Source organism: Atractosteus spatula (genome assembly GCF_055471065.1).
Source record: "Atractosteus spatula isolate fAtrSpa1 chromosome 10 unlocalized genomic scaffold, fAtrSpa1.hap1 SUPER_10_unloc_6, whole genome shotgun sequence".
Taxonomy (NCBI): Eukaryota; Metazoa; Chordata; class Actinopteri; order Semionotiformes; family Lepisosteidae; genus Atractosteus; species Atractosteus spatula.
In genome coordinates this window covers 1,214,336-1,286,424 of record NW_028296626.1, presented here as the reverse complement: position 1 = coordinate 1,286,424, position 72,089 = coordinate 1,214,336, and the positions used below count along the sequence as shown (strand labels likewise).

At 41.9% G+C, this 72,089-nt stretch overlaps 1 protein-coding gene and 5 non-coding genes across 6 annotated transcripts; 4 read left to right on the top strand and 2 right to left on the bottom strand.

Moving 5' to 3' along the window:
• Positions 1-20,725: 20,725 nt before the first annotated feature.
• trnai-uau (transfer RNA isoleucine (anticodon UAU)) lies at positions 20,726-20,819 on the bottom strand. Its single transcript has 2 exons — positions 20,782-20,819; positions 20,726-20,761 (listed from the first exon to the last, which is right to left on the bottom strand). It is a non-coding gene; the product is annotated as a tRNA-Ile (tRNA).
• A 4,189-nt stretch (positions 20,820-25,008) lies between these two features.
• On the top strand, positions 25,009-25,080 carry trnaa-cgc (transfer RNA alanine (anticodon CGC)). Its single transcript has one exon. It is a non-coding gene; the product is annotated as a tRNA-Ala (tRNA).
• A 1,322-nt stretch (positions 25,081-26,402) lies between these two features.
• trnak-uuu (transfer RNA lysine (anticodon UUU)) lies at positions 26,403-26,475 on the top strand. The gene has a single exon. It is a non-coding gene; the product is annotated as a tRNA-Lys (tRNA).
• Positions 26,476-33,243: 6,768 nt separating this feature from the next.
• trnar-ucu (transfer RNA arginine (anticodon UCU)) lies at positions 33,244-33,337 on the top strand. The gene is made up of 2 exons: positions 33,244-33,281; positions 33,302-33,337. It is a non-coding gene; the product is annotated as a tRNA-Arg (tRNA).
• Positions 33,338-54,181: 20,844 nt separating this feature from the next.
• Positions 54,182-54,253, top strand: trnat-cgu (transfer RNA threonine (anticodon CGU)). The gene has a single exon. It is a non-coding gene; the product is annotated as a tRNA-Thr (tRNA).
• Positions 54,254-60,058: 5,805 nt separating this feature from the next.
• LOC148811970 (zona pellucida sperm-binding protein 3-like) lies at positions 60,059-61,262 on the bottom strand. Its single transcript, XM_088908708.1, has 5 exons — positions 61,069-61,262; positions 60,874-60,991; positions 60,575-60,675; positions 60,421-60,494; positions 60,059-60,249 (listed from the first exon to the last, which is right to left on the bottom strand). The coding sequence occupies exons 1-5, from the start codon at positions 61,260-61,262 to the stop codon at positions 60,059-60,061; spliced, it is 678 nt and encodes a 225-aa protein (XP_088764834.1).
• Positions 61,263-72,089: the final 10,827 nt, after the last annotated feature.

Here is a 72,089-nt window from a genome sequence, read left to right as displayed (position 1 = left end):
GGACTCAAGGAGAGATCCTGTCGGCCCGGGACTGAGTGCAGGAGACACTAGCAGACCAGGGAAAGGAGGCTGTGTGGTTGGAAGGTGGCGTTCCTCAAACAGACCCTGGACTAGCAGCATCTCCTCAAGAGGCAGAGCAGAGCAGAGCAAAGCTGAGTAAGAAACCCGTCCACACACCGCCACGAGTGTAGTCCCAGAGCGTCACATGCCCACTCCATGCTGCGCCAGCAGTCCTGATCCACGTCAAGCAGGTGGTGGAGTTGTGTGACATTGGCGCGGACCAGTCTGCTGGTAAAGTCCAAGGAGCGGCCCAGTTCTGTGTCCATTCACGGATTGTGTACTAGTGGCTCTCAGAGTGTCCAGTATAGACTGGGCCGCTCCTCCTCTCTCCGCACGTGCAGATGCCGCCAGGCTTTCAGGAGACTACGCTGGAAAGGCTGCAGTGGAGACAGGTCAACCCTGCTGGTGTCCATCAGGAAGAGAACAGAGTCGATCCCGAAGTGTCCTGCTAGACGCAACAGGGTGAAGGTCAGCTCCCTCCAGGACAGCGAGGCCGGGCCATACAGCAGCTTCTGTACTGCCTGCATACGAAAGGCGTCCACCCGGCTCCGGATGTCAACGAGTCCTTGTCCTCCGTCCTCTCTGGGCAAATAGAGGACACCCCTCCACAGCCAGTGCAGTCCATCCCAGAAGAAGTCGAGAAGCGTGGCCTGCAGCTCCTCGATCAGTCCAGCTGCTGGCTCCAGGCACAGCAGGCAATGCCACAACATTGAAGCCACCAGGGTGTTGACAATCAGAACCCGGCCTCTGTAGGAGGTCTGGGGGAGCAGCCAGCGCCAGCGATCCAGGGGACCTTTCACTTTTTCGAGGAGCCCCTCCCAGTTCTTCCTCACACTGGCCTTGTCCCCCAGGTACAACCCAAGTATTTGAGTCCTCCTCTGGTCCAGCTGAATCTCTCTGGCAAGACTGGGGGACCCGTCTCGCTCCACTCTCCCAGGAGTAGGGCGCTACTCTTGGCCCAGTTTACTTTGGCTGATGATAGCCACTGGAAATCATTCAAAGTTGTCTGTAGCGCCCTGACATCCTGTTCTCCTCCGACCACGACCATGATGTCATCAGCGTATGCCAACATCTTGACAGTAGAATTGGGGCAGCCCGGGATGGACAGCCCCTTGATGACCCGGCACAGCTGATGTAGCAGAGGTTCAATGGCAAGGGAGTAGAGCATTCCTGAGAGTGCACAGCCCTGCCTGACTCCCCTCTGCACTGGAAACGGAGCACTCAGCCCTCTGTTGACCTTTAGCACACTGAAGATGTCACTGTACAGCACCTGAATCATGGCAACAAAGACAGAGCTGAATCCGAGAAACCTCATGGTTCTCCACAAATACTGATGTTCAACCCTATCAAAGGCCTTTTCCTGGTCTAACGAAATGAGACCAGTATCTAAACCCAATAGTCTGGAGGTGGCCACAACATCTCGAATCAGAAATATATTATCAAAGATTGTCCTTCTGGGTACACAGTACGATTGTTCGGACTGCACCACTGATCCCAGCACCACCCTCAGCCTGTTGGCCAGAGCTTTGGACAGGATTTTATAATCCACACACAGCAGGGCAACAGGTCTCCAGTTCTTAATGTCACACAGGTCCCCTTTCTTAGGCAGCACGGTGACAACAGCTCTCCTGCAGCTCAGTGGCAGGTCCCCGTGCTCCAGACTTTCCGAGAACACATCCAGCAGGTCAGGTCCCAGCACGGCCCAGAAGGCACAGTAGAATTTGGCCGGCAAGCCATCAAGGCCAGGGGTCATACCATTACTCAAGACACTGAGTGCAGTGGAGAGCTCCTCCAGGGATAGAGGCCTCTCCGGCCATGCCCCCTCCTCTTCGGGGACCTGTGGAAGGTCTTCAAGGAACCTGCGTGTGCAGACCGAGTCCTCACTTGCCTCGCTGGAGAAGAGTGTCTTGTAGAACTGCATGGTCCTCTCCTGGATCTGCCCAGCCTCGTGCAGCTCTTGCCCTGTCTCCGAGCGCAGGCAGAGGTTCTGCCTGCTCTGGCCCGGTTTCTTCTCTAGGCCAAAGAAGTAGCGAGTCGGGGCGTCTACCTGTGATGCACTCTGAACCCTAGATTTTATTAGAGCTCCCTGTACTTTTGTGTCCAGAAGGCCAATGAGTGATTCTTTTTGAGTGTGGAGGTTATCAATTAGCCTCCTGTCTGCACAACACTCCAGAGCCTGGTGGAGCTCCAGAATGTCTCTCTCCAGAGCCTTCATGGACTCACGGATACCTCTCGTGACAATTCCAGTGTACTGCTGGTGGAACTGGCGAATCTGCACCTTCCCAGTATCCCACTACTGCCTCAGGGAGACAAAGTGGGCTTTCTGACTCCTCCACTGCTACCAGAAGAACACGAGGCAGTCACAGAAGTGAGCATCGTCAAGCAGTTGGGTATTAAAGTGCCAGTAGGCACTGCGGGACCTCACTGATGGGACGACGACTGTGCAGATGGTGAGACAGTGGTCCGACAGGCCCACTGGACAGATGGGAGTACTGCTTGACGATACTGTAATGATGTTTACGGCAGTAGATGCGGTCAAGCCTGGCCAGAGAGAGGGTGTTCCCTCAGACCTGGGCCCAGGTGTACTGCCTCGTGTCCCCATGACATCTCCTCCAGATGTCAGTGAGGTCAGATTTGACAAGGATCCTGCGCAGCTCCCTGGCCGACAGGCCATGTGGCTCTCCGTGATTCCTGCATAATTCCTGTCCAGTTTGCTGCTCTCTGTGCAGTTAAAATCATCCCCCAGGAAGACCAGCTCTTCAGGCTGGCAGGTCACCAGCGCATTTTCAAGCTCCCTGAAGAAGGTGACCCTCTCTCCGCCGTCTGTGGATGCGTAAATGTTAATAAAAACAAAGGTTTTCTTCCTGTAAACTACTCGCATGAGTCAAAGGCGACCTTTCACAACCTCATGGACGGCGATAGAGAGGGGCTTGAACCCCACAGAGAACAGCACCGTGATCCCCGCGCTCACAGGGGACCCATGATTGTACACAATGTCCCCCTGCCACTCCTGCTGCCAGGCAATGATGTTGGAGCTGTCGGTGTGGGTCTCCTGCAGGAACGTCACCTGCAGGCTGTTTTCTTTGATGACCTCCAACACCGCAGCTCGCTTCAAAGCCCTCCGGCACCCATTGGTGTTCAAACTCCCTATTCTAATGCCGCCCATGTTTGCGGAAAAGAAAAAAAGAAACAACATAAAACACAAACAGACACATAGCACGCAGACGGATAGTGATGTGATGTAAGAGACGGGACTCATTCGTGCTGAGGTGCATTCCGCGGTCCTGCCCTGATCTTACCCAATAAGCTCTTCAGGCACCATCTCTCTTGATCGCTGAAGTCATTCGCACCTGAGCCTTTTCAGATGGTGCGTCGCGGAGAGGACAAAGAGCTCAGTGTCGGGAAAAAAGTCCTCGACCACAGTTCCCCTCTTACCTTTAGTCTTCTCTAAGAACTCCCTGATGCTCTGGAAACTGTAGCCTACTCTGCAGCTCTGCCGGGCCGAGGAGCCCGAGGCGAGAGAGGAGTCTGGGAAGCCGCCCTCGTCATCGTTGCTCCCGGACTCCGAGGAGCTCCGGGCGGCGGCGGCGAGGACACTCCAGCGCGTCCTTACTCTCCCAGTGTCGGAGTCACTCGCGGCCCCTGGGCCGGCGACAGAGCTGCCCTCCACCGAGCTCTCTGTGCTGTGCTTTTTCTGCACCGCACTCTGCATAGATTTTTTCGTGCGCTTTCTCCACGGTGTCTTAAAACCATTGTCTATTTTTCTGGATGTTAATTAATTTCCTCCCCACACTGTGTCTACAGTTTTCGCTGCCACTTGTGACGAGTTTTCCTCCGTCGGTGTCACTGCCTGCTCTCTCTCCCTGACTCTCCTGAGCAGCGGGGCTCTGCAGCTCCCCTGCTCCGCCAGCGCTCGTATCTTGCTCCCCGGTGTGGGGAGCTCCCATCTGAGGGCTGAGGTGGTCCACTCTTTGCTATCTGTTCTCCTGCATGGGACACCACCAGCTCGGGCTCACCTGCCCCCTCCAGCGATCTCCTCTCCTGCACCCCGGCCGTGGGCTCTGCCTCCCTGCTGCCTCCCCGCACTGCTCCACTCCCCGCTGCCTGACACTGTCTCCTGGCCTCCTGGCAATTCTTCACCACATGCCCCTCGCTCCCGCACCTGAAGCACTTCGTCAATTCCAAAGTCACGAATACAACATAATCACAGGTGTCAATCCGAAATTTAAGATCCACATTGATCTCTTCCATGGGGTTTTTTTAAGATCACGTAGACTTGTCTTCGGAAAGAGATGACGTGTTTCAGTTGAAGTGCCCTGCAGCCCAGAGGGACCCTCCTGATCGGAGAGACCACCTGTCCGTAACAGGACAGCTCCCTCTACAGCAGCTCGTTCCTCATGAACGGAGGCACATTGGAGAGGGTGATCTTCCGAGCTGGGGCTGTGAGCGGCAGCACCGGGGTGAAGGTGCCGTCCAGGACAACCCACTTTACCACCAGGGCATTTGCCAGATCAATAGATTGCAGGAAAATAACTATCCCTCCACTCATGCGGGAAGCGGACTTGATGTTCCTGCAGCCCACAACCTTCCCAACCGCAAGAACGCACCTCTCCAGCGGTTCATACAGACACACTGACTGGACGCTACAGTACATTAACACTGCACTGAGAGAGGTTCATACAGGCACACTGACTGGAAACTCCAGTACATTAACACTACACTGCAATCAGAGAAAGGGGTTAATACAGACACACTGACTGACTGGACACTACAGTGCATTAACACTGCACTGAGAGAGAGGGGGGTTAATACAGACACACTGACTGGACACTACAGTACATTAACACTGCACTGAGAGAGAGGGGTGAATACAGACACACTGACTGGACACTACAGTACTTTAACACTGCACTGAAAAAGGGGTTAATACAGACATGCTGACTGGACACTACAGTACATCAACACTGCACTGAGGGGGGGGGGGGGGGGTTAATACAGACACACTGACTGGACACTACAGTACATTAACAATGCACTGAGAGGGGAGGGGGGGTTAATACAGACACACTGACTGGACACTACAGTACATTAACACTACACTGAGACAGAGAGGGTTTAATATAGACACACTGACTGGACACTACAGTACATTAACACTGCACTGAGAGAGAGAGGGGTTGATTCACACACACTGACTGGACACTACAGTACATTAACACTGCACAGAGAGAGAGGGGGGTTAATACAGACACACTGACTGGACACTCCAGTACATTAACACTGCACTGAGAGAGAGAGGGGTTAATACAGACACACTGACTGGACACTACAGTACATTAACACTACACTGAGACAGAGGGGGTTTAATAAAGACACACTGACTGGACACTACAGTACATTAACACTGCACTGAGAGAGAGAGGGGGGTTAATACAGACACACTGACTGGACACTACAGTACATGAACACTGCACTGAGAGGGGGGGGGGGGGGTTAATACAGACACACTGTCTGGACACTACAGTACATGAACACTGCACTGAGAGAGAGGGGGCTTGATAGAGACACACTGACTAGACACTACAGTACATTACCACTGCACTGAGGGGGGGGGGGTTAATACAGACACACTGACTGGACACTACAGTACATTAACACTGCACAGAGAGAGAGGGGGGTTAATACAGACACACTGACTGGACACTCCAGTACATTAACACTGCACTGAGAGAGAGAGGGGTTAATACAGACACACTGACTGGACACTACAGTACATTAACACTACACTGAGACAGAGAGGGTTTAATAAAGACATACTGACTAGACACTACAGTACATTAACACTTTATACAAACAAGGACAAACTGGAAATTACAGCATATTAACACTGCACTGACAGAGAGGGGTAAATACAGCCATACTGACTGGACACTAGAGTACATTAACACTGCACTGAGAGAGGGGTTAATACAGACACACTTACTTCACAGTACGGTACATAAACAATGCACTAAGAGAGAGAGGGATTAATACAGATATAGTGGATTAATATTCCAGAGGAGTTAATACAGACACAGACCTCACCAGTGAGGAAGTTATAGACACTGGTTTTAAACACACACACATACTCTGACTTCATACACGTCACCACACTGACCTGACAACAGTTTCATGTCCATTTCTTCTTTTATTTCTGCAGTGACTTCACAGGGAAGCGTCTGGGTACCCTGATCTCCTCTTGCTCCCGAATCCTCCTCCCACAGCTGCAATCTCCACTTCAAGCTCTCGTTTTCCTTCTTCAGCTGCGCCATTTCACTCCCGACAATGTCCTGCACACACTGTGTGATTTTAAACACGGCCCGTCTCACCAGGACCTGGGAGACGCTGCGGAGTTTGTTTTCAAACTCGTTCTCAGAGTCAGACATCCTGTTTCCAAAAACTTCTGACACTTCATACACGATCGATTTGAGCAAAACGTGCATGAACGAGTCAAGCTGGATTTCCAGATTTAACAAGTACTCCGCCATCCTTCTTCAGAGTCGATCAGAAACAAAGGCTGACTTGCGATGTTTAAACAGAACAGCTTCTTTATTTTTATTCTTCACAGATTCTGTTGTCAGGGCTGTGCTCTGTTCAAGCATAAACACAGCTGACAAGATGCTACGTTTTCAGAAACTGAAGTTATTAAAAAAAACAACTTTCTTCTTTATAGAAAGAAAATCATTCAAGCACCCACAGCTATGTTGTGTAGCGCCGTGTGATGACGTCATTCGTTAGCGCGGCCGCGACTTCAAAACAATCGAGAAGCGGAGCTGAGAAAGAGGAGTTTCTGCAGCCTGATATAAACTTAACTGCACCTCCTAGCGCCACCTAGTCAAGAGGAGTGAATCACCTGCGACTTGCGCCGTTCGTAAGTGTGAATTTTGTGAAACGGAACATATTTACTGTTTTGCCCTTCCACAACGAAAACGTCTCCCTTTGCAGGTTTTTGGTTAAAGAAAAAAAATGCTGTCATATTCTTCCCAGCTGGCAGTATTTATTCTGCAACATAAGCAAGATTTGTATTTCATATTTCGCAAATTGTATGAATTTCTCGAAAAACACGTTGTTCCAAGAAAGGAAATAAATACTTCTAGTAACAAAATCAAGCCATATGTGATTGTCCTTAATGATACATTCTGTATGACAAGACAGGAAGAAAGGCACCTCAGGATTTCAGACACAGGATCTCCTGTATATTGAGAGAAGTTTATACCATCTGTCAGTTTTCATGTCCAAGGAGCTCAATTTGCATTCCATGTACAACAGCGTGTCCTCTACACCCGCCACTGAAGCACAGCACAGGCTCAGCATCTTGACATCTTCCTAACAGAGACACGTAGAGACCTTTTGGTGGGCAGTGGCTCAAAAGGGGAGAAGAGACCATTTCTGGAGCAGGATTTGTTACGTTGGAGTATTCTGGACACAAATCAGTGCCCGCTTTTATTTCTGTTTTTTTTTTTAATTTTACAGAAAGTTTAAATGTGACTTTGACGGCATTATAATTCACAACCATGGCAAAAAATGGTTGTCCATAATTGTTGATTATGTTTGATTAACAGACAAAATATGACAACCCCTCTACTGAGCATATACTTTATTTTCCTGATGTAACACATCTTAACAAGAGGGCAAAGTAAATAAAATAATTAGCATCTAATTGCATGCAATACCAAATGCAATCTCTTTCCATCTTAAGAGCAAGGGTTCACATGATACATCAATTCATTTTTTTTTCCCAAAAAAGTGTCTATTGTGGGACGAATACTGCTTGAGCAGCCTCTGTTCCTCAACCACCTGGCTCAGGTCTCGATGGAGTACATGTTTCTATGAGGCTGAATTGTCTTAGTTCAGGGATCTTCTTTACGAAATAAAGGATGGCTTTCTACCTGCTCAAGCTATTGTCGACACTGTGCGGGAGGTTGACGATGAGCTGTCTGGCAGTTAGATCCTGCAGGACTTTGAGCAACTCAAACTCAGCCTCCTGGACAGCTGGCTGGAGAAGCTGTGACAGGTGCATGGCTCAGGGAGATGACAGTGAAGACGGGGGACCATGGGGTGAGCCTTCTGGGGTGCACCACCATCGTGTTCCACAGGCTGGTTGTGGCAAAGCAGTTCAGGGCACCGGTCTTGGATGTGGTTTGGGGAAAAATCTTTCCCCACTTCGAGCCGGCATGGCTGTGGGTATGTCTGAGGCTGCCTTTCCTGCCCCAGAGGTTGAAGCAGCTCGACAATTTCATCCAACATAATTGCATTTTATGAAAATGGTGCTGCAGCAAATTCTGTATGTCTGTTGTGTCCCACAGCTTGTGAGAAGAAGAGAGAGACCCCTATCTCTTTTGCCTTCCGTTACTCCCACTCAGGGGTCTTTCCACTGACTCTGTGAGGGGCAGGTGTGTCCAGTAGATTATCGAGTGGAAGTTAGGGATGTTGGAGATGCAGCTCCTTGCATTCACAACAAGAGTCACCAGCAGCAGCAGCAGTAGTGCCTGCAGCTTTCCATTCTGTAGTGGTTTCGTCTAAACGAAAGGTTTCCCAAGCGGAAACAAACCACCTTTATTCGCATGCTTCTCAACTGCATAAAGGTCCCTAGCGACAGGCCATCTTTTCTCAATGTATTTCTGGTGTTTCATGGCATCTCGTACCAAATGCACTTTCCTTCTGTACACGGAGCTGATCACTTGAAATTTGGCTGTGCAGAGAGACCAAGATGAGCTTTGTCGACTCCAAAGCAGCTCCTTTGTAAAACGCTGTTTGTTCACATCACTTATGTGGGGCTTATACACGGCGGTCTCTAAAGGTCTTTGCTACCTGATAGTGGGGCATTGCAGTAGTCTAACCTGCTGTATGCAAGAGCATGCATTAATTTCTCTGTGTCTTGAGTGGAGAGAAACTGCCTTAGTTTTGCAATTTTTCTCAACTGTAGGAAGTATGTTTTGATACTCTTTTAACATGAGAGTTAAACGAGAGCCTTGCGTCTAATATGGTTATGTGCTGAGTCTTTGAGGCAAATTTTTGAATGCTCTGAGTAAAGTGCTGAAGTTATAGTAGTCCTATCAGTATTGTAGCCACCAAACAACAGAACCTGTTTTATCAGAGTTGAGGAACAAAATGTTTTCACACATCCAAGTCTTTACTTCATTAATGCAATTAGATACTTTATTGATCCCTCACGGGATCAATAAAGTATCTATTAAATAAAGTGATAATAGACGAGTTGTTGTTAGGTGTAAACAAAATGTTTATTTGAGTGTCATCAGCATATGAATGAAAGTTAATATTATGTTTTTGTATTATCCTACCTAGCAGCAGCATGTACAGAGAGAACAATATTGGCCGCAGCACTGATCCCTGTGGTACCCCAAATTGACATTGAGGAACCAGTTCAATTATTAGATATTGGAACATTTAAAAAGCATCAGATATTTTTTTCTTGATATTGCATTTATACTTTATGTTACTCTTTTCTATATATTAACTGTAGAAGTCCTTCCCAATTTTTTTCAAATATCACAATTTGTAGGCATGGAACTAAGGCATGTTATATCAGAATTTATTTTACCTTCATTTACACATTATAACACTCAACCTCTAAGTAAATAACAAATGCTCAAACATTTCGAACAGTAATTATAAATCCTCTCAGTCAATAACTTTGGAAAATCAAGTTAGAAACACGTAATCTCTGTCTGTAATAGATTCTTGTAAATCTTGGATTTTAAATAAGTCTACTGTAGCTGAATATATTTCATGTAAAAGCAGAAATGTTGCACATCCTTAATCTCTTTAATTACCTCTCTGCTACATAAGGCATCTCAGAGAAAAGTATTAAGGGGGTGGTATAAAGAATCTCCACTTAATCTCAGTCTCATCTCTACTTAATTGGATTTCTTAGCAAAACCTTAACCCACTTGATATTTGCAAGAAATGTGATTGTTTTTGTTAAACAATTGAGTACGTACTGTACAGCCTTTAATATGCGATAGTGAGTTTTCCCGTATTCTGGGGAGGGAGGAGAACTGAAATTAAGGAAATACATATTTAAAGGGGGTGAAAGTCTTAAATGTGTTCTTTCATATCTGGGCGTTTGAATAGATTTGTTGTATAATTTATTGTGATTTCACTCCATACTTGTGTTTCTCAGGAGAAAGTAGTAACATTGGGGATTTGAGGGTACAGAAAATACATTGTACTGTACGGGAAAATGTAAGGTTATGTTAAAAAAGAAACTTTTCAGCACCCTTTTGAACGCGATTATTAGACACCTGTTGAATCTCAACCGGGATTTCTTGAGACATCATTCAGTGAGCGAAGCCTCCCTCTGGACTCCGCACTGAGTTGAAAGCTAAGCGAGCTGCTCACTCCTTGTTCTGTACTGTTACCAGAAATCAAGATAAATCATGTCAGACATTTTTCCATCTTTAATGTGACCTTGCAACCAACAAAATTCAAGAGAAAACAGATAATTATTAGGAAAAACAATTGAAATTAAAAAACCTACTGTCACGGACGTCCAAAAGGACTAACCGTGGAGAGCAGGAGAGCGGAAAAAGACCCATATGCGTAGCGGCGAAACGGGGAGTTAGCCCGGGCTCATTCGTGCAAAGAGTTCAGGAGTGCCGTATAGAAACCAATGCCCTCAGGTAGCGGACGTAGGGCGACCTGGTGCTAGGCGGGTCTCAGGACATCTGAATGTCAATGCTGAGCCAGGGCAGAGTGCAAGACCCGGAAATATATAGCCCCAGAGAGAGAGAAATACCGGAAGGACAGCAAATAACCGGAAATGAGAGACAGGACAGAGAAGGAGCACCCTCTGGCTGCAGAGGGCGTGACACCTACAACACTCTGGTTGCATAAGTGTGCACACCCTTTTATTATGGGGGCTGTAGCTGTGTTCAGAGTTAACCAATCACATTCAAAATCATGTCTAAAGTAAAATAGCATACACCTGCCATTAATGAAAGTGATTCTGATTAACCCCAAATAAAAATCAGGTGTTCTTGTAGGACTTCCTTGAAACTTTCGTGGTTGAAGTCTACTGGGATAGCCATGGTCCTCAAGGAGGTGATTAAAAATATAAGGGATCTTATTGTTGAAAGGTACTGATCAGGAGAGGGGTATAAAAGAATATCAAAGGCATTGGATGTACCATGGAGCCCTGTGAAGATTATCATCAAATGTGGCACCACAGGGACATTGACAAGATCAGGACAACCCTCCAAAGTTAATGACGGGACAAGGAGAAAACTCATGAGGGAAGCTACCAAGAGGCCTACAGAAAGCTACAGAGACCTACAGAGCTGCAGCAATTTTTGGTGGGTATTGGTCACTCCTTGCATGTGACAACAATCTCCCGTATTCTGCACGTCTGGGCTATGGGATAGGAGGCAAGACAGAAGCCATTTTTCAAAAAAAATAAAACTAAATTTTGCAATAAAATGCATTCAGTCACCCTAAAATTTTTTTAAAAAACCTAAAATCTTATGGTCTTATAAGACAAAGGGTGAGCCTTTTGGCCTTAAGTTTAAAAGATATGTTTGGTGCAACACAGCCCATCATCACACACCACTTGGTGGTGGAAGCATCATGCTTTGGGGATGCTTTTCTTCAGCTGGGACAGGGGCTCTACTCAAAATAGATAGGATAATGACTAGCTCCAAATATCAAGATATTTTGGCACAAAACCTGCTGGCCTCTGTCAGAAACCTGTCATCTAGACACTGTTCCCAGAGCTGGATAAGTGACTCCAGATTCTACAGCTCTCTAGCAATAGAGAAAGTCAGGCTACAGAAGTGGAGAAATGGAGAAAATCTCCTCTTCACAATGTGGAAAAATATTACCGAGACGAGTAAATTTCTTGAAGTTCAATACTCTATACAAGTTACCCCTTCCCACCTGGCAAAATTTAAGGGCTTCAGTACAAAAGCTGGCTGAAACAAGCGATCACTATTATTACACATTTTTGCAGACCTCACGGTGCTCTACACTGCTCTTTTCTAAACTGAGCTGCTCATTTGGAAACCAAAAGGCAACAGAGAGGCGTTCTTATACTGGGAGCCGAACCCGGGCCACCTGGGTGAAAACCAGGAATCCTAACTGCTAGACCAACGTAGTCATTCTGTGCATAATGCAGGCAAATTGTAGTTCCTGTCTCTATGCCGTGCTTCCTTGAGAGCTAGCTGACAACCAGAGCGCTGCAGAGTCTAAACAGAAGGCCACACCTGCATTCAACATATTCACACCAGGAGTTGAACACAGATACACCTGATGAAAATCTTCCCACATTATAAACTTGCAGCCCTGGGTCTCAGTTCGTTTTTGGTAGCCTTAGCCAATCAAAGCCTGTATGGCTCCCAATTATTTACAAAGAATTGTCCAATCACAGTCTCAGCTCTCATTCTTGGTAGTTTTCACCGAATCACAGCCCTCCCTGCTTTCAATCAACTGGGGAGTTTATCCATTTGTGTGCTGGTTAATCAATCCGGTTTTTCAAACTAGAAGTACCAGAAACTGTGGGCTCCTTGTGTTTCTTTGTCCTTTTTAAAATATGTTTCTGGTTTGTAAAATATCTGTTTATGACATTATTGACTCAGCTTTCTCCGGTGCTGTTAGAAATAAATATAAATAGGTATGTGGTATTTTAACTAATCTGGTGTTTGAATCAATTAAGGGGTGGCTCCATCTGCTTTGTAGTTATAAAAAAATAATAAAAAATGTAAGTGAAGCTTGATATGAGGGTAATCTGTGTTTTTACAAGTTCGGTACTTAATAGACTTTTGGGTTTGGATTTTGAATCATTATTGTCATGCTCAGGGTGGGACCAGCTTCTTTCTTCACAGAAATGTTCACACACAAGTAAACCGTGTACACTCAGGAAAAAATCTCAATTTCAATTTCTCATCTAGTCTATTTTGACCTTACAGATTGATATTATTGATATATTATCTTATCTGTATTATTTATAGAGCTCATGTATTTGTTGTAGAGTATTTATATTCTTGAGAGAACAACTGTATAACTGTAGTATTAACAGAGACTCTGCATTAAATACTATCTCCATTGTTGTAACTGCTTCAATCAATTCAGAGTAGCGGGGTAGGCAGAGCCTATCCCAGCATTAAATGGGCACAAGACAGGATACGCCCTGAATGGGACACTACAGACACACACTTACACCAGGGCTGGTTTTCCCAGAAGCTAATTAACTAAACCCAAGCGAACAAGGGTACATGCACATACCCAGGGAGCAGATTGAATGCACGAAATGAACCCAGCAATGCTAACCACTGCACTGCCTCGTCACCCTGACAGAGATTTAATATAGAATAATCCACAACATAAGTCATTGATCTCCCTTCTTCCTTTATTTCTTATCTACACTCTGGTTTATTGATTCTCTCTTCCTAGTGTAGTGACTCCTTTCCGCTTGATTCTCAACTTTATTTCAGAATTTTTTTCAGATCCCTTCTTCTCTTCATTCTAGTCTGGTGAGAAGTCAGGCTCCAAACAATACCTTGAGCAGTTTCTGCAATTTTATTAATAATAATTAATTCTGCTTCTTCTACTAATGATATCACTCCTGCTGCTGCTTACAACAGTAAATTCCCCCCTTATGTTTATAGTACTGATGACACTACTAGTGCTCTGAATAATATCACAGCTGTATCTACTGCTGTTCCTGCTAAACCTACAGTCTAGACATACCTAGAGGCTGCTCTTCTCTTCCTTCACTCTCTTCTTCTGAGCTTTCATTTCTCTCTTCTTTTTCTCCACTTCCAGTCTCCTCTTCTCGACCTCCTGCTTCATCTGTTCCATCTCCTTCTTTTTCAAGATTTCCCCCCTCTTCTCCTCCTGCTTCATCTGTTTCTTTTCCTCCTTTTTCCTCCTAGAGTCTCTACAGTTTATACAGATGAGACTATACAGTGTGTCCAATAAGAGTCTGTCCAGGTAAGACTATACAGTGTATCTAGTAAGAGTCTGTCCAGATGAGTTTATACAGTGTGTCCAATAAGAGCCTGTACAGGTGACTCCACACAAGGACAGAGCTTCTGTTCACTTCTCACCTGTCTCTGAGTCTCAGGAACTCTGAAGTTCCTCAAAGGAGGGGGCTCCTCCAGGGCTTGATGGGGGCGGCATGGCACAGTCACCAGGGGTTTCTCTGAGTTCAGATGATTGAGGAGGGAGGGCCCAGGGGCGCCGAGGTCCAGGAGAGGGAGGGATGAACATCTTGTTTTCTTTAACAGCCTCGCCAATCTGGATCATGCGTCTCCTTGGCTGTGGAGACTGAAGACACACAGAAGACCTTTCTGTTCCTGCTGAGTCCCACAACAAGTCAGACTGTCCTAAGACTACTACAAAGAGAAAAAATTAACCTGCTATTCACAGACCTCAGTTACAGGGACTCCCAGGTAGTTCTGCAGGATGAGGTAGAGCTATGCTGCACACTGGCGGAAGCACTTGTCCACCTCAGAGAAGTCACACCTGACCTTCATGTTTTCGAAGCAGGACTTCAGTGTCTCCTTCGCCTCCTCCTAGTCATCCTGCTTCATGATTCCTGTGCCCTGGAAGGGAAAATCCTAGGAAAATGGGGAGAGAGAATCAGGCAAGATGTCCTGACCATGTCTGCTGCTGTCAAACCAAACCTCCATTATCAGAGCTCCCGTTGTGTTGCCCGTTGTCTTCACTGTTTTAATTTTGGGATTTGGTAAAATTTCTTATCATATCCTCTGTGAAACTTCACTAACTCAGTACCAACTCCTGTACCAGAGAGAGAGAACAAAGACAGTGAATCATCATCATACCTCCACAGCGCCAGACAGGAGATGCAACCTAGGGGTGGAACTGTGGTATCTCTAAAGCCAAAAGAGAGGGGGAGGGGGGTCACCCCCCTGTTAATAGAGCCAATAGAGAGACAGAGACACCCCACTGTTAATAGAGCCATTAGAGAGAGGGGGAGTAACCCCACTGTTGCCATCGATGACCAAGAGTCTCACCACCCACTCTATGATGCCCGCTAGTGGTGATCTATAAGCGGTGTGTCTTTCAGCCAACCACTTGAAATAACAGCAGGCTGGTGTCCCAGCCCAGCTCCTGTCTCTCTCCCCTTGGATCTGGGAGATTTCCAGGTTGAGTGGGGTGACGCAGGTATCTTGGAAAGCTGAGGGGGTCAGGAGAGTCGCCCCAGCCCCTGTACCGCCCTGATACCACAGTGTAAGCTGGACAAGGGGAGGGGTTTCAGGGACTCACCAATCCCACATATGCTGCCTCCGATCCAAACTTGGCCAGGACCTCATCGTACAACTCCAGGCAGTCAAGCTGGATGGAAGACATCGCATTCTGAGCCCAGGTCCGCACCCAGCTCTCCTCAACCTAGAGAAGCCCCTCCAGTTCGACCCGCAGGCCCTCCCCGAGCCACCACAGGGCAGCCGGGGCCTTACCTACACTCTTACCTACAGTTGCACTATAACTAACACTTCAGAAATACTGCCAATATTACAACAGTAACACTGCAATTAAGGCTTACAGTTTGTATATTACTAACAATAACACAAACTAAGTAGTACACTAATAATACCAATAATAACAGTAATACTATCAAAAGAACTAACATGACAATGAGTATTAATACTCTGACACTTACACTATGATTATCACTAATATTAACATGAATACTAGCATTAAAACTAAAATTCAAAGTAGCTCTATCATCACTAATTCTCACATGAATACTAGTATTCAGTAGTGCTATCATCATTAATACTCACATAGACACACAGACACTACACATACTCATGGACACACACCCACACACATCAAACACTCACAAACACCCACACACCCACAGACACCACATACGCTAATAGTGATAAAAACACAGCACTCACAGATTTCTGTTCGTTGGTCTGGACTCTAGAAAGTTCTAAAGTGCTCTAGAAATTTGCAAGTGACTCTGGACCTCAACACCTGTTGATGGGTCACTTCTGTCAGACACAGCATTGGAGCCCAAGCCCACCTACACACACATCCACACACACTGACAGATATACACCCACACATTCACACACATTATGACATACTGACAGACACACAACCACACACTCACACACATTCACACAAACACTACACACACTCACAGATACAAACTCACAGACACACATTCACAGACACACACATAGACACAACACACACTCACAGGCACCACACACATTTATACACACAATCAGACACTCACACACATACAGTACTCGCACACATTCACAGACACACACATAGACACTACTAATACTTACAGACACACACCCACACACTGATAGACACCACACACTTGCAGACACACACCCACACACTAACAGACACACACCTGCACAATGACAGACATATCACACTGACAGACACACATTCACACACTGACAAACACCACACACTCACAAACTCACAGACACACTCTACACTTATAATAACAGTAATGATATCACTAAAACTAACACTACTGCTACTGTTAATACTGTAACAGTAACTCTATAATTAAATTTAATATTAACATTAATATGACCATTAAAACTAAAATTATCAGTAGTGCTATCATCATTAATACTCACATGAACACTAGCATTAGTAAAACTACCAGTTGTACTCTCACTAATATTAACATAAATACACTAACATTAGTATTAGTTGCTGTCCGTGACGTCACACCACTCTTTGTGACGAAGGCGAGACATCTAGCCAGGCACAGTGATGTGCCACGTGTCGCCATGGTTACCATACTTATGATTTGTAAACAAATGGAAAATGCATTTAAACTGTTACTTACACAAATTTATTAACTTTGAATATAATTTTCTAGCTCTAGGATACAATTCCTAAATAATAATTTGAATAAATCATTCTTTAATTTCAGATTGAACATTATTAACACTAAACGCATGTTAATTAATTGATTTTGACTCTTTTCTAGATTTTAAAATGGGTCAAGAATGGGAAAAGAATCAGTGCTCACCAATCGGTGAACTTAATCGATTATTCTATGTTTTTTTAGTTGAATTAATTGCTTGATAAGTGATCAATAACTCTCCTCCGTGCGCTCTGCGCGTCTCCCGCGGTCTCGCTCTCCGATTCCGGCGCTCTGCCTGGTGTCTGTGACGTCACAGCGCTCTTTCTGACAGAGCAGAGCGCGTCTCCGCTGGAGGAGACTCCTGTCCGGAGCCCGGAGGGCTTTTCTTACAGATATAACATCTCCAAAAACAAAACACACCGGGCTGTTAAGAGAAGCGATTCATAACAGCAGAAGGAGGAGAATGACAAACCAAGAAATGAAATTCATTAAACACTAACAGAAAAAAAAATGTTTACTTCACAGAATAATGCGTTATAAAGCATACTCCTGTGGAGCAGAAGAGAAAGAGAAGGAGCACAGGTCTCTATAATAAGTGCTTTTAAGCATTTTACACGAATCTCCATAGAATAGAAGCCAGGAGGATCAGACTCCTGATCCTGGAGGTTGAAGAGCAGCTCTTGGTTTTATTTTCACTCGATCTCTCAGTTCCTCAGCCAGTTTGATTATTTAATTAACTATATAACTGTTATCAGACTCTGTTTAACTGTATATTTATAAGACTCCACATGAGAGACGTGTGGGAGACGCTGAATCCCAGGGCTGGTGTGGAATCACACACAGACAGGTCTTCTGTGTGATCTGAGTCCCACTGCTCAGAGCTACAAACTTGTCAACTAGTCACTATTGTAGACACGACCATCAGTCTGCTGCTGCTGATAATCATATTACACTTATAAGAGTGACAACACTGCTGTTCATTAAATAAGTAAAAATAATAATAAGAGATAATCACATATTGCTCAATTGTCAGTCAAACACTTCTGACAGATAGGTTTATTCCATGCTGAAAAAAAGAAGAAAGAGAACACAACGTTTCGGCCGTGGAGCCTTCTTCAGGTGTGAGAGAGACAGGGCAGTAGGCAAAGGTAAAGTAGTGGGAGAACAAAGGCTGGGAGGGAGGAGGAGTGAGAGGCGGGAGCAGGGGACAGAAAGAGAGGCCAATCAAGAGGTGTGAAGTCAGAATAGATGTAGAGAGGTGTGACAGAAAGAGGGTCTTGGAACAGCTGTGAAGAGACGGAATGGTGGTTTAGTGAGAGAAGCGGGCAAGTGGCCCAGGGAGGAAGAGATTTAATCTGTTTCTCTACTGTGCATGTTTAAATCCACTTAATATTGAATATTAATATGGAATTTTACAACTAAGGCTAAATTTTGGTAGCTGAAACAGAAGTACTGTATAGTACAATTTTGTTTTGATTTGAACCAATGTTTGCACCTCAATAATCCATTCGTCGTCGAAAGAAGCAAAGGCAGATGTGTATTGAATCTCACGACGATCCTGTTCTCAATCCAAAAGAAAGGTTTAATGTGATCCCACTAGAAAAAGAGTCAATTTCTATATCTAATGATGTCCCTCAAACATTTTGTAATATCTCTGGGAGTGTATACTGTAGAAGCCTGGTTAACTGCTTAAATTCAAACTAAACAGGACTATGGGAATGAGATTTGATTTTGAACTGGGATTTAAATAAATAGAAACGTTGCACTACATTGTGCTTTATTTAAGACAAAAGGTGGGCTTCCTGTGTTTTCGATTACTCAGTTGTAAGAGCGGAGGAATATAGTGGAAACAGCTGGGAACTATTTGTTCTCTGGTTTGAATCTGTCTGGAAGAAAGGTGTTTTTTATGTTCTTTAATCAGAAAGTGAAAATTTGTCATTCACTTAGTTGTCCAACGAAAGCTGAGTAAACGGTGAAGCAGAGCCTCTTGTTCTGAATTCTTCTAACATTTTCTAGGGTTGTAGACTCCTCACTCTTCCTAAAACAAAGTGCCGCAGATAAAGATACAGTAGTTGTCGGGAGTTTAGTTCAGTGGTAGAGCACATACAGTACAGTACCTCGCATGTATATGGCTGTTTTCAATCGCCGGCGTCTCCACTCTGGATTTCTTCCTAAGCGCGATATCTTTCCTTACTTGTGTGTGAATTTCAGCGCAACACATAAAGCCTTTGTCTGTTTTATAAAGATTCTATTTTAAATCAATTAAAACAAAAGAAATACTAATTAAATACACATAGAAAACACATGTATCTAATTAGAACATTTGGGCAATGTATTACTAGCAGTGGAGCTGAGCTCAAAGTAGAGCAGTTGATATTGTTAAACCACGTATTGTTTTTGAATGACGCTACTAAGCACTGGCACGGTGTTTGTGCAGTCCTTCCCAACCTTTCTATCGACTGGATGAGTCTCCTGTTCCATCTCCAATTCTTTCCACACATTTCGCCTGTTTCACCACCATTATCATTAGACTATAGCCACTAATACGAGAATACTGTTCTGAAAGACTGTCTTAAATAATAATGTTGAAAAGGGTAATGATAAGAGTTTTTTTTTCATTAAGGTAACCGTACATTTGCCTGTATAGTACAACTTATTATCTGTATCTGCAAATCCCCAATATTAATGCTGTCTCCTGAGAAACACAAGTGTAGAGTCAAATCATATTAAATCATACAACAAATCTATTCAATTAACACTCCTATGTGACAGAACACATTTAAGACTTACACCCCTTTAAATATGTATTTCCTTCATTTCAGTTCTCTCCCCGGGATACCTGAAAATTCATTATAGCATAATAAAGTCTGTGCATGCATTACCTGTAATACAGCTACTAATAAAGATAACATTAAACTTCATTATTAAGATATCACGCTTTTATTAATAAAATATGTATTGATAAAATTCCTTGTGAATAATTGTAGTGTCTGGAAAGCAATTGTTCATTACTTAATGACGATATTATTTCCACTACATTCAGGACAGTTCCAATGTGATCTATTGTTCCGCTTAGTCTGCTTAGTCTCCTACTTTAGTAACGTCTAATGGGCAGCAGCTGTTATTTTAGGTTTGTTGCAATTGAGAAGAGGTTTGGTACAGAGCTGCTGACAAATTTCAGCAGCCAGTTTGTTTCAACTGACCCGTTGTAGCTACCAATCAGAAGCAAGGAGAAACAAACATTAGTTTTGCCTTTTTTTAAAAAAAAAGGAAAACAGAGTAGTAGTTTATGTGGTAATTTCAGGTACAATGTATGAACTTAAGTTAACTAGTCCCACAGTAATGCGTGGGGTCCTATCAAGAAAAAAAATTGTTGTAACCCGAAAACACAACAAACACAAAACGAGAAGTCTTCCGGGAACCTAGGTAAATCCCTGTAGTAGTCTAGCAACCTTAAAAAAACAACCAAACGCAACAACTTCAAAAGAAAAAGAACATTTAAAAACAAATCTGGGGAACAACAAAAACAGAATCTAATGCAAGAGCTTTATCAAGTCTTCAGTGCTCCACTCATCTCAGTAGACCTCTCTCATATATTTGTGTGCAAGTCAACTGGAGGTACACATTCCATGCTGAAAAGAGAAGGAAACACAATGTTTCAGCTGTGGAGCCTTCTTTGATTGTGACTCGAAATAAACCTTTACCTTTACTTGTTCGTTTGATGTTAATTTATCTCCATCAAATACCTAAGAGTATCTAAACTCGACAGTTGCTTTCAGTAGCTAAAGACACTGCTCCAGGTGAGGCGTGAACTCACAACCTCGGCATGACTCCGCTGTGCACTGCTGTATAAATACCACGCGCTGACCGATTGCGCCACTGGAGCTGTGTGATTTGTGCTCCTCATACAGACTGACGCTGCAGAATCACAGGGTGAAAACAGTTTCGGTTGTGGATCCATCTCCAGATGAGGAAAAGGAATAGTAAAATAGCAAGGAAAATACAAGAAAAGAAACTGAAAGAATTGTGCTAACAGCAAAGGGGGACAGAGGGAGGTGGTCGGACAAGAAAATCAACCCGGCGGATTATTTGTAGCGACATTTTTTGAGTCAATCAGCACACTGATTTCTCTTCATGTGCTTTAAACTGTGCAGTTTGTATTTTCGTTGTAGATAGGTTTCTTCAGAAGTCCAGTAAAGTGACAATAATGGAGAACTAGCTGACACACCCCGTCGTGAAGACCCTCTGTAAGGTGATTACACGTTTCATTTTCAAGTCGCCTCCTTTACACGCAATTGCAGCCCCGACACTGAGAGAAAGCATGAGAAATGGCTTCAATTTCAATGTAAAAACTCACCATAACACGGACTTACACTGGGAAAAGGTGTTGCACTTTCTGCTTATTGCTACATCCTTCCCCCCGGTTATGAAAATGTCTCACAGTTCTGACACTGATGTGTGAAAGACAATGTAACAGACTATCAAAATCCTGAAGTGCAAGAAATTTTAATGCACCAATTTTTTTAATATGTCCCTCTGATCCTGGCATGTCAGAATACATTTCAAAAAAGTATGGCATGAATTGCACGAATTGCAATGGCACAAATTGTTGAGAATATCACTGACCTTGCCGATATTTGCAGGGGATACGAATGTTTTGCACATGTTGAACTACAACACGTAAAAATTGAGCTCCTTAGTCATTATCACCGGGAATGTCCAATAATGACGAACATCAGTAGCATCAAGGAAACTTAGACTCGCACATGGAGTTTTATCTTTGAATGGAGGGTGGGAGAATTCATTTAGACTCTCGTTGCTCATTAGCTAAACTATATACAACTGACACAGCTAAAAATAGCTAAAAATATGACACAGATTTGTTCGAGAAACTTGTAATCACCTTAAAAAGAGTCTTCTTGAAGATGTGAACCAGCTAGCTCTCCACTGTCAATTGACAGGACTTTAGAAGAAACTGTTCTCATACAACCAACATACAAATTACACATCTTAAGGAACATGAAGAGAAATCCATGTACTAAATAACATAAAACTGTCGCTGCAAATCATCACCAAGCTGTTTTATGTGTCTGACCACCTCTTTCCTACTTTGCAGCAAGCACAATTCTTTCTGTTTCTTCATCGCTATTTTACTGTCTCTTTTCCCCACATGGAGATGGATCCACAGCCGAAACTTTAGGTCGGTTCCTGTTACTCTGTCCGATTGAAAGAGCTGTATTAAAGGCACTCCCATCTCTGCAGGAAAGTTATTGCTGCTCTCAACACAATATACTGCAGTCAAATGTGATAGCGATACTGTCACTGCGTGTGGGCCACGTGTTCCTGCTGTCAGCCTATTATGTCATGTTCATCCACACCCAGAAACATTACTGCTGTAGCACAAGAGTTATATAGGCGCAGTCGAAAGCGCATGAATCTCTTAATCTCAGAACTGTGGGTTCAGCTCCCACATTGAGTCCCTCTGTGTCAATTTGATCCCCACAATCCTCCTAGCATGACCTGATGGCGTAACAGTAATACCCAGTGCCTTATATGACCTTTGCGTAATTCAGCTTTCTTTCCACTTGATTCAGATTTTGATCTGAAATCATCGGCAGAAACAAGTTTGTCTAAATCGAGGGAGATCTGCTCACAAGCAAGTATTAAACACTTCAGCATTTACTGTTCGAATACCACACTTTGTCAAAACACTGCCGCTTCTTAAGCTAATAAGTAACGGTTTTTGAGCACGCATTGTATTGTTAATGCTTATATTAAAAAAGCTTAAATTCACATATTGGAATTTGGACTGAACAAAGTAGTCCAGCCCCTATACAACATTACATACCCACTGACTAAAGCTTAAAACTACAGCAGCATGAGTAACAATAATGGTAACAACATGTTTGGAGTTCGGCATTTCATTTATTCTGCAGAAACATCGTATCGGAATGAACTGCCCGGATAAAAGAGTAATTGCGGCTTCAGATCGTTTTTACAGAGCATTGCGTTGTTCTGTTCATGCTGACTACACGCTTTAAATTTGTCATTTACTGCAAGCGTTTCTTTTCCAGGTTTTTCTGAAATTCCTTGCATTTGAGCCAGCAGTAAAATATTTCATTCCCGTCGCTGAATACATCGTGGAAACGGTATGCGACAGTTATGTTCTCTTACTATTGAGACTCCTACATTGCGAGTTTTCTGAAGACTTTGAAACTAAAGGGAAATAGTGACAAATGAAACAGGCACAGGTGGGGTTTGAACCCAAAACTTTCGGTTTACGAGACCAACGCCTTACCACTTGGCGACCACGCCTTCGCGTAAACAAACGACTAATGTTGTTCAAATTATTTTTTTCTGAATCTGGTTTACATCGCCTGGAGGCAGCAACAACAATAAAAGGGATTCTTAAGAAGGAGCAGTGTGACTCCTACAGATGCTCCTGAAGAGACTGGAGGTTTAAGTCAGCTCCTTAGAACGCTCGGCCGCGTTACTCACGACAGCAGCTCTTCAGCTCTTGTGGTCTGACCTAGTGGTGTTATGATGTGTGGAAACGACCGCAACTTCGTTTTCTGAGATGCTTTCTCTCACGTGGTGAAAATCTCGACCTCTTTGGCATCTCTGGCTATAGTTCTTCTGTGGAGCAGGCTTTCACACTTCTGCTTATAGTGCCCTTGAAGTCATTTTATTTTTACAGGAAGACGCATTCCCTAACGATCTCTCCTGTTTTAGAAATGCTTTATGCGGCGTGTTTGATTCAACAGAAAAACAGTATTCTAATTGTACAATGCAGATCTATGCGGCATTCGTACTGGATTTGACTGGGATTCTGAAATACTTCTTGCAAAGGTATTCAGACTTTCTTGAACCTATCATAAAAACACAGACCTGAAACTCCCTAGGTTCCAATCTCTGATGTTGCTGTCCTTAAACTCGGACGTGATGTTCTGCAGACGTGCAGTGTCCCTTTACTCTTGTTGTTTTCAAAACGTTGTCGGGTGCAGTTGAAGTGGAACTGACCTGACTGCACTGGAAAGTATGGAATGATAAAATGTTTCTACGGCTCAGAATGTCCCTTTAGACCCTCGTCATGTCTCTGTGAGGAACGGGCAGGTAGAGAGGTTTAACAGATGCTCATGATGTTTCACACGGGGTGTTACCTGTTGTAGTGTTTCAAAAGATGTGTTAGCGGACCACAGATTATCTTGAAAAGATTTGGGTTTGCACTAACTGGGATTCAAACCCGACTCAATTATTTGGAAGGCGCCTGTACCATCAACGCACTTCAGAGAAGCACCTGCAAATTATCACAATCCTCTCTCTCACCTACAAAGTTATGGAGACACAGACGTCCAATGAAAACTAATTTTATTCACTCAAGGCTCCACTCTTTTGTTGTGATGTCATTTTAATTAATATTAGCTTTGATAAGGTGTCGTTTTTGCCTCTTAAAGTTAAAGTCTGCTCCTTTCTTCCTGGAATAGAAATAACATGTTCCATCTTTGTTTAAAAACACCACTAAAAGTAAAATATTCAGCTCTACCGCCTGTGTGCATCGACAAGACATCTCAAAAGGACTTATCACATAACAACACGATCCTTCCTGTTACTATTCCTGTGGTTGGGGCGTTGTTTCACCCTTTTACGTTCTTCTACAATATTTGCAGACAGGGCTTTATCACTCGAGTTGTACAGAACAAGTGTGCATCGGTCCATGAAAATCATCAGTACTGCTGTTTTTCTATGCATAGTTTAATCAAGAGCACTTAAAAGATGCAAAAAGCTTTCAAATAAAACAGAATTGAAAGACAGTCGAGTAAGGAGGTAGAAAAAAAGCACTCCCCCGTCTGGGAATTAACCACCGTCGCACGTGTGACTGGATACAAAAATAATAGATTAATTTGTGGCCAGTCTCTTGAAGCTTCAATTCGATTATTTTTCCTTAATTCTTCATTCCCATGAACTTACTCTGTAGTAGAGGAAACGCGAAAGTGGGAAACTGCAGGCATTCTTCGTGAGTGGTGGATTGTGATCAGTGAGCATCTGGACAAGTCTGTTCCATTTCCTTTTCGATCGGGGATGTAGCTCAGTGGTAGAGCGCATGCTTCGCATGTATGAGGTCCCGGGTTCAATTCCTGGCATCTCCAGGTGCTTTATATTACAGTACTCACATCGCAATCTTCTGTTGAGTGAGAACTCTTTGCTTGTGTTCAGAGAGAGCCAGGTTTACTAAATGCAGGCACACTCGACGTGCTGCAGAGTTGCGCTGCTGTTTTAAATGTACCTCATTTAGTTCTGTTAAATCCTAAATTATTTGAACTAGTAATTTAGTTCAAATTCAGGAAATCCAGAGATTGATCCACACTTGTCGTGGCTGTTGCAGAAAACACCTGTTGAATCTCACCCGGGATTTCTTGAGAGATCATTTAGCGAGAGAATCCTCCTTCTGAACTCGGCACTAAACTGAAAGCTTCACGAACTCTTCACTGCGTGTCCTGTACTGTTACGAGTGCTCTCGTGTAGATGTGAAGCACAGCCATAAACACACTTTGAACTTTTTCCGTTTGTTAATGAAAATGCAAAAGAACATGACAAGTATTGATCGTATAAAATATCCATGGCATAGCTCGAGAAAGTACTGAAGGACTACACATCGACTTTTGATGATTACAAGAGATTCAAGAAACACAACGGTCCGCACCTGGGTTTGGATCCTGAACGCTAGAGTTAAAAGAACATAAGCAACGGATATGACCTATAAACTCTCTTTATTGTCTTATAGTTTATGAAATAAAACAATTTCTTAATAATTTCTAACTGTTGATAGACGATTTATTGAATTTTAACAAAATCACAATTGCAAAATTTTTCGGTTAAACTGTTATTCACATACTCTAACGTAGATAAACGTTAGTGTCTTCCGGTGTGTGAGCCAATTTCTCCAAAAATTATTTGTTAGTCTGTCGGGAGGCTGTGCAAGGTGTTAAGAAATAAAATTTCTAAAAGACAGGGAGCCTAAGCTTAACATCAAGGCAGAAAAATGCTGTTTTCTCTACAGAAATGCTCTTTAGATGTTAGCACTGTTGCAACTCCCTTTATAAAGGGTGTGCACACGTATACAACCAAGGCATTGAAAGTTTTTTTTTAATTATTGTTCCAAAAAATGTTCCATTTGTTTTCTTTTTAATTTTGTTGATTAAAAGATTTTATTAAATGTGAAAAAAATCTGAATGTGAAAAAAGGTCAAAATGCTATTGAAAAAAATCAGTAATGTGAGGAAAGATGGATTGTGGGAGCCCCTTAACTACCCATGTCATGCTGTATTTCTCACTCATTCTACTGGGAGTGGTGCCGTCGCTTCTGGATAAAGTCTGTCAGCGGTCATTCCAGATGGGTCACGTATGACTGCTCTTCCGCACAAGAGACACGTGACTTGCGAGGATCCCGACAGTGTCGGCTTTCTTTCAGAGCCCGGATAGCTCAGTCGGTAGAGCATCAGACTTTTAATCTGAGGGCCCAGGGTTCAAGTCCCTGTTCGGGCGGCTATGCTGTTCTTACAGTAAGTGTAGTGTGAATGTTATTCTAAGTAGTCTCTTATCTTTCACTCTTCTAGCTGTACTGTGGTTATTTTAAATGTCCATTACTTGTATTTACAGTAGTGTATTTAGTGTTTCATTTCACAAACCGAAAATGTTCAAGTAGATCTTGTCACTCTACTCCACGTAATCATCTAAATTAAATCACAGTAGAGTACAGAACAAGCAGTGAGGAGCTCACACAGTGAGTACGACGAGAGGAAAGGCACACTGCACATCTGCAGAACATCACGTCCGAGTTTACAGCGACAGCAGAGGTTAGAAGCGAAGTAGTTTTTTTATTACTCTCTCGCTGAACGATCTCTCAAGAAACCTCGGTTGAGATTTAACGGGTGTCTAACAATCACGTTTAAAAAGGTGACGATAAGTTTTTTTTTAACTAGGTAGCCTTAATGGCAACACAGTGTGAGTAATCTTAAAGCAGCTGCAGATGGAATAGCCGTAATGGCAACACAGTGCTTTGAGTTCGGCTTTTCTTATTTCTTCTGCAGAACCAGTGGTATCGGAATATACTGATCCGTATAAGAAGCGCTTTCGGTTTCTGATCGTTTTTATTGAGCGCTGCTCTAAACTTTACATTTGCTCGGGCTAGTTTTCCCCATGAAAAAAAGACATATCCCTAATTACATGATTTCACTTTTCTTATCAACGAGTAGAAATAAAATATATACTTCATTATAAGTACCACAGGCAAGATGGCTGGTGGTCTAAGGCGTTGCGTTCAGGTCGCAGTTACCCCTGGAGACGTTTGTTAAAATCTCACTTCTAATAAAGAGGTCTTTCTCGTTAGAGTAGAAACGATAGAAGCCTTAAGCGGAAAAAAATCACAACATCTCGCATTTCACGTGTTCAATGTTAACTGTCTCAGTGGTTGCCTCGGTGATTGATGGCTCTTCTCCCTCGCAGGGTGACGGCAAACTTCTTCAGAGAGGGAGTCTCCCACGCACGGCTTTTCTTTATCAAGAGCTGAGACAACAGAAACAGACTTCAAACTGACATGAATTACTTCTTGAGCGTTTATGATCGTCTTTAAAAGCTGAGAGCAGGTGAAAAAGTCTTTGGAAATGAGGAAATGACTGCTGACAGTAAACAGAGCTCACGCTCAGCTGCAGACAAGCGCTCCTCGTTAGTATAGTGCTGAGTACCCCCGCTTGTTGCGCGGGAGACCGGGGTACGTTTCTGTGACAGGGCGCTGGTTTAATTTTTTAACAACCTGACTTCACTTAAAAAGTGTGTACTGTGTACTACGTTTCGGACTAGTTACTGCGGTAGAATATGGAGATCATCTCCAGCTTTGAGCTCAACTGCAACAAGAAGTCATGCTAAATGTAGTATAGTGAGTAGACATCGCGAGACAACAGAACGAGAGAGTAGAAGGTGGGAATATATGGTGTAAGGGCGTGATCTGTGTAGTTAACAAAATAGTTAAAATAATATAAAAAACGTCTCTTTATTAAGATACACAACATTTATGGCGACGAGAGATGAGTGCTTGACGGACTCAAAGCGAGAATACTGCAGATTTTAGTTCTCTTGCTGGTAGAAACGAACTTTTGAATTTTCGGACTTTTCGTTTAGCTTGCGCCATGGAAGATATGGCAGCCGCGCCGAGAAGCTTTGCTTATGCCCAGCTTTTTCTACCGCTTCTACTGAAACTCGGAGCTCCGGATTTGTATGCGGAATACAAGATATGGATGGAGTCGTACAGATTTTTTTAAATAGCCAGTGGATCTACAGAAGCTCCGGATGCCGTGAGACGTGCTACATTACTGCACTGTATCTGGGTGCCCATGCAGCGGATTTTCGCCAACCTCCCTGTTGAAAAAGGTACATATGAACAGACTGTAGCTGCCTTAGACGCTTACTTTACACCGCAGAGAAATGTGGTTTTGGAACGGCATAAATTTAGGCAGAGAACTTAGTCTCAGGACGAATCTGTTGATGCTTTTGTGACTGCACTAAGAGGACTGGCTAAATCTTGTGACTTTGGAGTATTGGAAACTGACATGTTAAGAGATCAACTTGTGGAAAAATGTGCACATAAGAGACTATAAATTGCTGCAGGAGCAAGGGCTGACTTTAGAAAGAGCTCTTGCAGTCGCTAGAATTCATGAAGCAGCTCAAGCAGAATCAAGAATGCTTTCTGACCACAGTGACAAAGTGACACTGAACGGGACGCTCGCTCAAACTTTACAAACAAAAGCCCAACAGCAGGACGCAGTCATGCTAGAGATATAGAAGAACAGGGGACGGCTGACATTACATGTTACAGGTGCGGACTAACAATGCACAAAGCAGATGAATGCGGAGCGTGAACAGCAAAATGTCTACACTGTAAGAAAACAGGATATTATGTACACGTCTGCAAAACATCACGTCCGAGTTTAAGGACAGCAACATCAGAGATTGGAACCTAGGGAGTTTCAGGTCTGTGTTTTTTATTATAGGTTCAAGAAAGTCTGAATACCTTTGCAAGAAGTATTTCAGAATCCCACTCAAATCCAGTACGAATGCCGCATAAATCTGCATTGTACAATTAGTATACTGTTTGTCCTGAATCAAACACGCCTTATGAAGCATTTCGAAAACAGGAGAGATCGTTAGGGAATGCGTCTTCCTGTAAAAATAAAATAACTTCAAGGGCACTATAAGCAGAGGTGTGAAAGCCTGCTCTACAGAAGAACTATAGCCAGAGATGCCAAAGAGGTCGAGATTTCACCACGTGAGAGAAAGCATCTCAGAAAACGAAGTTGCGGCCGTATCCACGCGTTATAAAACCACTAGGTCAAACAACAAGAGCTGAACAGCCACTGTTGAGAGTAACGCGGCCGAGTGCTCTAAGGAGCTGGCTTAAACCTCCAGTCTCTTCAGGAGCATCTGTTGGAGTCACACTGCTACAGCGTATCTCCTTGTTAAGTATCCCTTTTATTGTTTTTGCTGCCTCCAGGTGATGTAAACCAGATTCAGAAAAAAATAATTTGAACAACGTTATTCCCATTTCATCTTGAAGGTGTGGTGGCCAAGTGGTAAGGCATCTGTTTCATAAACCAAAGATCATGGGATCAATCCCCACCTGTGTCTGTTTCTTTTGTCTCGGCTTTCCTTTAGTTTCAAAGTCTTCAAAAATCTCGCAATGTAGGAGTCTCAATAGTAAGAGAACATAGCTGTCGCCAGTGATTAGTATTCTTGCATATCCTGCCTTGTTTTTTAGTCAACAAAGCTTGTCTCTCTTCACACCCATCTTCCGAATGATCACCTCAGCATTGGGAAGGAATGTGCGCTTGGTACAACCCCCCCTCCATGGTCTGATCACAAACAGATCGGGTGAGCTGTCAGTCCAGGTTGGAAGTAACGTTCAAAAGCACTAAAAATCTGACTTAGGAACAAGAAGACCATGTTTTTTTAAACAAGTAAACGGTAAAATAATATACTGCCTGCAAGACTATGTCAAGTTCAAGTCCAAGTTTATTGTCATTATACTTATACACAGGTATATGGTATAACGAAATGCTATTTAGCTAGCTCTCGGACATAAGTAGTACAAAGAAAAAAACACAACAACAATACAATTGTATAACAAAAGAAAGACAGAGACAACAGCCGATGTGCAAAAAACATCAACAGGCAGTGTGCAAAACAACAAAAAGGTAACAGGTTATGTGCAAAAACATGCATCAAAAGAATGAATTAAAGGGATAGAAATTATGGGGAGTGAGCTTTTGACATGTATGGTACAGGTAGATTCAATGTGTGTTTGGGTTTTTGGTAAGAAAGAAGGCACTGTGAGGTTCAGATCATAGGTGAGAGGTGAGGTGAGAGTGAGAGAGGCTGTGAGTTTAATAGTTTGATAGTGTGGGGGTAAAAACTGTTTCTGAGTCTGGTAGTCCGGACACGAATGCTCCGGTACCGTTTTCCATGTCATGCTAAACGCCACAAATTGTGTTCGTCCAGTCGTATCAATCGTCCCAAAGTTACGGAAAATCGGATGCAACTGGTGCAATCAGCACCCATTTCTTCAGGATAGTCGAGCGGTTTAAAACAACAAATTCACAGATTCGTGTCTTTTAAGCTTTTTGTTTCACTCTCCAAATAGAGCCACGGGTTCAAATCCCACTCCCGACAATCAGGCGTTTTACCCTGTCTTTTTTACTTGCCTTTACACTATTTCAGTCTTGTTGTGCTCGCTGACAATCACAGTACGAGGAAAACGGAGAAACCGCTTAGGAAAAACATAACGGACAGAAAAAAACTTCGTAAGCACGTGAATGTGATTAGCAGCAGTAAGGTATGCATTCAAATGTTTAAGGCTGATTTATAAAAGCAGCAGAAGAAAGGTGCAGCCTTTGTGAGAATTCGCGGGTTTTTATGCTGCTTGGACTTCTTTCAAGCCTATGAAGTGACCCCCGTTTTATTTTCATTTTCAAACTTCAGAACCGAATAACAAAAAGGTTTCATGTGTGATAGCATTCCGTTGCAAATACCGTTTCCACGATGTATTCAGCGACGGGAATGAAATATTTTAGTGCTGGCTCAAATGCGAGGAATTTCCGAAAAGCCTGGAAAAGCAACGCTTGCAGTAAATGACAAATTTAAAGCGTATAGTCAGCATGAACAGAACAACGCAATGCTCTGTAAAAACGATCTGAAGCCGCAATTACTCTTTTATCTCGGGCAGTTCATTCCAATACGATGTTTCCGCAGTATAAATGAAATGCCGAACTCCAAACATGTTGTTGCCATTATTGTTACTCCTGCTGCTGTAGTTTAAAGCTTTAATCAGTGGGTATGTAATGTTGTAAAGGGGCTGGACTACTTTGTTCATTCCAAATTCCATTATGTGAATTTATGCTTTTTTAATATAAGCATTAACAATACAATGCGTGCTCAAAAACCATTACTTATTAGCTTAAGAAGCGGCAGTGTTTTGACAAAGGGTGGTATTCGAACAGTAAATGCTGAAGTGTTTAATACTTGCTTGTGAGCAGATCTCCCTCGATTTAGACAAACTCTTGTTTGGCCGATGATTTCAGATGAAAATCTCTATCAAGTGGAAAGAAAGCTGAATTACGCAAAGGTCATAGAAGGCACTGGGTATCACTGTTATGCCATCAGGTCATGCTAGGAGGATTGGGGGGATCAAATTGACACAGAGGGACCCAATGTGGGGGCTGAACCCACAGTTCTGAGATTAAGAGATTCTTGCTCTATGGACTGCGCCTATATAACTCTGGTGCTACAGCAGTAATGTTTCTGGGTGTGGATGGACATGACATAATAGGCTGACAGCAGGAAGATGTGGCCCACAGGCAGTGACAGTATCGCTATATTTGGCTGCAGTATATTGTGTTGAGAGCAGTAATAACTTTCCTGCAGAGGTGGGAGTGCCTTTAATACAGCTCTTTCAATCGGACAGAGTAACAGGAACTGACCTAAAGTTTCGGCTGTGGATCCATCTCCACATGGGGAAGAGACAGTAAAATAGCGATGAAGAAACAGAAAGATTTGTGCTTGCTGCAAAGTAGGAAAGAGGTGGTCAGACACATAAAACAGCTTGGTGATAATTTGCAGTGACATTTTTATGTTATTTAGTACAAGTATTTCTCTTCATGTGACTTAAGATGTGTAATTTGTATGTTGTTTGTATGAGAACAGTTTCTTCTAAAGTCCTGTCAATTGACAGTGGAGAGCTAGCTGGTTCACATCTTCAAGAAGACTCTTTTCAAGGTGATTACAAGTTTCTCGAACAAATCTGTGTCATATTTTTAGCTATTTTTAGCTGTGTCATATAGTTTAGCTAATGAGCAACGAGAGTCTAAATTAATTCTCCCACCCTCCATTCGAAGATAAAAGTCCATGTGCGAGTCTAAGTTTCTTTGAAGCTACTGATGTTCGTCATTATTGGACATTCCCGGTGATAATGACTAAGGAGCTCAATTTTTACGTGTTGTAGTTCAACATGTGCAAAACATTCGTATCCCCTGCAAATATCGGCAAGGTCATGATATTTTCAACAATTTGTGCCATTGCAATTCGTGCAATTCATGCCATACTTTTTCGAAATGTATTCTGACATACCAGGATCAGAGGGTCATATTAAAAAAATTGGTGCATTAAAATTTCTTGATAGTCTGTTACATTGTCTTTCACACATCAGTGTCAGAACTGTGAGACATTTTCATAACCGGGGGGAAGGCCGTAGCAATAAGCAGAAAGTGCAATCACCTTTTCCCAGTGTAAGTCCGTGTTATGGTGAGTTTTTACATTGAAATTGAAGCCATTTCTCATGCTTTCTCTCAGTGTCAGGGCTGCAATTGCATGTAAAGGAGGCGACTTGAAAATGAAACGTGTAATCACCTTACAGAGGGTCTTCACAACGGGGTGTGTCAGCTAGTTCTCCATTATTGTCAATTTACTGGACTTCTGAAGAAACCTATCTACAACAAAAATACAAACTGCACAGTTTAAGGCACATGAAGAGAAATCTGTGTGCTGATTGACTCAAAAAATGTCGCTACAAATAATCTGCCAGGCTGATTTACTTGTCTGACCACCTCCCTCCGTCCCCTTTTGCTGTTAGTACAATTCTTTCAGTTTCTTTTATTGTATTTTCCTTGCTATTTTACTGTTCCCCATGTGGAGATGGATCCACAACCGAAACCGTTTTCACCCTGTGTTTCTGCAGCGTCAGTCTGTATGAGGAGCATAACTTGCACAGCTCCAGTGGTGCAATCGGTCAGCGTGCAGTACTTCTACAGCAATGCACAGTGGAGTCATGCTGAGGTTGTGAGTTTGAGTCTCATCTGGAGCAGTGTACTTAGCTACTGAAAGCACCTGTTGAGTTTAGATACTCCTAGGTATTTGATGGAGATAAATTAACATCAAATGAACAAGTAAAAGTTTACTTTGAGTCACAATCGAATAAGGCTCCACAGATGAAACATTGTGTTTGCTTCTTTTTTCAGCATGGAATAAACCTTGACTTTTTCCTTTGAAGCCCATGCATGCTGACTCAGCTCCCTACTTAAATTACCATCAGCTGTGTACCTCCAGCTGACCTGTACACAAATATATGAGAGAGGTCTACTGAGACGAGAGGAGGACTGAAGACTTGAAAAAGCTCTCGCATTAGACTCTGTGTTTTTGTTGATCCCCAGTTTTGTAATGTTCTTCTTCTTTTGAAGTTGTTGCGTTTGGTTGTTTTTTTTTCATAGTTGTTAGACTAATACAGGGATTTACCTAGGTTCCCGGAAGACTTCTCGTTTTGTGTTTGTTGTGTTTTCGGGTTACAACAATTTTTTTTCTATTGATAGGACCTCACGCATTACTATGGGAGTAGTTAACTTTAGTTCTTACATTGTACAGTACCTGAAATTACCACATAAACTACTACTCTGTTTCCCTTTTTTTAAAAGGCACAAGTGAGGTTTGTTTTTTCTTGGTGCTGATTGGTAGCTACAATGGGTCAATTGCAATAAACTTATATACAATAAACTCCGCTGAAATTTGTCAGCAGCTCTGTACTACACCTGTTCTCAATTGCAACAAACCTAAAATAACAGCTGCTGCCCATTAGATGTTACTGCATTAGGAGTCTAGCTTAAACCACCTCTTCATAGGTTTTAAGCAACTCGGTAGCGGACTAAGCAGAACAATTGATCACATTAGAACTGTCTTGAATGTAATGGAAATAATGTACTCATTAATTAACAAGCTTATGCACCGCTTGCTTGAAAATTATTATTATATTTAACTAAATTTGCTTTCCAGACACCACAAGTATTGACAATGAATGTTATCAATACTCGTTTTTATTAATAAAAGTGTTATTTACTAATAATTAAGTTCCATGTATATCTTTATTAGTAGCTGTATTACAAGTAAAGCATATATAGCCTTTATTATAGTTAGTTTTCAGTTATCCTGGGGAGGGAAGAGAATGGAAATTAAGGAAATAAAAATTTAAAGGGCTTAAGTCTTCAATGTGTTCTGTCATAGCTGTGTGTTGTCACATCTGTCATATCTGGGTGTTAATTTAGTATATTTGATGTATTATTTATTGTGATTTGACACTACACTTGTATTTGACACTACACTACACTTCTCAGGAGAAAGCAGTAAGATTTTTTTTTTTAATTTGAGGGTACAGAAATTGTATTGTATGGCCAAATGTAAGGTTACGTTAAGAAACCCTTATTGTTACCTTTTGCAATGTTATTTATTTAAGACAGTTCTTCGGAATAGTGTCCCTTACGTATCTGTGACTGTGGTCCAACAATAACGGTGCTGAAATAGCCGAAATGTGCGGGAAGAAGATGGAGATGGACTAGGAGGCTTATTCAGTCAATAGAAAGGTTGTGTAGGACTGAACACACTATGGTTATGGTATTGGGTTTAAGAGCATTATAATCCTACAATCTCCTGATCTGTAATCAGATGCGTTATCCAATGCGCCACTGGCCCTTGTACCGCATTCCTCAAGTGCACCACTGTGAGCTTGCGCCGCTACAATAATACATCGCCCCAGTCCAAATTTTCTCAATTAGGTGCACGTTTTCTATGTGTATTTAGTTAATAAGTCTTTCATTTTGTCTGTTTTAAAAATTACATCTCTTTAAAACACTGAAATTCACTGTAGCGGCGAGGCTTAATAATAAGGCAGAATTAAGTGTTTCTGAGCTTCCCAAATGAGGCCCCATTTCTCTTTTCATCTCTGTGGTGCAGCCACAGAGAGACCATTAGTGCAGGGTGATTTAAGGTCCTAGGACAGCTCCCAAAGGGGGATGCACTTAGCTAAGCCTGGCTATCATGATCAATGGTCATCCATTGGCGCCTATCTGTCTAGGGAGTGCCAGATGGACATCTGGACTGCATTCCTAGGTCTCAGGAGTAAAAGACTCATATCTCACCTTGATCAACCAATCAGGGACTGGTAGGGCTGAGTAACCCACGTGGGACTCTGATGCCCATGGAACTTTCAGACAATCAACGAGCTGAAGTTCCTCCAGGTAAAAACGAGATTCAGTAAGATTCAGAAGGGATTCTGGAGAGGATTCTGTGGACTATTCTAAAGGGAATTCAAAGGAGAATTCCAGGGCAGGACGGCCCAGGAGCAGAAGGCTCCCAAGGGCAGGACATTCTCGCAGCGCGCCTCCTGACCATCCTGAGACTCAGCCCGGACAACCACGGAACGGCCAGTGTGTCCGAGTGCCAGAACTTTCCTTTGTTCTAAGAGTCTAGAGCGGAGGTTGCCAGAGAATAACCAGAGGATCCACCCGAGGTTAGCGCCAGCAGCAGGCCTCGTGAACAGGTCGGAACTGTGGAAAGCTGAATCGCTATTCAGAACTAGCTCTTCATCAGGACCGAACCGGTCCTCTTCCTGACTTGCTGGGACCCACAGTCATCTTTTCTCCTGTGCGCAAACTTTGCTAGTTAAAGCCAACACTAACTAGCCGGTCAGTGAGCATCAGCAGCGCACCGTCGCAAGCCGCACAGCACAGCCTGGCACACAGCCAGAGAGCGCGGATTGAACAGCAACAGCCTGCAACTGTTTCTTTGAGCCTGCAGGAGATATGAATCCCCAAAGAAATTGGATGAGTATTCAACTTAAATGCATTACAGCTCGAGAATTCAATTGTTATCCAAACCAGTTGATATCAATTTAATTCCTAAGAGTTATGTACTTGTTTTGAGTATCTAATGTAGAAGTTATAACCAAGTTCATTTACGAAACGGTCTAAATGAATGATATACTGAACTTATGTCCTCTTGATGTGTAACTCTTCGTAACTGAATGAATATATATCTTTTGTATTCTGATAACCCTCTCGATAAGATCTGTTAGGTTTATATGCATATTCTATGTATTAATAAATGTATCCTCGTGTATTAGTACCTGTGTGTGTGTGTTGTTTGAGTTATGTCGCATGGTTGGGTTCTAAAGCCATCAAAAGAATCAACTTTGTGATTTACTGCTACAATTAATAATTGTCACAGTAAATGCCCAAACCCTACAGAACTGGTGCCTTCAGAGAGCCACAACGTTACATATTTGGCGTCCCTGAGCCGGTTTTCTCTTACATCACACATGAGGGAATTCAAACGAAAGAAATCACAGAAAAGATATCGCGCTTAAAAAGAAAGCCAGAGTGGAGACGCTGGTGATAGAAAACAGAGCTTCATACGATGCATGAGATGCTTTACCTCTGAACTAAACTCGGCTCTTTAATCGTGTTAGGAAGAGTGAATAGTCAACAGTGTACATTTTAAAAATCAAAGCAAGACAATGAGACACGAAGAGAATTCGGAACACAAACCTCTCCTTCATCGTTTAATGAGCTTTTGATGAACGTCTAAATAAAAGACAAATTCACTATTTTCACTTTGTGATTAAAAAAACATTTTTATCACACGTTAAGCATTCCTGATGGTGTCGAATGGTTCTCTTTTCTACCCTCATCATTTGAGAATCCCCAGCTAAAATATCTTTTTAAACTACAACAAAATTGCAATATTTTGAATACTATTTAAGTTTACATAGTCACATTCCAGGTGATATTGACTTAGGCGCTCAACTATTAACTTCTTGGAGTTTGACTTGTGCCAAAAGTTTGAAATCTCTGCAACTATCAGGATGCTTAAGGACATCCAAAGAAACCCCATCACATTTAGGGGAGACGGTGTTGAGGTCAGATTAATTTGAAATGCGTCTGTGGAGACTTTTGATTTACCAACGTTATGTTTTACTGAACGATACGATGACTGATTGTGCCATAGAAACTAACGCACGTCACCTTTTTTCTACATTCACAGGTTTTTGGCTAAAGACAAAAAAATCGTTTCATTTCTTGGCCAGCTGGCAGTAATTCCTCTGCACCGACAAGAAAGATGACTATTTTGTCTTTTGCAATTTGTATGGATTTTTTAAAAAAAAGTTGTTCCAAAAATTAAATGAACACTTCCATTAAATTTAATGTAGAAGCATGTTGCCGTCCATAATGATAAACTGTGCAGCAAGACAGGAAGAATGGCACCACTAGGATTCAACCCAGGATCATCTGTTTACAAGGCAGGCGCTTTAACCACCTAAGCCACAGCACTCACTCATCCTAGTGTTAATCAGCTTGTGATTAACAGCTTGTCTGCACACCCGTCTCCATTTGGTGGTTTGAACCAAATCTTTGAGCTGACGTTGCCATTAAATGCGACTGAGAATACTCCAACGGGCGTGCCGCTACACCTGCCGTTGGAGAACTAAGCCACGGCACTGGCATCATATATATCCCTTTTACAGCCACTTGGACACATCTCAATTGCTCTGAGACACCTGCATTCAGTGTGCGCTGAGCCTGCTTGCTGAGCAAGTGACGAGAAATGGCTTATGTCCAAGGAGCTCAATATGCTTTTTATGTTCAACGGGGTGTCCAATAAGCCGGCACTGACACGCAGCACAGGCTCTGTGGTTTGACATCTCCCAAGGTAAATGTTGAAATTGTAGGTGGAAGAGGAAAATTACCCTCGTGTACGTGGAAGCAGGTGTGCCTGCATTAATACAGCTCCATCGAGCGGAAAAAGTAACACAAGAACTGCCTTAAATTAAACAGCAAGTTTCTGCGGCTGAAAACAGAAACTATTCCCTGTGATAAGTGAACTCACAACCTCAGCATAACTCCACTATAAAAGCACCACAACCTGACCAATTGCGCTACTGGAGCAGCACATCACAGTAGCACATTTTCCTCAGTGCACTCAAACAGTGCTTCTTCCCTAGCCTACCAGCTTCAAGACTTTTTTAAATTGATCAAAGATTCATTGGAAAAGGTTTGTCGATGGGTCAGGTGGGAATCACACCCAGATTCACTGCTTGCAAGGCAGCTATGTTCATCATTATACCCAGGACTGGCGCCAGGGGAATGATCTGTAGGGAGGGGGGGGTCTGAAATCCTGAGGGGGGCAGTGATATTTCGGTTTAAACGGAGCCATTGCAACCATCCAAGTGAATTCTCGCAAGCATGCCACTGATTAGTATTTCATGTTAGAAGATAACGACAAGCAATCTGGTATTTAGTGATGAAGAACAGTTCCACGTTCATCAGAACTCAAGTGATTATTTTTTCCTGGAGCATCAACCATATGTGTTCATTTTTGCAACAACATCAACGGTAACGAGGTTCTGAATCATTAAGAAATCATTGTAAAACCAACAGAAAGTACAAACTTCTATAACTACAGTCCTAGTTATATAACGATTGTAAGTATGAGGATAAACTACTGCAAGGCATTGGTCCACCTGAGCAAATAAGGTCATAATAATGTTGACACCCAAAAACATAGACACTATGTAACGTGCTGTTCCTGGATGGATAGCCCTCCTGCACATCAAACAGTCTGATGTAGTAACTGTGAATTCGGGGTTAGTGTAGTTATCTGACCATTGACAAAGTACAACTATTTTTTACGGCTCAAGTTAAGTAAGTGAAAGTGTTCAAAAACTTTTTATCCAAGCCTTTTATCCAAAACTGAGGGGAGTGGGACTGTTCAGTTGAGGGGGCGATTTTGGCATGCCAGTAACATTTTCACAAAACATCCAAGAGTTACGAAAACACTTACTTTGTGTATAAAGTACATTGTGTACACACTGTAAGTTCACAACGCGAGAAATACTGCTCAATATGGGATCCTGTCCAGGAATATCAGGGCTGTAAGGGGGTCAGATCTATAGATGTAGTAAACACATTACTGGAGACAGTGTGTCTGCTCTCTGTGTGAGAGCCGGACAGGAAGAATAATCTGTGGTCTGGGAAGAAGAGACCCTCGTTGGAAGAGCGGCGCTTCTCACAGGAGAGAATGAAAAAAAAATATTTTTCAGGGACGCTGATTTTTCTCCTTGGGGGAATTAAAAGCCCTTATGGGGAGTGACCTCGTGGTGCAACAGTAGTGCATCTGATACCACATCAAAAGGTTGTGTGCTCAAATCATGTCGAGATCGGCTGATGTATGTTCAGGTTCAGCTGGTGCCGAACCTGGAAATTAGACCATGCAGTTTGATTTTATCTGTACACCACATAGATAATCTAAATGAAATAACAGAGCAGTACAGGACACGCATTCAGGAAATTACACAGCAAGTCATTTTGAACACGACAAGAGAAAAGGCACACTGCACATCCGTGAAACATCACATCCGACTTTAGAGACAGTTACATCACAGAATGGAAGTTTCAGGCCCCTTTTTCATTACAGGTTCAAACTAACCTGAAAGTTACAGAGTTTTAGGTCACTTTTGTATTAAAAAGCCTGTAAATATAATTTGCCCTTTTTTAAATTGTGGATGAAATCCACTCCCATGTACCAAGACCTTACAGTATATTCATGTTAATTAAAATGACTAACGCTATTGGACATTAGCTGGTGCTTTTTGTAACGATTTGCTATTTCATGCTGGAAAGAAGGAAACCCGACCAACGTTTGCTTTCAGGTGCGGTTCATTCACATAATGGACATCTATTTCTGAGTAGTCTGATTTAAAATCACACGAACCCGGTAGAAGTCAAACCTACAATCTCATGATGCAAAATCAGACGCGTTATCCATTAAACCACTGGCCAATCATGTAACTGAATTGCACCATGGTGAGTTCAGCACTGCAACTAGTAATACACCATCACATCTAAAATTTCTAAGTGAGAAACGTGTTTTCTACATTTTTATCAGTTTTAAAATATCATCTCTTTAATACAGACAAAGGGTTTGTGTGTCACTTTGAAATTCTGATTGATTTAGATTTCAAAGAAAAAGATGTTTTCTTCTACAACGTAGTGAAATTATGACATCTTTCACTCTACTTCTCTCTTGTAGTAAAGCAGACCTTGCAGTGTGAGCATTTGCTCCAGTAAATTAGGTCATGTATCATGTTAAATCACTTCTTCGAAACAAAACATTTCCTGGTGCACGTTTTCTCCATGAAAAAAAATACATTTTTCCCTTACATGATTTCTCGTTTTTTTTTTCATCAGAGTAGAGAAAGAAGAAAAAAGGGAAAAGCAGTGTCGCAAAAAAACTCCATCGCCCTTGGGAGATGTCAAGCTCATCGGATATGAAAAGTGCCCAATAAAAGCAATTTCTCTTCGTTTATCTTAGCGTCGGGGCTGCTATTGTGTGTAGAGAAGGCAACTTGATCAGCCAGCAGACTCAGCGCTTACTGAATACAGGTATGTTTTCAGTGTCATGCTGATCGTCTTATAAATGCAAAAGAAACTTTTAAAGCTGATAAAGTTTTCCATTGTAATTTGCATGTAGCTACAACGTCCCTGGAAGGGAGATTTTATCAGTTGCACGTAATCGGTATTTTTTCCTTTTTGTTTAGTACTGGAAATATATTTTTTTAAGTTTTCTAAAGAAGATCTCAAGAAGTATTGCCAGGACCTACCTTTAGCACTCAATAGCGATATTAATGGAGTAGAAATGTAAGATAAATTGATGATCTGAGCTAAAATAGTCCTTACACACCTCCTGTAACAGTGTTCATATTCATAGCAAGTAATATTCTTTTTCAACCCCAAACGTTGCTATTGCATTAAGCTTTGTGCAACCATTAGAGGTTTTGGTAGCTTCTGGAGAGCGCACTTTTCCAAACTGAAACCTATAAGAACATTATTCAAGGTACACCATGTCCCAAAATCGTTCATCGGGACTAGGATTAATATCAATGGAAAGTACTTCAAGATTTAACTGAAATATTAAAAGAGTAGGAAAGCATTTAAAATAGAAAAAATCAGTTCAGATGATATTTAATTTTTGAGAAATGGGCACATACTGTACATCAGCTCAGTGAGCAGTGTGAGGTGCTCTCCAGGAGATGATGTTAAATTAGTTAAAATCATGTGATAGTTGAAAAAGCTTAATACTTAGTGAAACAGCTAGCACAAATGGTTGCATTTGTGATTATGTCACTTCTCTACTATAGCAGCGTCGATAAAAGACCCTCTGAAAGCAGTAAAGCACTGCACAACTGAATTTGTTGCTATTAGGAGAAATCCACAAACTCATGTTTTTCATGTGCTTTAAAAGACAGCCATACTCACCGACAAAATAACGACACTGCTGCTGATTTTTTCCGAAGCACAGTTGACCTTTCTGAGCCAAATGATGAAGCTCACCCAGTGAATACTATAGCAGAAGGTGGAGGAAAGTGCAACTTTGTAACTACTGCAACCACAGGAACAACTGCAAGAAGCAGAATCAATTTCCCATCGAATGGTGGTGTTGTCTGAGGTACGCGATGTGAACGTGTGCAGAGAATCCCACAATCTCTTCAAAACTTGGACAAAGTATTTCTGATGGAGTGCTGTGTGCAATGATTGAATAAGCTTTGCTCCTGCCGATGATTCTGCGTGAAAAAGCACAGCATTCAAGTTTCACAGACAAATGCACCATGCCTACAAAACCAATTTTAAAAACAATTGCGGCACACTACGATTCACACTGACTCAAAAGTGATCACGGCAGATGTTGTTCCCTGCATAATGCTGAAGGGACCAAAGAGCATTGCTGTTGGGAACACAAAATGAGGCTTTTTTATGCCTTGATGTTAAGCTGGCAAAGACTATCTTGAAACACCTAGTTCAGTCTCTCGACAGACTGTCAAGCAAAGCTTTTACCCATTGAAGTCGCAATAGAAGGAAGGTCTTAACCCACCAACACTTAGCAGCGGCAAGATTCAAACCTAACCCAGCGAAGAAAATGGAGCACAAACCCAGCACTTAGACCACCGAGCCACACTCCCAACACCTTACTCTTTTGGAGAACATCGGGTGGGTTCAGCTCTTGTTGTGTGACGCGTGGAAATGACTGCATCTTCGTTTTCCGAGATGTTTCCTATCACATCTTTGTCAGCTCTGAATATAGTGCTTCTTTGGAGCAGGCTTCAGACCTTTTATTTGATTTATAAAGGAGGGTGCATTCAGAAACGTGTAACTCCTGTTTTAGAAATGCTTTGGGTGGTGTGTTTTATATAATGCACAAACAGTATTCTGATTGTATACTGTAGACCTGTGTAGCAATCATACTGGACGTGACTGGGATTCTGAAATGTTTCTTGAAAAGGTATTCAGGGCTGCTTGAATCTATAATAAAAAAGTGACTCGAAACTTCCAACCTTCCAATCACTGATGTCGCTCTCCCTAAACCTGTACGTGATGTTTTGCAGATGTGCAATGTGCCTTTACTCCTGTATTAAAAACGACCTCTGTTGTTGGTCGGAGTTGAAGGAGAACTAACTGCACAGAAAAAGTACGTAACAATAAAATATTTCTGCGCGTGAAACACATCAATCGTTCAGCGTTTCTAAAATGTTTAATTGAATTGACAAAGAAATCCTCTCCTTAAACTTCGAAAAGGATTATCTGTTGAGCCAGCAGGCGTAACACTGCAGTTGCCCGTTTCTCACAGGTGTTTGAAGTTGTGGATGACATTTAGCAGGTTTGACACCGTGGTTTAGCTGGTTAAGACACCTCACTAGAAACTAGGAGACCCTGGGTGTGAATCCCAACGGTATCTATTCGTAGACAACAGGCCACTCATTGTCAATTTTTATGGAGCTTAATTTAAAGACAACGGGAGAAGCATGAGTTACAGCTTTCTGTAGCTGTTTTATAGTGCTATGTATTGGTTGGCTCTGTGGTGCAAAGAAGAGTGCATTGGACTTCTAGGCCTTGATAGAATCAAGTCATTCAAAGGTTGTGGGTTTGAGTCCCATGAGAGTCATGTATCATTTTGATTCAACCTTTCAAAATCCTCTAGGGATTGGTGTTGATCAAGTCAAATAAAGGACTTCTTAAGAGTCCACAGTTGAAAATGAACCAGCAGCCACAAGAAAGAAATTAGCACTGGACTGTGATCACATTACTCCTGTCCTGGAGTCCTTGCACTAGCTTCCTGTCAACTTCAAAATCCTCATGCTCACCTATAAGGCTCTCCATGGCTTGGCACCTCAGTACCTGTCTGGGTTATCGCCCTACTCCCCACCTCACAACCTTCGCTCTTCTAATTCTGGTCTCCTATCTGTCCCCCAGTCCATCTACACTCTATGGGTGACAGGGCCTTCTCCTGTTTTGCCCCAAAGCTCTGGATCTTTATCCCCAAGGATATCAGAGAGTCACCTTCTCTAAACTCCTTCAAATCCAGACTCAAAACCCTCTTCTTTAGAAGAGCCTTCAATGAACTATTCTTTACCCCTCTGTTCCTACTGTATTTAATACCACCATCTATTGTCTCCTCTAACTGTGTATTCTCATCCTGCTTATCTTGTGTATTTTTTTAACTTTATTGGTTTCATTCTGTAAAGCGCTTTGGAAAGCCACCTTTAAAGGCACTATATAATGTAAAGATTATTATTATTATGATTAATAATAATGAACAGTGCATTTAACACTGAGCACATGCGGTCCTTCTTTGCAAAGGTTGGGAATTAGCCTTTCACTCTCACTTGTTGAAGACCGTATCCTGGCTTTGTTGCAGGGAATGTCTGGATGCCATCACCGGATCAATGAGAGGATCAGGGTTTTGGGAAGTCTTTTTGATGCCTGACACTGTGTGTTTCCTGGTTGTAACGGGTGTCATTCTGGACCTAAACAACAGAGAACACCGTTGAAATCACTGAACTGCCTAGCGGACACTTTGTCACCTTCTTCAGACCTGTATTTAATGCGATTCTCTGAAAACTTGGCACGTTATATCTGCTACCTTTATGGAGGGCACACTCATAAGAATCATAGACTCGATCACAAGCATCTAAAAATGAGCATGAGAAAATGACATCACGCTATAAGGCTGAATGGCACAAATTCTCCTGTTCCTTCTGCAGCAAATGTGTGTTTTTTGCTTCTTAACACTGAGATAGTTGGAGATATTTGGCAGCAGTGGGATTCCAACTCACAACCCCAAAGAGACTAGAGCTTTAATCCAGCTCTAGTCTAAATTAAAAACTGGGTGACTTGTAAGGGCTGGTAGGAGAGGAAAGGTATAAATGCTTCTTTTTTGGACAAAGTCTTTATCTTTACTAAAAGAAGGAAAGAAATATTTGATTATTATTTTTTCACCAGTTGTTTTGATCAAATTATTGTAACGCAGTGCCATATTAGGATATAATATGTACATGAACGTCATGTCTGAGTCGATGATGGCAGCTGAGTATCGCTGGAGGACAGTTCATCATGAGTGGGTAAGCCTGCATAATGAGGGAGAAGAGATCGGCCTCTCTGACGCAGTTAGTGACACTAACCTTCTGTCCTACTGTTCTCTGCTAATGTAGAGGGTGAATGTTTATTTAGGTGAATGTAAGGTTTCATTCTTGTAAAATATTTCCGTGCACTTTTTTTGTTGCTGAAAATTAATCCTGTGCATTTGAATGAATTCCAATATTGTCACCTAATTCCATACATTGTTTCATCAGACTAGAACATTTAGAGGAGCTCAATTGCATTTATGAATTGCATAGTGATAGTATTTCTTTCCGTTTAAATACTTCAGTCAAAAATGTAGAGAAGGTGCTCCTGTTTTCACCATTATAAGAACTGTGATGCACCAGTAATATTTACTCTTATAAAAGTATTGTAATTGTATTGTTCTGTTCTGTAACAATCTTGAGTGACACAAACCTTCTGTTTTACTGCACTACACTTCTCCAGAGGCCAGTTCAGCACACAAGGATCCTCAGTCAAACAAACACTGCAATCGCATGATAAACGCCATTTCTCATCCTTTCTCTTAGTGTCGGAGCTACTATTGTATGCAAAGGAGGCGACGTGACAATGAAATCTTAAAGAAAGTCTTCATGAAGGTGTGCGTCGGCAAGCTCTCCACTGGCAATTGACTGGGCTTGTGAAGAAATCAATCTCATTCAACAACCATACAAATTGCACAGCTTAAGGCACATGAAGTGAAATCTGTGAGCTGATTGACACAAAACAATGTCACTTCACATTATCTGCAAAGTTGTTTTGCTTGTCTGACCACCTCTTCCTACTTTACAGTGAGCACATATATTTCAGTTTCTTTCCCCATGTGGAGATGTATCCACTGCCAAAACTGCTATCTGATTATTAAAATTATCTGTAAAACTGTTACATGTCTTCATCTAATTGTAAATTTATAAGACGGTCTATGAGACATTTGTGAGAGTAGCTGAATCCCAGGGCTGGTATGGAATCACACACAGACAGGTCATCTGTGTGATCTGAGTCACACTGCTCAGAGCTACAGACTGGTCAAATGGTCACTATTGTAGACACGACCATCGGACCATCGGCTACAAATAATCAATATACTGATCATAGTGTCACTATTGGTGTTTATTACATAAATACTATATATAAATAATAAGATAATTCCACACTCATATGTGTTATAAAACAATTATAAACATTTTGGGAGGCTGACATACAGTAAAGAAAGTAATACTGAAGGGCTGGAAGTCCTGGAAAGCGTTAATAAAACCTTTTTGCTTTCGACCTGTATCAGAGCCCACAACTGCCAGATCAGTGACCCCTGAGCCCAGTTCACAGAGAACTGGGAGCTCTTTTATGTCTCTAAGAGGGCTGGGAGGAAGGATAAAAGGGGGAAATGTGACATGAGTCCAGGCTGTTCTGTCTGATATTGTTCATATAGCAGCACTGATTGTCTGAATATCTTCTGGTTCTGGATTGTGAGGATAGAGAGCAGTACGGAGTTGAGATCCTGTCTGAGTGTGAGTCTGAGCTGTGAATCTGACTGAGAAGAGAATAATGATTTTTTATTCTGCCTGAGAATTTGCCTGAGAATTTTTCCTGAGAATTTTTCTTCTTTTCCAAGTGGTGTTACACCTCCTTCAGAAACGCTGCACAGACTGCCAGAGTGAGAGAAGAGGAGAGAGAGGTGGACAGATAAGAGCACATACAGCAAGAGACACATACGTCTTGATTTACTTTGAAGCAAGTGTTCATTTCTTTTCTGGAACAAGTTGTTTCTGAACTTCAAGAAATTCATACAACTTCTGAAAGATAAAATACAAATCTTGCTTCTCAGGACAGAAGAAATGCTGCAAAAAAATGCCAGTGATTTGTGAAAAGCAACGGGAATGTGTCCTTGTGCAGCTGTTAAACAAAGGGCTGGTGGGTCAAACGCACTCAGGGATGTGCTTCAGATTGTGATGATTTAAACATAATCTCCACTTAAAATTGAAGGGATTTCTTCGCAAACCCTCTTGAATGTTGCAGGAAATCTTCGTGTTTTACTCGTGTGCAACTACAACAAGTAAACAATTAAGTACCTAAGTCAATGTCCAAGAAAACCATCTTCACGTGTGGAATTTTTCTTTAACTGGCTGTTGGGAGAATTCATCTATACACCCGTTGTATCCTTAGCAAAAATATTTTAGAATTAGAACACAGATTTGTTGGAGAACTTGACAATCCTTGACAATGATTATTACATGAGCATTATACAAATGTGCATTGATATTTTTAATATGTACCTTAATTGTAATATATATATATACATAATTGCTTTGATATGGATGTTCATTTGAAGGAATTGAGGAAACTATGAAGGATCGCAGAACAACCAAAGATACACTTGGGCATCTGCTATTGGTAAAGATGAAAGAGTACCTTAAGTGTAAAGCTTGCATACACACGAGAGAAAAAAATCAGTTTTAATGCACTTCATTAAACTGATGGTGTGCTTATCAATCGTGCGTAAAGTGCACATAGCAGAGGATGGTTTCGATCCATCGACTTCTGGGTTATGGGCCCAGCACGCTTCCGCTGCTGACAGCTGTCCTGTGGCCATTCAACACAACTGCTCTATCTTTGCTTTCTAAAAGTGCGCCCGAGATGAAAAGTCTAAACGGTAAATGCAGACGTCACTTTGAGCACTTGGTCTTTTATAGTACAAAACATCACCCGCTGCTCTACATGGGCGTGTCTTCAATATCGTTGAGAACCAAACCTTCTGCTTTCCGAGGCAACTGATTCTTTCGTCGTTAATTCCCAAATCTTCAATGAGAATCAGTGAAACGAAATGCAAACACATGTACACACTCGCGTCCTAACCTGAAAGAATAATCTACACCCACTTTATAATACTGAAAATGATTCAGGAAGTACAGCAAAGTTCTAAAACCAGCGAATGCATCTGCATACATAAAATGTCAATTTTTCAAAAGTAACATCTTCAGCTTTGAAAGATTGTCATCCATATATTTTCGTTTTTCTCTTTTTTTACATAACATGCTTTCGAGAAACAAACTGTCTTTTAATTAAGGCTTCATTAGAAAATGTGTATCTTGGGTTGCTAAGTTAATATCGGCACATCCCAGTGGGCAAAAGATGTAGAATATACGACTATTAAACGCATACCTTAGACGTGTAAATGTTCTCCGTAACTGGTCTTGAATGAAATTCTAATATACGTATATCGTTATACGTCAATTAGACATCTATGATTATATGTTTATTATACATAAATGGTTGGAGTTCTATTATACGGATAAATTTAGAAGACTATAATACATAAATAGTTATAAATAGACTATAATACATAAAGGTCTATTATACATCAAAGAAAGATTTTTATAGGTGTAGAAACTAGGAAATAAAGCCAATGATTTATTTTAGAAATGTATTCTTAAAATATACAAATATTCACACATGAAAAATATGTAGTTCAAATTATAGATTATATACAATATTGTAATCAACAAATGTCTAATCATCATAAAAAACACAACTAGTAAACTTCAGTTACAAATTCTAGTTACATGGCAATATATATATATAGTAATGACAAACACAAACTAATTACATGAACGCGCTAATATTTAACTCAAAACCACATTTCGATTCAAATATAAATTTTAAAATTTACAACTTCTTTATTTCCACGAAAATATTATTAATGTAGCACAAACGCTACTTTCTAATAGACAGAAAGAAACTGTTTGTTTTGTGTCTCATGGTGATCCTCCTCTCGATACTAATGAAATGTTTAATATGATCCCTCGAGAATAAAAAAGGAGTCAATTTCCGACTGGAATGATTGATGCCCCATCAAACATTTTCTAATATCCCTGGAAGTTTATACAGTAGAATCCTGGTTCGTGGCTTAAATTCAAGGTAAACAAGACTAAGGAAACGAGTTGGAAACTTGATGTTGAAGTGGGATTTAAATCACCCGGAACATTTCACTACATTGGGCAGTATGTGCCAGAGAGTAATTTTTGACATTCCTTCGATAGCTCAGTTGGTAGAGCGGAGGACTGTAGAGAAATCAGCAGGGTATCTGCTGGTTAGGTCGCTGGTTCGATTCTGGCTCGAAGGAAGGTGATTTTTGTGTACTTTAATCAAAGAGTTAAAAAAGCGAATCTGTTTCAATCAGACATTGATCAAAAGCTCAATAAACGACGAAGTAGAGGTTCCTGTTCCGAATTCAGCCCACGTCTGATTGTCTTGTTTTGGCCAAGATCTGATCTTTGAATTAAGGGACTACACTGTCTGCTTTGTAATCCAAAAATGCATACCAATGTCAAGTTTTTTTGTAGATATAAAGGTGTTCTCTGTTTTCAAAGGATAGGTACTTAATTGGCATAATGATTTGGTATTGATTTTGTATCGATGTATTATAAAGTTTGTGCTTTCTGTGTTTTTATCGTATTGTGGACTTATTTTTTAAACAAATGCTAACAAAGGCAAACACGGCACACATCTGTTTATACCAGTGGTGAATTGTACATTTTTATTAAGTGTAAAGCTCTTGTTGTGACTGTTTTAGATTAAAATGGCGTACTGTGCACGAAATGTTGCAGAAACACAATCTGATATTTTGATAATTATTATTTTAATAATTATCACCCGCTGGTACACCAGGCACCCGCTGGTACACCTTCTCTAACTTTCACAATCGCGACAGACTTCGCTTTTTTAAAAAAAAAGTAGATATAGCCCTGAAAAAAACATTAGCTTTATCAGTTTTTACATTAACCTTTTTTCAGTCAAAGTTTAATTTTTTTATTGCATTTCACATAATAATAATAATAATAATAATCATTATTGCTTACACCTATATAGCGCTGTTCTGGATACTCCTCTCAATGCACTTTACAGGTAATGGGGACTCCCCTCCACCACCACCATTCTCCTGAATGATCAGAGAGAGTTAGGACCTCGGTTTTATGTCTCAGCCGAAGGACGGCACCTGTTTACAGTTTAATGTTCCCGTCATTGTACTGGGGTATTAGGACCCGCATGGACCGCAGGGTGTGCGCCCAGCGACAAAAACCAGACGTGTGTCGGGCTCGGCTGCGAGCAGGACAATGACGTCACGGGGACAAAGTAGAGGAAATCAAAAAGGTTCTATAAAAGACCTGTGTCAGCTGTTGGTTTGCAGTCTGGACTCTAAATCCTCCGATCCGATTTAAATCTCTCTGATACCTGAGCTGCAGCTTCTTCCGAGTATTTATTTAAGGATGTGACAAATTTATGATTTCTTGGAACAAAACGGTTTTTATTTGCATTCAAAATGAAGCGGAATTTTAGCGCAACACACAAACCCTTTGTCTTTTTTAGAGAGTGATTTTTAAACAGACATAAATGTAGAAAACGTGTTTTTTAGCACTACAATAGCAGGGTCAGTGGCGTAATGAATAATGCGTTAGGCCTCGCGTTAGAAAATTATAGGTTCGACTGCCGTCTGGCTTGTTGCGTTTATACCACTTACATTCTTTTATATAAATGAACTGCACCTGAAAGCTATAGAAAACACTTTGGGTAAGTTGTCTGCAGCCTCATGCGAATTTCGACAACTTACCCAAAACACTGCACTGTCTGGAGATCAGCTCCAGCTCTGAACTCAATTGCAATGAAAAAACATGCGTAACAAAACTGGAGAACAGCTGAACTTGTGCTCAGTTCGGTGATGAGGGTTCAGAACTGTCGTTGTTGTAATTAGCACGAACTGCACAGGCTCTGAATCAGACCATGTCAATTAGTCTGATCAGTGTAGGACACGTTAATGTAGAATTATTAATAGGTTTATTAGTTAGTTGTAGAATGTAGAATTATTAATAGGTTTATTAGTTCAGGTTTACCCACCTGAACAAATGTAGAATTATTACTTGGTCTGTCTCTTGTTTGTATATAAATGAATGTCTCTGACAACTTAATGTTAGTTTTATGATGTAGGTCAGGCATTGCACGAGTATACGAAATGTCTCACTCCTGATTCAACTCATGTTCTATAGGAGATTGGCGATTCCTCCTGTTTCTCGTATAACCATATCAGAACAGAAGCCCGTGTTACCCAGCTGTGATTCAAGATCAACTGGCATCTTTATCCCTTTTTTGTTCGTGATCATTATTTTCTTTAGTTATGATCAATATTGAACTTTTTCTAAATTAAATGACAATAATCAAACATGCAGGCAGATTTTTGAAAAGTATTCGGAATTGACAGGGTGCCCCTTTGGAACAGTCGTCAGAAAATGTAAGAAAATGAAAGTTATGTAAGCTCTCACACAAAGCATTGAAGATTGGAATCTGAGTGTAAAAAAGCTACCCGTCTCCCAATGATAGGCAGGGATACACACCATGACTCGAATAGACTCAGCGAACTTTAACACCTATGATATTACGAGTGCTTTGCATGTGTTGAACTTCAAGAAGGAACTACTACAACAGTTGTGGACATAATTCAATACCACCGGCAAAGTTCAATGCCGGCAACGTCTGAGAAAATAATGTTCACTCATGGAATTTGGTCTTTGAATGGCTGGCGGGAAAATTCATTTATACTCCTGTTGCACCCTCAGCTGAAACATGTTAAAATAACAATGCAGATTTGTTGGAGAACCTGACAAGAATTATTGGGTTAGCACTGTATGTATTCTGGTATATTTACTTTAATTTTAATATAAATGTAAACATACATGCTGTATAATCTATTGTAATTTTAAAATATGTTAGCTGAGGATGCGAGGGGGGCTATTATACCCTGTGAAACACGCAAGGAAATGTAAAAAAGGCTGGTATTTGAATAAAATTGGCGATCACAAGAAAACCACAATTTATGTGGTATTATCATCAATATCCTTCAAAATCGACGTTCAAATGAAGGATCTGAAGAAAATATGAAAAAAGGAAAAGTAATAGCAGAGGATTTTGATTTTTGCTCTTCAAGTCAGTAGATCGCCGTAGAGTTGCGCCCCTACAAACAGCACAAAGGATGAATCCCACCACCTTCATTATTGCTACGTTTGTGCCGGTGAAAGTAGCGTTTGTGGTATTGAAAGCATCTCGGAAGATGAAGGTGCAGTCACTTCCACATGTCATGATATCATTAGATCCGACGACAAGAGCTGAAGCCCCCCAGTTCAAGCCAGCAATGTGAGGAAGATGGGCATGGCGGAAGGTAGCGTGGCCGAGCTGTCTAAGGTACTGGATTTAGGCTCCAGTCTCTCTGGGAGCGTGGGTTTGAATCCCACCGCTGCCAATTGTTAGTGTTTTAAGACATGCAATACGATCAGTAAAAGCTCTTTTTGTTAGTCTGTTGAGAGGCTGCGTGAGGTGTATAGAAATAGACTTTCTAAAAGACAGGCCGTCAGCTTGACATCAAGGCAAAAAAAATATTTTGTTTTCTCAACAGAAATTCTCTTTGGCACTTTTAGCTTTATGTAGGGAACAACATCTGCCGAGATCACTTTTAATATTGGCTGTGTTAGCGAGCTGCTTTTCCCTTTGAAACTTTTACTTCTTCATGCTGAATCATTGGCAGGGGTAAAGCTTATTAAATCTTTTCGCATAGCGCTCCATCAGAAATACTTTCTCCTTGGTCAAAACGGGCACAGAAAGTTTTATAAGGGCAGCCTGTTTTGCACCGTCTAAATAACCGACAGTATGCAAATAAACTTTTTAATAACAGTATTTACAATATAACCCATGTTCAAAAATGCTTTTAGCTTCTTTTAGTCTAAGAAACAGGGGTGTTTTAGCGGATTGTGGTCTTCAATTAGTAAATGCTGAAGTGTTTCCCCGGTCGTGAGCAGATCTGGCTCCATTTAAACAGAATCCTGCTCAGCTCCTGCTTTCACTGCAACTTTTGAATTGAGCCCAAAGCGATAAGCAAGCTGAATTATCAAAGCTCATTAGGTACTAGAGATCACGGTATGTTATCAGGTAAATGCAGTCCCATGTATCCTCCGTAATTTCGAGTAAATACCAAAACACACCATCCGCGACCCACAGCGGGAATAAGCAGGACTTGGTTGTTCAGAGCGTGAGGCAACTATCGCCAGGAGGGGGGTTTAATCCTCGCTCTCGCTACTGTTTGAAATGCCAAAGACGCGTAATAGAGATTTTTGCAGATGTGTTTTTATGCTCCACTATACATTACAATAATGAAAACAAATCAATTAGAAATATGCAATACAACGTCGGTTCCCGAAAATAAAATCTGTTTTACACAGACATCATTGCTTTTGAGGTAATCCAGATTGTGAAGACAACTGCGCTCTAGCTCTGGAAAATATTACTCAAAGGTTGGAAAGTACAACACGTTTGTACGTTTGACGTTTACAACAGGTAACATGGCACTTCTCCAGCAAAGCAACTCAGGTTAGTGAACTACTGGTGTATTCAATACACCTCCATTCATCCCTCACTTGTCAGGATGGTTGAGTGTTCTAAAGCATCATTTAATAGTGCTTTACAGGTAACCCTCCACCACCACCAAAGCACCATGATAAAATACTTGTGTTTTTCTAGCTCTCACGGGTAATCTTGTCTCCAGATCGAGTTTTGGTTCAAATCCCACTCCTACCAGCTACTCTTTTTCCCTGTTACATTTTTCCCACCTTGATGTGCTCGCTGACAATGACAGGAGAAGGAAAACGGAGAAACTGGTTAGCAGACACATGATGGGCAGGAAGATTCATGAACTATTAGATGTGATTAGCAGAAAGTCAACTATAAATAGACTTCGTGCATTAAGAACTGTTTGCGTTGCCTGTAATCTAGGTAAGATTTATGGTAAGGTATGCATTCAAATGTGAAAGACTATAATAATGTAAAACCAGGAGAAGACTTATTAAAACATCCTGTTTTCCTTGCGGTTTCTAATGTATTTTATTAAATGGGGGCTTTGTGAAATCAACTTTTAGCCTCTTGGAATGCAGTCACTCTCCCCGGTCTAAATACCATTATGTAAAATTAGGAAGCAGCAGTATTTTGATAAAGTGCGGTGTTCCTTTATCACAGTAACACAACAGTAAACAGTAAACGCTCAGGTGTTTATAATTACTCGGGAGCAGATTACCCTCAATTTAGAAAAAACCTTTGCTCGTCCCTTGCTTTCACAGCGATATCTGAATCGAGCCCCATAGCGTTAAGAAAGCTAAATTACACAAAGCTCATATGACATTGGGAGTCACTGTACCCTATCACGTCCTGCTTGCACTGTCCTACTAAAAGATTAGAGGGATCAGAAAGGACACAAACAACCCATGAATCAACGATTTTGAACTTAAGGGTCGCAAGCTCTACCGACTGCGCCTCTTGTTCCTCTATTACAACAGTAAAATTACTAGGGTTGATTCAACATATAGTAAGCTGACCCCCCTCTCAGCGACGGCACGGTGGCCAAGTGGTAAGGCGTCGGTCTCGTAAACCGAAGATCACGGGTCCGAACCCCGTCCGTGCCTCTTTCATTCACCGCCACGTTCCTTTATCTAAGTCTACAAGTAACATGGAAACGTCTCTTCCTGTTACTCTTTCTGTGGAAGCGCACAGTTTCCTGTTAAAGCCAGAACGTATTGCGGAAGTCTAATATATGAAATTTGTTAAGAACTTGATTGTCTTTTCACAGAGAAAAACGAGAAAACCTTTTTTTCAGAAGTGGGATTCGAACAAAAAACCCGAGAGGAAACTATGACCTGAACGCAACGCCTTAGACCCCCAGCCAACTCGCCTGTGGCTTTTATATTGAATTATATGTAATTGATTTATTTCTTTCTACTCGTTGATAAGAAAAAAAGTGAAATCGTGTAATTAGGGAAATCTATTTTTTTCATGTGGCAAAGTAGCACAAGCAAATGTAAAAGTTCAGAGCAGCGCTCAATAAAAACGATCAGAAACCGAAAGCGCGAATTATGCGGATCAGTACATTCTCATACCAGTTGTTCTGCAGAAGAAATAAGAATAGCCGAACTGAAAGACGTTGTATTGCATATTTCTAATTGGTTTATTTTCCTGATTGCAATGTATTGTGAAGCATAAAAGCCAGCTGCATCAATCTCTATTACGCGTCATTTCTAAAGGCGTTTCAAATAGCAGTCAGTGCAGTATTAACGTTTTTGGAGCTTGTATTACATTGTAAACAATCTTATTTAAATAAGTCTAAATTCGCACACTGTTATTTAGTCAGCGCAAACCAGTCTGTCCTCCTTCAACTTTCTTTGCCCGCTGAGTAGATCTTAAAGCAGCTGCAGCCAGAGTAGCCGTAATGGCAACACCGCGGGAGTTCAGCTTTTCTTATTTCTTCTGCAGAACCACCGGCATCAGAATATACTGATCCACATAAGTAGCGCTTTCGGCTTTGATGGTTTTTATTGAGCGCTGCTCTTAACTTTTGAACATTTGCTCAGACTAGTTTTCCCATGAAAAAAAGACATTTCCCAAATTACATGATTTCACTTTTTTTCCCCCCCTATCAACAAGTAGAAATAAATAAAACATATAATACAATATAAGAACCACAGACAGGATGGCTGGTGGTCTAAGGTGTTGCGTTGAGGTCGCAGTTTCCCCTGGAGACGTTTGTTCAAATCTTACTTCCGACGAAGAGCCTCTCTCGTTAGAGTAGAAACGACAGAATCTCTAAGTAGAAAACATTTCCACAACATCTCGCATTTCACGTGTTTAATGTTAATTGTCTTAGTGGTTGTTTCGGTGAATGTTGGCTCTCTTCTCTTGCAGGGTGACGGCAAACTTCTTCAGAGAGGGAGTCTCCCACGCACGGCTTTTCTTTATCAGGACCGAAGGTAACAGAGACAGACTTCAAACTCAAATGAATTACTTCTTGAGCATTTATGACCGTTAAAAAGCTGAGAGCAGAAGAAAAAGTCATTGGAAATTAAGAAATGTCTGCTGACAGTAATCAGAACTCATGCTCAACTACGGACAAGCGTTCCTTGTTAGTACAGTGTTGAGTACCCCCGCTTGTCGCGCGGAAGACCGGGGTACGTTTCGGTGATAGGGTGCTGGTTTAATTTTTTAACAACCTGACTTCAGTTAAAAACTGTGTACTGTTTACTAAGTTTCAGACTAGTTATTGCGGTAGAATATGGAGATCATCTCTAGCTCTGAGCTCAACTGCAACAAGAAGTCGTGCTGAACAAAATCAGAGTCCTCAGGTGCTCAGGACTCAGGAGCATTGTTGTGGTTCTAATTAGCACAACAATGGGATACTTATTGGAAATAGTCCCAAAACAAGCACGTCTGGCAGCTAGTAGACCCCTGTAATAATTTTGCAGTGACAGAACACTTTGAAGATTTGCAATCTATTTAAATATGAATTTTCTAAATTTCAGTTCTCTTTACTCCCTGGCATAACTTAACTCTCACCTTCACATACTAAAGGCATTACATGCATTAGCTGTGATAATGCTTCTAAGAAACACAGAATGACATTTAGTTTTGTTCCTCATTTCCCTCAAGAAAAAAAAAGGAGTAAATTTCCGCCTGGAATGATTGATGCCTCATCAAACATGTTTTAATATCCCCGGAAGTTTATACAGTAGAATCCTGGTTTGTGGCTTAAATTCAAGGTAAAAAATACTAAGGAAATGAGTTGGAAACAATGTCGATCTGGGATTTTACTCATCCGGAACATTTCACTACATTGGGCAGTATGTGCCAGAGAGAAGCTCCTGATATCCCTTTGGTAGCTCAGTTGGTAGAGTGGGGGACTGTAATGGAAACACTTGGGAATCCTTAGGTTGTTGGTTCGACTCCAGCTTGAAGGAAGGTTCCTTTTGTGTATTTTAATCAAAGAGTTAAAATAGTGAATCTGTTTAATTCAGTCGTTGATCAAAAGCTCAATAAACGACGAAGCAGAGGCTCCTGTTCCGAATTCAGCTCCCGTCTGATTGTCTTGTTTTGGCCAAGATCTGATCTATGAATTAAGGGACTACTCTGTCAGCTTTGTAATTCAAAATTACATTTTGTAATGCAAATGTCAAGTTTTTTGTAGATATAAAGGTGTTCTCTGTTTTCAAAGGATAGCTACTTAATTGGCTTTATGATTTGGTATTGATTTTGTATCGTTGTATTATTAACTTTGTGCTTTCTGTGTTTTTATCATATTGCGGACTTATTTTTTAAACAAATGCTTACAAAGGCAGACACGGCACACATCTGTTTATACCAGCGGTGAATTGTACATTTTTATTAAGTACAAGCTACTGTGCACTTCTGGGAGTATAACAGGTTTGATATAAAGTGGCAAAAATATAAAAATACCCCAGACTGCGTGTAAAGCCCTTGTTGTGGCTGTTGTTTTATTTTTAGATAAAAATGGCGTACTGTGCACGAAATGTTGCAGAAACACAATCTAATATTTTAATAACTATTATTTTAATAATTTGATAAGTATGAGGCCCCGGATCCAAGTCTTCGGTTCTGATTTTTTAAAGTGATATCTTCCCTTCCTCTCGATGTGAGGAATTGTTTTTTTTCACATTGCGATCCAAAGAGCCTCAGACGCACAGTCTAACAGTAACCAAACCAGAATGGATTCTGCTTGGACCCGGACTGAGCTCATTCTCACTCCCTGTGCTGAAAACAGAATTATCTCTTCCCCGAACATCGTCTACAGATCACTTGTGTGCTTTTAACCTTCTCGCAGCTAGAGGCGAGACTGAAGCTGGAGATGTGAAGGCAAGCGCTGGTGCATCTTCTCCAAATTTCACAATCGCGACAGACTTCTCTTTTTTTAAAAAAGTAGATATAGCCCTGAAAAAAGCATTAGCTTTATCAGTTTTTACATTAATCGATTTTGAATCAAATATTATATTTTTATTGCAATTTACATAATAATAATTATTATTATCGCTTTCACTTATATACTGTAGTGCTTTTCTGGACACTCCACTCAAAGTGCTTTACAGGTAATGGGGACTCCCCTCCACCACCACCAATGTGTAGCCCCACCTGGATGATGCAACGGCAGCCTTAGTGCGCCGGAACGCTTACCACACATCAGCTATCAGTGGGGAGGAGAGCAGAGTGATGAAGCCAATTCATAGATGGGGATTATTAGGAGGCCATGACTGGAAAGGACCAATGGGAAACTGGGCCAGGATGCCGGGGTTACACCCCTACTCTTTCAAGAGACGACCTGGGATTTTTAAAGGCCAGAGAGAGTCAGGACCTCAGTTTTACTTCTCAGCCGACGGACGGCACCTGTTTACAGTTTAGTGTCCCTGTCATAATACTGGGGCATGAGGACCCACATGGACCGCAGGGTGGGCGCCAAGAGACAGAAACCAGATGGTACCGTGTGTCAGGCTTGGCAGCGAGCAGGACAATGACGTCACGGGGACAAAGTAGAGAAAATCAAAACGGTTCTATAAAAGACCTGTGTCAACTGTCAGTTCACAGTCTGGACACTAAATCCACTGAACCAATTTCAAATCTCTCTAACACCTGAGCTGCGGCTTCTTTCGAGTAGTTATTCAGGAGAACATTGTGTTAATCATATAGATGAAATGTTTAATATATTCAGGAGGGTAGCTACGTCAGCATGCATATCTGCAAAGGAACAAGTAATACTGTAGGTTTATTTCATGCTGAAAAGAGAAGAGAGAAAATAAACCTGAAGAAGGTTTCACAGCTGAAACCCTTTCTTGCATAAATTGTAGAACGTGCTGTCACATTTTAGTTGCATAACCACCTCATGACAAATAACCTTTTCAAACCCCTCCAATCTGGCTTCCATCAACTTCACAGCACAGGAACTGCCCTTGTCAAAGTCCCTAATGATCTGCTAATAGCTGCTGATTCTGGTTCTCTTTCTATACTCATCCTTTTTGATCTCAGTGCTGCATTTGACACTGTTGACCATGACAACTTTCTTGTCTTGAGACTGTTTGGAGTTTCTGACACTGCTCTCAAATGGTTCAAGTCTTACCTCACTGATCGCTGTCACTTTGTCTCTCTTAATGGGTACAGGTCTGAAATTGGTCTCGTTAAGTCTGGTGTTCCTCAGGGCTCAATACTGGGCCCCTTGCTCTTCAGCATTTACATGTTTCCACTTGGTCAGATTTTAAGATCACACGGCCTCAGCTATCATTTCTATGCTGATGATACTCAAATATACAACCATACCAAACCTGACACTGATGTGGCTGTCTCTGTTCTATTAAAGTGCATATCTGACAAAAACTTGGATGACTCAATTTCCTTTATCTTAACTGTGACAAGACTGAAGTCATGCACCCCCCATCAACTTCATAAAAAACAATCCTGTAACCCTATCTGTAGATGGTTCTGTACTTGATCTTCAGTCTAAATTGAAAAACCTTGGGGTGATATTCGATTCTGGATTAAGATTCAACCCATGTGTGCAGCATATTGTCAAACATCTTTTTTTCCACCTCAGAAATATCACTGGACTACGTCCTATGTTATCACTAACTGGGGCTGAAAAGCTAATCAACTTTTCAAATGTTCTTGAGAGAACATTTGTGTTCTCTCAAGTTGACTACTGTAATGCTCTACTTGCTGGGGTATCTATAACTACTTTGAACAAACTGCAGTATGTCCACAATTCAGCAGCTAGAATCCTGACCAGGTCTAGTGCAAGTGATCACATTACTTCTATCCTGAAGTCCTTGCACTGGCTTCCAGTCAAATTTCAGGTAGACTTGAAAATCCTCATGCTCACCTATAAGGCTCTGCATGGCTTGGCATCTCAGTAGCAGTTTGATCTATTATCACCCTACTCCCCACCTTCGCTCTTCTAATTCTGGTCTCCTAACTGTCCCCCAAGCCTGTCTTCACTGTATGGGTGACAGGGCCTTCTCCTGTTATGCCCCCAAGCTCTGGAACTCTATGTCCAAGGATACCAGAGTCACCTTCCCTAAACTCCTTCAAATCCAGACTCAACACCTTGTTCTGTAGAAGAGCTTTACTGAACTGGTTCCATTCTTTACACTCTGCTTCTGCTTTTCTTCATACCACATACGGGAAGTATTCTTGAAAGGGGAACCCTCACAAATATTTCAGTTAATGGGTCTCACTTCCCTTGAATTTCTCCACTCCATTTCAAACCTATAAACCATAAAGAAACAAGGGGAGGCAGAAGGGTCTTTCACAGCTTTATTGAAATGTTGCCATTACAAGGCAAGTGGAGGCAGGAAAGTCACAAGGGCCAGGCTGGAGCCTTCATTCAGGCACCTGGGGAGGAAGAAGAAGAACAATCCAGCTGAACTGCAGGACACCCACCCCTACAGGAGCTCCTCCTGCCAGACCCTACCTGTCCACTGGCCAACATCTCCAAAGTCCTCTGCTCCCTCCACATCCTCACTGGAGCTCTGAGGGTCTCCCTCCTCATCCTCAGTCCAGTCAGCTCCCACATCCAGAGGACCCTCTACTGGTGCCACAGCCACCCGACTGCTGGTCACCAGGCTCCTGGTACCTGTGGACAAGCAGCACCCAGGAGTGAGGGATCTGCTATACCCAGAAACCCACAGTGATGCTACTCATCTAAACAGTCCCTTTGTCCAGCATGGGATCATTCCTCAGTTGTCCAAGCATGGTTGTCTCTTGGGCAGAGATGCATCCACCAGGGATAGAGAACCAGACCCACCTTCATTCCGGCTGCCAGCACACCTGGACTCACAGCAGGCACAGACCTCATGGTCACCAAACAGCTGCTCCCACCTGAAGGAGAGGAGGAGGACAGGTGAGGTCTCCACCTGGCATGTCCCAGAGCACCCTCAGCAGGCTCCTTGCAGAAGTACCTCTTAGCCTCCCTGTTGTAGGTGCAGGACTTGGTCCCTGGTGTTGCTTTAGCAGGAGCCACAGCCATGACACAGTGCATGTACAGCTCAGTCACTTCATGCTGCAAGAGGGAAGGTCACAGCATTAAGGGATCAAGGCCAATAGAGGGACAGAGAAGGACCTTCTGCCATCTGTGAAGTCAAGCTGGCAGCTCTAGGCACTACAGCTGCCACAGTCTGGTTCACATCTAGATCATGGATGTGAAAGCAGACCATGGATCAGTAGAGCAAGAAGGCTGAGCAGCCTTTGAGAGCAGTACCTTCCTGGACAGCTTCTTCTGGAAGAGGAAGGCATCAATTGTGAAGCGGAGCACATCCTTCTGCTTGGAGGGGACAAACCTGGACAGGCAGCCATCTGCCTTGCTGTCCACCATGCACCTGGGGACAAGGACAAAGATGAACCCCTGCAGGCTCTCGGAGCTCCTGCCCACCTCCCCTCACAGAAGGGGCCGTACCCCAAGTTGTCGATCACGGGGAAACGGGGCTGGGAGTGCTGGTCTGGTTTCTCCGTTACGTAACACGAGTGGATGTACAGCCTCTGCTCCACTGTAGCAAAGTAGGCAGTGGCCTGGAAGTACATGGGCTGACCCAGGAAGTACTCATCCTTAGGAGAGAGCCGGACCCAGCGGGCTGGAGAGAGAGGCAGCATTACACCTGCACACAGCACCCCCTGCAGGCAGGAGGAGCCACTCACTCAAGGAGCTTACAGTTGGTGGTGAGCAGGACAAAGCTGTGCTTGTTCTTCAGGTCCTTGAAGAAGGTCCTTCTCCTGGCCCAAGTGGGGACATGTAGGAGTAGGAGCCAACCTTGTAGGAGTAGTGGAACCTGCAGGACAGAGGGGGGATGAGGGGCTTCTGGACACTTTCCCCAGTGGCTTCTCAGCAGCAGCAGAGCCCTGCCTACCTGTTGTAGGAGCACTTGACCGGCACAGAGAAGGGAATGAAGCGATGCACAGGTGCACTGGAGGAGGGCGGGGCATAGCGGAGAGTGTTGGAGTACATCAGGCGGCCCTGGACAACCTGCAGGGTTACAGAGGAAGGGATATTCCCAGGAAAGGCAACCCCGACACTAGCCCTACAGCTCACATCGATACACTGCCTGTAGATGAAGCCCCGCTTACTGATCGCTCGGTGCCACACTCATGAAGCCCGTATATGAAGTAGAAGTAACGGCGTGTAGTTCGGCTGACGCTGCAGCTGCCCAAGGTCACCTCCGATGGCCGACAGCTGAAGCCGAACAGGAGCCGACTGACCCTCACGTACATCCTGCTGGAGTCGCACCACACAGCCACTCCTCGGGTGCCCCCGATGGACGGGCGAGCCGGCTGCCGCCCTCCCTGGGGAGGAAACAGGATGCTCTTGATGTAGGCGGGTAAGGGCCGACTGCCGGCTTCAGGCTTCATCTTCTCCTTGTCGAAGTAGGGCGAGTACGCGTCTCTGGACACGGGAAGGCGGCGGAAGTCGGGAGCCAAGGACTGCGAGTCATTCTCGCTTGCAGACAGGTCTTCGGAGGGCGCATCTGCCAGGCTCAAGTCCTCCAACTGGGCTGCGTCTTCGAGAGCCGGGAAGTCGGCCTGGAGCGCTAATTCCCGAGAGTCCAAGCCAGCCGGCCCGGCGGAGATCAGTGCGGGGAGCCCGGCTCCTGCGCACAGGCATAACACAAAGAAAAACGAGCGCATCGCCAAATTGACGTCCCGCTAAACTGCTACAGAAGTAAGACAAGTAAACCACCAAACTGTGTTGAAGCAAGAGCATAAAGTATGAACGGGGTGACTAGGTTTTTATACTGGCAGGACCTGCTACCACACACCTGGTCACACTACCGCTAATTTCCGAGGACAGTGTGTTAAACTCGCTGTCAGACAGAGTACGGAACATGCGACACGTCCGTCCACACTTCCCTTTATCGAGGGGGCTGTTCTATCAACACGTACCGCAATGAAAATAATTTTACTATTTTTTCATGTGTAATTGCATGTCATATTAAAATGTGTAATACAAGCATTTCTTTGCTTCCCAGTAAAGAAATACTGATCAGCTTTTGACATGATTTGATAATAATTTGTCTGATTTTCCAGAGATTGCTTTTGCTTCGCAGCACTGAGAACCAATGGAAGCCCGTTTCCGCCAGGGAGTAAAAAAAAAAACGCGCTATGGTATCTCAGAATTGTGACTTAGAATCTCATAATTGCGACCTAAAAACTCAGAATTGCGACTTAGTAACTCAGAAATGCGACTTAAAAACTCAGAATTCCGGCTTTATATCTCGTAATTGCGACTTTATCTCTCACATTTGCGTCTTCGAAATAGCCCATATTTCAGTGTCTGTCCTTCTGTTATTGTAACGGATTCGGGTTCCAGGGCTTGTGCCCCTCGCCGCTCCCACCCTACTTCGTGTCTCACTGTATTGGTTCGAACCCAGGCCTTGCTAGCTGAGCTAAAGAAGACCTTCTTTTTTAAGTAAAAAAGGACATACAATGGAAATATGTAAAAAGTATAAGTTTCAGATTTTATAATTGTGAATTACTCTGGATGTGAAGTGTCTATTTCTCTATCTTATTTCATATTCTGTCTCCGTTTTTGTATTTCTGGTGTTTCAATTTTTTTTAAAAAAGCCCACCGTCCACTATTCCATCCGGGTACTATGGAAGCCTCACTGGCGGAAATGGGATTCCATAAAAAATAATGTAATTAATTTGATTTTTATCAGGGCACTGTACAAGACAAGTCTTCAGGCCTATAGATCCTATGATCTTGTACGATTCATCAATATAGTGTAACGGAACGGCCGACATACAATTTGTAGTTCAGGTGGGTAGCTGCGTCAGCATGCGTAGGCTGCAAAGGAACAAGTAATAGGTTTATTCCATGCTGAAAAAAGGAAGAAAGAAAACACGTTTCAGCATGGAATAAACCTATTACTTGTTCATTTGCGACATACAATTTGTACGATCTGGTTGCAGTGTGGTGACGGCACCGCCCTCCCCTGCGCATAACAGGGATGCTGGCCGCCGGGGTTAAAGAAAGTGATCTTTAGCTCAGCTGGCAAGACCTGGGTTCGCGCCAATGCAATGAGGCACGAACTAGAGTGGGAGTATCGAGGGTACAGGCCTTAGAACCCGAATCCGGCATAATAACAAAATGACAGACAATTAAATATGGGTTATTTCGAAGTTGCAAATGTGAGAGATAAAGTCGGAGTTGTGAGTTACTAAGTCGCAATTCTGAGTTACTTAGTCGGAATTCTGCGATACCATAGCGCGTTTTTTTTAACTCCCTGCCGGAAACGGGCTTTCATACATTTCAATTAGTCTGATCAATGTAGGACAAGTTAATGTAGAATCATTACTATGTCTGTCTGTCTCTTGTTTGTATATAAATGAATGTCTTTGACAACTTAATGTTAGTTTTTAATTTAGTTTTACGATGTAGGTCATGCGTTAACATATGCACGAGCATACGAAATGTCTCACTCCTGATTCAGCTCATGCTCCATAGGAGAGAAGAAATTCCTCCTGCTTCTCGTACAATCATATCAGAACAGAAGCCCGTGTCACCCAGCTCTGATTCAAGAGCGACTCGCATCTTCAGCCCTTTTTTTATTCGTGATCCTAATTTTCTTTAGTTATGATCAATATTGAAATTTTTCTAAATAAAACGACAATAATCAAACATGCAGGCAGATTTTTAAAAAGTTTTAGGAGCTGACAGGGTGCCCCTTTGGAATAGTTGTCAGAAAATGTGAGAAAAGGAAAGGTACGTAAGCTCTCACACACAGCATTAGAGATTGGCATCTGATTGAAAAAAAAGCTACCCGTCTCCCCAGCATTTAACGGTGCTGTTGTTTTGATTTTACATATTGTTAGCATTTTAACGAATTGTTAAAAGATTGATACACAAATCGCTAAATAAGAAAACGTAAAAACCCTAGCTGTAAGCAATTGGCCATTCATATTCCTGAATTTTAAATCCCTGTGTTTATCTGTATCCGAATGCCTGGTGCAGCTATTTTGAAAGCAGAGTCTATGATTTACTGTATTGCAGAAGCGTATTGTTGCCACCAAGGAAAAAAAAATCCTGAGTTTACAGGAGTAAAAGAGGAAACAAATGCAAACACCGTTTAGAAAAAACACACACGTCTCAGGCCTTAACCATGACAAGGATGGGATTTGAACCTAGACGAGCAGAGCACAATGGATTAGCAATCCAAAAAGTGACTCCTGTTTAATTTTCTTTTCGCTTGCTCGATTTGTAGTACGCTCCTCAATCCTTACAACCAATAAACAAAACGGCTTCATGTGCCACAGCATTCTGCTGCAGGTACGGTTTGCACCGTGTATTAGGCGAACCCGAATTAAATATTTCAAATATGTGAAGAATTTCATGAAACCTGAAAAAAGATCACAGCCAATGTCAGCAATTCGGAGCCTGTAGGCAGCTTCAACAGAACAAAACGATCTGAAGCCGCAATTCTTTCACAGAGTGTATTGTGACACTAACCCCGTTGTTGCTATTACTGCTACTTCTGCTGCCGTTGCTTTAAACTCTACTCAGCGGGCAAGTAAAGTTGTACAAGGAATAGACTACTTTGAGCCGTCCAAATTCCATTATGTGAATTTAAGCTTTTTTTATTAATAACAGCATTAGTAATACAATGCGTGCTCAGAAACGTTACTTATTAGCTTATGAAGCAATAGTGTTTCGACAATTTGCGGTCTTCAAAAAGTAAACGCTGAAGTTTTTATACTTCCTTGTGAGCAGATCACCTTTGATTTAGAAAAGGAAAACTTACTCCCCTGTTGCTTTCATTGCAATATCTGAATCGAGACCCAAGCGCTAAGAATGCTGAAAAACGCAGAAGTCATAAACCCGATTTTAATTTAGATACACATTTTCTAATGCAGCCTTCATTACAAGACAGTCTATTTCTCGAAAGCGTGTTATGTAAAAAGAGAAAAACGAAAATACATGGATGACAATATTTAAAAGATGAAGATTTTACTTTTGAGAAATTGTCATTTTATGTATCTAGACGCTTTTCAACCACTGCTTTTAGAACTTTGCATGGGCTTCCTGAATCATTTTCAGTGTTATAAACTGGGTGTGGAGGTAGCGATCACTTTGTAGAGCAGTTGATAGGCTGGAGCTGTACAGACTACTCTTGTTATTTCTCAAATGCTTCCATCATTTTTCTTTCACGCTAGGACGCGAGTGTGTACATGTGTTTGGCTTTCGTTTCACAGATTCTCATTGAAGATTTGGGAATTAACGACGAAAGACTCAGTAGCCAGGAAGGCAGAAGCTTTGGTTCTCAACAATCTTGAAGACACGCCCATGTAGAGCAGCGTGTGATGCTTTGTTCTACAAAAGACCAAGTGCTCAGTGACGTCTGCGTTTACCTTTGAAACTTTTCATCTCAGGTGCAAAAGCAATTGTGTGAAACATAGCTGAGTGGCGCAGTGGAAGCGTGCTGGGTTCATAAGCCGGAGGTCGATGGATCAAAGCTATCCTCTGCTTTTCACGTCTTATGCACGATTGATAAGCACACCATCAGTTTAATGAAGTGCATTGAAACTGATCTCTTCTCTCGTGTGTGCAAGCTTCACACTTACGGTGCTCTTTAATCTTTACAAATACGCAGATGCCCAAATGTATCTTTGGTTGTTCTGAGATCCTTTATAGATTCCTCAAATACTTCAAATGAACATCCATATCAGCACAATTATGTTTATATATTCTAAAATTAAGGTACATACAACAAAAATATCAATGTACATTTGTACAGTGCTCATTTAATAATGATTGTCAAGGATTGTCAAGTTCTCCAACAACTCTGTGTTATAATTTTAAAATATTTTTGCTAAGGATACACAACGGGTGTATAAGGCATTCTCCCTACAGCCAGCTGAAGATAAAATTCCACACGTGAAAATGGTTTAAAACACACTCATTTCCTGCAAAGTTCAAGAGGTCTTTTAGCAGAGATTATGTTCACATCGGAACAATCCGAAGCGCGTCCCTGCGTGGGCTTGAACCACCAGCCCTTTGTTTAATAGCTGTAGAGAGACACACTCCCATTGCTTTTCACCATTCACACGTTTGTAGTTAAAGAAAATAAAATGCTGGCATTTTCCTGCCAGCCGGCAGTATTTCTTCGGCACTGACCAAGAATAACCAAGAACTTTATTTCATCTTTCGCAGGCTGTAATTTCCAAAAAAGGAAGTGAATACTTCCGACGGGGATGCACTGCCGTTGTTTTTCTGCACTTTTCGTTAAAAGGAGAAAAAAACATTTTTTTTGCAGTATTTCTTCTGCCCTGATAAGCTAGAGTTGTATTTTATCTCTCAGAAGTTGTATGAATTTCTTGAAGTTCAGAAACAACTTGCTCCAGAAAGGAAATTAACACTTGCTTCAAAGTAAGTCAAGACGTACAGTATGTCTTTCTCGCTGTGTGTGCTCTTATCTGTCCATCTCTATCTCCTCTTCTCTCCATTTGTCTCTCTTCTTGTCTCACTCTGGCAGTCTGTGCAGGGTATCTGAAGGCAATGTAACAACACTTGGCAAAGAAGAAAAATTCTCAGAGGCAGAATAAAAATTCATTATTCTCTTCTCAGTCAGACTCACACTTGGACAGAAGCTCACCTCCATATTTCTCTTTATCCGACAATCCAGAACCAGAGGACATGGAGACAATCAGTACTGCTACATGAATAATATCAGACAGAACAGCCTGGACTCAGGTCACATCTCCCCCTTTTCTCCTTCCTCACAGCCACTTAGAGACAGAGAGGAGCTCCTGGTTCTCCTCTCTGTGAACTGGGCTCAGGGGTCACTGATCTGGCAGCTGTGGGCTCTGTTCCAGGGCAGAAGCAAGAAGCTTCTATTAACCCTTTGCAGGACTTCCAGTCCTTCAGTATTACTTTCTTTACTGTATGTCAGCCCCCAAACATGTTTTCTAAGTGTTTTATAAAGCAAGTGAGTGTGGAATTATCTTAGTATTTATTTTATAAACACCAGTGTTGACACTCTGATCAGTATATTGATTATTAGTAGCCGATGGGCCGATGGTCGTGTCTACAATAGTAACTAGTTGACCAGTCTGAAGCTCTGAGCAGTGCTACTCAGATCACACAGAAGAAGACCTGTCTGTGTGTGATTTCACACCAGCCCTGGGATTCAGTTGCTCTCACAAGTGTCTCACAGACAGTCTTATAAATTTACAATTAGATGAAGTCTTGTAACAGTTATACAGTTAATTTAAATCATCAGACTACCTATGAAACTGAGAGCTGGCTGGAAATAAAGCCAGGATACACATTTTAACCTCCAGGATCAGGAGTCTGTTCCTCCTGGCTCCTATACTCTGATGATTCGTTTAAAACATTTAAAAGCGCTTATTACAGGGACTTGTGCTCGTTCTCTACTGCTCCACATGGGTACGCTTTGTAACACATTAATCTCCGAAGTAAACTATTTTTTTTCCTGTTTAATGATTTTCATTCCTCGGTTTGTCGCTCTCCTTCTCCAGCTGTTATAAATCGCTTCTCTTCACAGCCCGGTGTGTTCTTTTTGGAGATGTTATATCTGTAAGAAAAGCCCCCCGGGCTCCGGACAGGAGTCTCCTCCAGCAGAGACGTGCTCTGCTCTGTCAGAAAGAGTGCTGTGATGTCACAGACACCAGCCAGAACGCCAGGATCAGAGAGCGAGACCGCGGGAGGAACGCGTAGCGCATGGAGGAGAGTTATTGATCACTTATCTACCAACAACCAGTTAATTCACCTGAAGAACCGTAGAATAATCGATTAACTTCACCAATTGGAAAGTACTGATTCTTTTTCCGTTCTTGACCCTGTTTAAATATCTATAAAACAGTCAATAAAGACTGTATCGATCAATTACCATAGTGCGTTTAGTGTTAAAAATGTTCAAACCGAAATTAAACAATGATTATTCATATTTTTATTTAGGTAACTGTATCCTAGAGCTAGAAAATTATTTTCCAAGTTGATAAATGTATGTAAGTAACAGCTACATGCATTTTTTCCAGTGTTTATAAATCATAAGTATGGTTTCCACAGCAACAGACGTCACGTCACTGTGCGCGTCTAGGTGTCTCGCGTTCATCACAAAGAGCGATGTGACGTCATGGGTAGCAACTAATACTAGTGTATTCATGTTAATATTAATGAGAGTACAACTGTTAGTTTTAATGCTAGTGTTCATGTGAGTATTAATGATGATAGCGCTACCAATAGTTTTAGTTTTAATGTTCGTATTCATGTTAATATTAATTATAATTATAGTGTTACTTTTAGAGTATTAACAGTAGTAGTAATGTTAGTTAACTACTGTTACTGTTATTACTGTTATTATTAGTAGTTTGTGTCAGTGTTAGTGATAATGATAGTGTATGTCTTAGTGATAGTGTTTCTGTTGTAATATGAGGAGTATTTGTTTTAGTGTTAGTTATCGTGTATCTGTAGATACTTGTGTATGTGGTGTCTGTTAAGTTTGTGGTGTCTGTCAGTTTGTGGGTGTGTGTCTGTGAGCTTGTTGTGTCTGTTAGGGTGTGAGTGTGTGGGGTCTCTGAGTGTGTGGTGTCTATAAATGTCTGTCTGTGAGTATGCGTAGTGTCTCTTTGTTTCTGATAATGCATGCCTGGGAATATGTGTGTATGGTGTGTGTCTGTGAGTGTGTGGTGTCTGTCAGTGTGTAGTTGTTTATTTGTAAGTGTATGTGTGGGTATGTCTGTCAGTGTGTGTAGTGTCTATTTGAGTATTAATGATGATAGTGTTACTGATAGTTTTAGTATTAATGCTAGTATTCATGTTAATATTAGTGATAATTATACTGTTAGTGTCAGAGTACTCATCATGTTAGTTTTCATGACAGTATTACTGTTATTATAAGTATTATTAGTCTAGTAGTAGTTTGTGTCAGTGTTAGTAACCATGATAGTGTATGTTTTGGTACTGTTGCAATATTAGCAGTATCTGCATTAGTGTTAGTTATAGTGTATCTGTACCTAAGAGTGTATGCGGTGTCTATGTGTGTATATAGTGTCTATGTGTGTGTCTGTGAATGTTTGTGAGTGTATATCTTTGAGTGTGTGAGTGTCTGATTGTGTGTATAAATGTGTGTTGTGTCTGTGAGTGTGTGTAGTGTCTGTGAGTATAAATGTGTGTGAGTGTGTAGGTGTATATCGGTCAGTGTGTGTGAATGTGTGTGTAGGTGGGCTTGGGCTCCACTGGTGTGTCTGACAGAAGTGACCCATCAACAGGTGTTGAGGTCCAGAGCCGCTTGCGAATAGAAACACTTTCTAGAGTCCAGACCAACATCCAGAGAGCTGTGAGTGCTCTGTTTTTATCACAATTAGTAGTAATGACAGTAGTAATTCCCACACGAATCATTATTAACCGAAACAATCATCAGAAAATATTGCCTTTGCAATGATGTCACTCCTCTTGACATTGAATTCTTCATGAATTTTCTTTACTGACAGGACATATCTGTGTCTGAGTGCCTGCTGCGATAAGTACGACAAGCCATTGATCTCCAATATTTTCTGGTGTGGTTATTTATTGCATACGAAACATTATTCTCATTAAGAATATTTTACCTGTAAAGTCACAGTGAAACTGCTACGGCAAATGAACTTTTTATGGGTGGAAAATGTTCAAAAGACCTAATGGCTACAGGGGAGGCTTGAACACACAACCTCAGTATAATTCCACTGTGCACAACTGTATATGTACCACACACTGACCAATTGCACCACTTGACCTCTGTAAGGCAGGCTCCTACACAGATTGTAAAATTTGCACAAACGTAGGGTGAAAAAGGGTTTTTTGGCTGTGGATACATCTCCACATGGGGGAAAGGGACAGTAAAATAGTAAGAAAAATACAAGAGAAGAAACTGAAATATATGTGCTCACTGTAATGTGGGAAGAGGTGGTCAGACAAGCAAAACAGCTTTGCGGATAATGTGAAGTGACATTGTTTTGTGTCAATCAGCTCACGGATTCAGCTTCATGTGTATGGTTGTTGAATGAGATTGGTTTCTTCACAAGCCCGGTCAATTGCCAGTGGAGAGCTTTCCGACGCACACCTTCATGAAGACTCTCGTTAGGATGATCTCACCTTTCATTGTCAAGTCATCTCCTTTATATACAATAGTTGCACCAACACTAAGAGAAAGGATGAGAAATGGCTTTTATCAAGCGATTGCAGTGTTTGTTGAGGATCCTTTTTTGCTGAACTGGCCTCTGGTGAAGTGTTGTAGAGGTGCAGTAAAAGAGAATGTTTGTGTCACTCAAGACTAATAGAACAATACAATTACAATACTTTTATAAGAGTAAATATTACTGGTGCATCACAGTTCTTATAATGGTGAAAACAGGAGCACCTTCTCAACATTTTTGACTGATGTTCTTCTCTGATGAAACAGTGTGTAGAATTAGGTGACAATATCGGAATTCATTCAAACGCACAAGATTAATTTTCAGCAACAAAAATGCGCTCGAAAATATTTTACAAGAAAGAAACCTTACATTCACCTAAATAAACATTCACCCTCTATGTTAGCAGAGAACAGTAGGACAGATAGTTAGTGTCACTGGACACTGCATCACAGAGGCCAATCTCTTCTCCCTCATTACGCTGGCTTACTCTCTCATGATAAACAGTCCTCCAACGATAGTCAGCTGCCATCACCGACTCAGACATGACGTTCATGTACACATTATACCTTAATATGGCACTGCATTACAATAATTTGATCAAAACAACTGGTGAAACAATAATAATCAAATATTTCTTTTCTTCTTTTAGTAGATAATGACTTTGTCCAAAAAAGAAGCATTTATTCCTTTCGTCTCCTACCAGCCTTTACAAGTCACCTAGTTTTCTGTGAGCCAGTGTGAGGTATGAGGCAGTCGAGGCTAATGCAGCCGAGCGCTCTAAAGAGGTGGATTAAAGCTCCAGTCTCTTTGGGGGTGTGAGTTGGAATCCCACTGCTGCCAAATATCTCCAACTATCTCTGTGTTAAGAAGCACTTCTTTTTTTGTTGTTATTTCCCTGCAGTTTAAACCAATTTCAGATTAATTAATTTAAACAACCACGCTGTTCATACAGCATGGCATTGTCTGGCAAAAAAATAACATAGTAGTTCAGGTGGGTAGCTGCGTCAGCATGCGTAGGCTGCAAAGGAACAAGTAATAGGTTTATTCCATGCTGAAAAAAAGAAGAAAGAGAACACAACGTTTCGGCCGTGTTCCACACCTGAAGAAGGCTCCACGGCCGAAACGTTGTGTTCTCTTTCTTCTTTTTTTCAGCATGGAATAAACCTATTACTTGTTCCTTTGCAAAAAAATAACATGACACCTTCTTTAAAACACACATTTTCTGTGGAGGAAACAGGAGAACTTGTGCCATTCAACCTTATAGCATGATGTCATTTTCTCATGCTCATTTTT

Bases quoted from the DNA above. Each gene is read 5' to 3' on its own strand.
- LOC148811970 (XM_088908708.1), bottom strand. From the start codon at position 61,262: ATGCTGCCTCTCTCTCCAGCCCGCTGGGTCCGGCTCTCTCCTAAGGAT. The intron at 60,676-60,873 runs GTACTGCTCTCA...TCCCTCTTGCAG, and splicing joins AGAAGAAGCTGTCCAGGAAG to CATGAAGTGACTGAGCTGTA. The intron at 60,495-60,574 runs GTACTTCTGCAA...CCTCTCCTTCAG, and splicing joins TACAACAGGGAGGCTAAGAG to GTGGGAGCAGCTGTTTGGTG.